Source organism: Ranitomeya imitator, chromosome 10, assembly GCF_032444005.1.
Source record: "Ranitomeya imitator isolate aRanImi1 chromosome 10, aRanImi1.pri, whole genome shotgun sequence".
Lineage (NCBI taxonomy): Eukaryota > Metazoa > Chordata > Amphibia > Anura > Dendrobatidae > Ranitomeya > Ranitomeya imitator.
In genome coordinates this window covers 18720952-18793040 of record NC_091291.1, presented here as the reverse complement: position 1 = coordinate 18793040, position 72089 = coordinate 18720952, and the positions used below count along the sequence as shown (strand labels likewise).

General features: G+C 44.2%; 1 protein-coding gene and 1 pseudogene across 1 annotated transcript; one reads left to right on the top strand and one right to left on the bottom strand.

Moving 5' to 3' along the window:
• Nucleotides 1-21049: 21049 nt before the first annotated feature.
• LOC138650913 (interferon-inducible GTPase 1-like) lies at nucleotides 21050-30511 on the bottom strand (annotated as a pseudogene).
• A 17354-nt stretch (nucleotides 30512-47865) lies between these two features.
• LOC138651631 (heat shock cognate 71 kDa protein-like) lies at nucleotides 47866-65790 on the top strand. Its single transcript, XM_069741962.1, has 9 exons — nucleotides 47866-48171; nucleotides 55024-55235; nucleotides 55318-55523; nucleotides 56286-56438; nucleotides 56519-57074; nucleotides 57814-58016; nucleotides 58245-58443; nucleotides 59212-59444; nucleotides 62486-65790. Exons 2-9 carry the CDS (start codon nucleotides 55031-55033, stop codon nucleotides 62672-62674), a joined length of 1944 nt encoding a protein of 647 aa, XP_069598063.1. The 5' UTR covers nucleotides 47866-48171; nucleotides 55024-55030; the 3' UTR covers nucleotides 62675-65790.
• The last annotated feature ends 6299 nt before the right edge of the window (nucleotides 65791-72089 follow it).

The following is a 72089-nucleotide window of genomic DNA, read 5'->3' as shown; positions in this document are numbered from 1 at the left end:
GGTAAACAGGGAGAGAGCAATCACTCAGTCACATCAATACGGTAATTGTAATTACCTTTCCACCCTTATAGAATAAAACCTATGAACTTACGCTGCAGCCAAAACATAAAAAAAAGATATAAATGAGGTATCGCTGTAATCGTACTGACCCGAAGAATAAAACTGCTTTATCAATTTTACCAAACGCGGAACGGTATAAACGCCTCCCCCAAAAGAAATTCATGAATAGCTGGCTTTTGGTCATTCTGCCTCACAAAAATCGGAATAAAAAGCGATCGAAAAATGTCACGTGCCCGAAAATGGTACCAATAAAAACGTCAACTCGTCCCGCAAAAAACAAGACCTCAAATGACTCTGTGGACCAAAATATGGAAAAATTATAGCTCTCAAACTGTGGTAACGCAAAAAATATTTTTTGCAATAAAAAGCGTGTTTCAGTGTGTGTGACGGCTGCTAATCATAAAAATCCGCTAAAAAACCCGCTATAAAAGTAAATCAAACCCCCCTTTATCACCCCCTTAGTTAGGGAAAAATTAAAAAAATGTATTTATTTCCATTTTCCTATTAGGGTTAGGGCTAGGGTTAGCGCTAGGGTTAGGGCTAGGGTTGGTGCTAGGGTTAGGGTTAGGGTTGGGGCTAGGGTTATGGTTAGGGTTAGGGCTAGGGTTAGGGCTAGGATTAGGGCTAGGGTTAAGGCTACAGTTAGGGTTAAGGCTACAGTTAGGGTTGGGGCTAAAGTTAGGGTTAGGGTTTGGATTACATTTACGGTTGCGAATAGGGTTGGGATTAGGGTTAAGGGTGTGTCTGGGTTAGAGGTGTGGTTAGGGTTACCGTTGGAATTAGGGTTAGGGGTGTGTTTTGATTAGGGTTTCAGTTATAATTGGGGGGTTTCCACTGTTTAGGCACATCAGGGGCTCTCCAAACGCGACATGGCGTCCGATCTCAATTCCAGTCAATTCTGCGTTGAAAAAGTAAAACAGTGCTCCTTCCCTTCCGAGCTCTCCCGTGTGCCCAAACAGGAGTTTACCCCAACATATAGGGTATCAGCGTACTCAGGACAAATTGGACAACAACTTTTGGGGTCCAATTTCTCCTGTTACCCTCGAGAAAATACAAAACTGGGGGCTAAAAAATAATTTTTGTGGGAAAAAAAAGATTTTTTATTTTCACGGCTCTGCGTTATAAACTGTAGTGAAACACTTGGAGGCTCAAAGTTCTCACAACACATCTAGATAAGTTCCTTTGGGGGTCTAGTTTCCAATATGGGGTCACTTGTGGGGGGTTTCTACTGTTTAGGTACATTAGGGGCTCTGCAAACGCAATGTGACGCCTGCAGACCATTCCATCTAAGTCTGTATTCCAAATGGCGCTCCTTCCCTTCCGAGCCCTCCCATGTGCCCAAACGGTGGTTCCCCCCCACATATTGGGTATCAGCGCACTCAGGACAAATTGCACAACAACTTTTGGGGTCCAATTTCTTCTGTTACCCTCAGGAAAATACAAAACTGGGGTCTAAAAAATAATTTTTGTGGGAAAAAATTTTTGTTTTATTTTTACGGCTTTGCATTATAAACTTCTGTGAAGCTCTTGGTGGGTCAAAGTGCTCACCACACATCTAGATAAGTTCCTTAGGGGGTCTACTTTCCAAAATGGTGCCACTTGTGGGGGGTTTCAATGTTTAGGCACATCAGTGGCTCTCCAAACGCAACATGGCGTCCCATCTCAATTCCTGTCAATTTTGCATTGAAAGGTCAAACGGCGCTCCTTCCCTTCCGAGCTCTCCCATGCACCCAAACAGTGGTTTACCCCAACATATGGGGTATCAGAGTACTCAGGACAAATTGTGCAACAACTTTTTGGTTCCAATTTCTTCTCTTACCATTGGGAAAATAAAAAATTGGGGGCGAAAAGATAATTTTTGTGAAAAAAAATGATTTTTTATTTTTACGGATCTGCATTATAAACTTTTGTGAAGCACTTGGTGGGTCAAAGTGCTCACCACACCTCTAGATAAGTTCCTTAGGGGGTCTACTTTCCAAAATGGTGTCACTTGTGGGGGGTTTCAATGTTTAGGCAGATCAGTGGCTCTCCAAACGCAACATGGCGTCCCATCTCAATTCCAGTCAATTTTGCATTGAAAAGTCAAATGGCGCTCCTTTGCTTCCAAGCTATGTCATGCGCCCAAACAGTGGTTTACCTCCACTTATGGGGTATCGGCGTACTCAGGACAAATTGTACAACAACGTTTGGGGTCCATTTTCTCCTGTAACCCTTGGTAAAATAAAACAAATTGGAGCTGAAGTAAATTTTTTGTGAAAAAAAGTTAAATGTTAATTTTTATTTAAACATTCCAAAAATTCCTGTGAAACACCTGAAGGGTTAATAAACTTTTTGAATGTGGTTTTTAGAACCTTGAGGGGTGCAGTTTTTAGAATGGTGTCACACTTGGGTATTTTCTATCATATAGACCCCTCAAAATGACTTCAAATGAGATGTGGTCCCTAAAATAAAATGGTGTTGTAAAAATGAGAAATTGCTGGTCAACTTTTAACCCTTATAACTCCCTAACAAAAAAAAAATTTGGTTCCAAAATTGAGCTGATGTAAAGTAGACATGTGGGAAATGTTACTTATTAAGTATTTTGTGTGACATATCTCTGTGATTTAATTGCATAAAAATTCAAAGTTGGAAAATTGCGAAATTTTCAAAATTTTCGCCAAATTTCCGTTTTTCACAAATAAACGCAGGTAATATCAAAGAAATGTTACCACTATCATGAAGTACAATATGTCACGAGAAAACATTGTCAGAATCACCAGGATCAGTTGAAGCGTTCAAGAGTTATAATCTCATAAAGGGACAGTGGTCAGAATTGTCAAAATTGGCCCGGTCCATAACGTGAAAACCACCCTTGGGGGTAAAGGGGTTAATATTGGCAAATCTGTGCATCTGTGCCAGTCCAGTCTGTGGTATCAGTCTGTCATTTTGTGCCACTGAAACAATACTGTAAAACAGAGGGCCAGATTTATTCACTTGTCTTCCATATAAAAACAAAAAGGGAGATTAATATTGGCAAATCTGTGCATCTGTGCCAGTCCAGTCTGTGGTATCTGTCTGTAATTTTCTGCCACAGAAACAATACTGTAAAACAGTGGGCCAGATTTATTCACGAGTCTCCCATAAAAAAAAAAAAAAGAAGGGGAGATGAATATTGGCAAATCTGTGCATCTGTGCCAGTCCAGTCTGTGGTATCTGTCTGTCATTTTCTTCCACAGAAACAATACTGTAAAACAGTGGGCCAGATTTATTCACTAGTCTCCCATCCCAAAAAAAAGAAGGGGAGATTAATATTGGCAAATCTGTGCTTCTGTGCCAGTCCAGTCTGTGGTATCTCTGTCATTTTCTGCCACAGAAAATATACTGTTATACAGTGGGCTGTTGTGAATTCTGTGGCTGAATTCACTTCTGTGGTCACAAGTGGTACTGCAGCTTCTGAGCTTCCTCCCTCAGGTGTTCTGGTGAGCTCGTTAACTGCTTCATTACTTAACTCCGCCTGATGCTGCTATCCTTGCTCCTTGTCAATGTTTCAGTGTTGGATCTGAGCTTCTCCTGATTGTTCCTGTGACCTGCTGCTCTGTATAGCTAAGTGCTTTTTGCTTTTTTGTTGCTTTTTTTCTGTCCAGCTTGTCTTTTGTTTTGCTGGAAGCTCTGAGACGCAAAGGGTGTACCGCCGTGCCGTTAGTTCGGCACGGTGGGTTTTTTTTGCCCCTTTGCGTGGTTTTGCTTTAGGGTTTTTTGTAGACTGCAAAGTTCGCTTTACTGTCCTCGCTCTGTCCTAGAATATCGGGCCCCACTTTGCTGAATCTATTTCATCCCTACGTTTTGTCTTTTCATCTTACTCACAGTCATTATATGTGGAGGGCTGCCTTTTCCTTTGGGGAATTTCTCTGGGGCAAGTCAGGCCTATTTTTCTATCTTCAGGCTAGCTAGTTTCTTAGGCTGTGCCGAGTTGCCTAGGTAGTTGTTAGGCGCAATCCACAGCCGCTTTTAGTTGTGTTTAGGATAGGATCAGGTGTGCAGTCTACAGAGTTTCCACGTCTCAGAGCTCGTTCTTGTATTTTTGGGTATTTGTCAGATCACTGTGTGCGCTCTGATCGCTAAGCACACTGTGTTTCTGGATTGCCTTCATAACACCTGTCATTAGCAAACATAACAGTACAAGGAGCCCCCAACTAATGATTCTCAATAGAGGGAAAGAAAAAGTTCTGACATCATTTTTTTTTTTTTTTTCTGCTCTGTCTTCACTTTTTTTTTTTCCCCTAGACATTTGGGTGATTCTGGACACAGGTGTGGACATGGATGTTCAGGGTCTGTGCTCTTCAATGGATAATCTCGTTATAAATGTACAAAAAATTCAAGATACTATTGATCAGAAATCTATGTTAGAACCAAGAATTCCTATTCCTGATTTGTTTTTTGGAGATAGAACTAAGTTTCAAAAATAATTGTAAGCTATTTCTGGCCTTGAAACCTCATTCTTCTGGTAATCCTATTCAACAGGTTTTGATTATTATTTCTTTTTTGCGCGGCGACCCTCAAGACTGGGCATTTTCTCTTGCGCCAGGAGACCCTGCATTGAGTAGTGTCGATGCGTTTTTCCTGGCGCTCGGATTGCTGTACGATGAGCCTAATTCAGTGGATCAGGCTGAGAAAAATTTGCTGGCTTTGTGCCAGGGTCAGGATGATATAGAAGTATATTGTCAGAAATTTAGGAAATGGTCAGTACTCACTCAGTGGAATGAATCTGCGCTGGCAGCTTTGTTCAGAAAGGGTCTCTCTGAGGCTCTTAAGGATGTCATGGTGGGATTTCCTATGCCTGCTGGTTTGAATGAGTCTTTGTCTTTGGCCATTCAGATCGGTCGACGCTTGCGCGAGCGTAAATCTGTGCACCATTTGGCGGTATTGCCTGAGGTTAAACCTGAGCCTATGCAGTGCGATAGGACTATGACTAGAGTTGAACGGCAGGAATACAGACGTCTGAATGGTCTGTGTTTCTACTGTGGTGATTCCACTCATGCTATTTCTGATTGTCCTAAGCGCACTAAGCGGTCCGCTAGGTCTGCCGTCATTGGTACTGTACAGTCCAAATTCCTTCTGTCCATTACCTTGATATGCTCTTTGTCGTCGTTTTCTGTCATGGCGTTTGTGGATTCGGGCGCTGCCCTGAATCTGATGGATTTGGATTATGCTAAACGTTGTGGGTTTTTCTTGGAGCCTTTGCGGTGTCCTATTCCATTGAGAGGAATTGATGCTACACCTTTGGCCAAGAATAAGCCTCAATACTGGGCCCAGCTGACCATGTGCATGGCTCCTGCACATCAGGAAGTTATTCGCTTTCTGGTGTTGCATAATCTGCATGATGTGGTCGTGTTGGGGTTGCCATGGCTACAAACCCATAATCCAGTATTGGATTGGAATTCCATGTCGGTATCCAGCTGGGGTTGTCAGGGGGTACATGGTGATGTTCCATTTTTGTCGATTTCGTCATCCACCCCTTCTGAGGTCCCAGAGTTCCTGTCTGATTATCAGGATGTATTTGAAGAGCCCAAGTCCGATGCTCTACCTCCGCATAGGGATTGTGATTGTGCTATCAATTTGATTCCTGGTAGTAAATTCCCTAAAGGTTGATTATTTAATTTATCCGTGCCCGAACACGCCGCTATGCGCAGTTATGTGAAGGAATCCCTGGAGAAGGGACATATTCGCCCATCGTCATCACCACTGGGAGCAGGGTTCTTCTTTGTAGCCAAGAAGGATGGTTCGCTGAGACCGTGTATTGATTACCGCCTTCTTAATAAGATCACTGTTAAATTTCAGTATCCCTTGCCATTGTTATCTGACTTGTTTGCTCGGATTAAGGGGGCTAGTTGGTTCACTAAGATAGATCTTCGTGGTGCGTATAATCTGGTGAGAATCAGGCAAGGAGATGAATGGAAAACTGCATTCAATACGCCCGAGGGTCATTTTGAGTATCTAGTGATGCCGTTCGGACTTGCCAATGCTCCATCTGTGTTTCAGTCTTTTATGCATGACATCTTTCGTGAGTATCTGGATAAATTCCTGATTGTTTACTTGGATGACATTTTGATCTTCTCAGATGATTGGGAGTCTCATGTGAAGCAGGTCAGAATGGTTTTTCAGGTCCTGCGTGCTAACTCTTTGTTTGTGAAGGGATCAAAGTGTCTCTTCGGTGTGCAGAAAGTTTCATTTTTGGGGTTCATCTTTACCCCTTCTACTATCGAGATGGATCCAGTTAAGGTCCAAGCCATCCAGGATTGGATTCAGCCGACATCTCTGAAAAGTCTGCAAAAGTTCCTGGGCTTTGCTAATTTTTATCGTCGCTTCATCTGTAATTTTTCTAGCATTGCCAAACCATTGACCGATTTGACCAAGAAGGGTGCTGATTTGGTTAATTGGTCTTCTGCTGCTGTGGAAGCTTTTCAGGAGTTGAAGCGTCGTTTTTGTTCTGCCCCTGTGTTGTGTCAGCCAGATGTTTCTCTTCCGTTCCAGGTCGAGGTTGATGCTTCTGAGATTGGAGCAGGGGCGGTTTTGTCACAGAGAGGTTCTGATTGCTCAGTGATGAAACCATGTGCTTTCTTTTCCAGGAAGTTTTCGCCCGCTGAGCGTAATTATGATGTGGGCAATCGAGAGTTGCTGGCCATGAAGTGGGCATTCGAGGAGTGGCGTCATTGGCTTGAAGGAGCTAAGCATCGCGTGGTGGTATTGACTGATCATAAGAACTTGACTTATCTCGAGTCTGCCAGGCGCTTGAATCCTAGACAGGCCCGTTGGTCGTTATTTTTTGCCCGCTTCGACTTTGTGATTTCGTACCTTCCGGGCTCTAAAAATGTGAAGGCGGATACTCTGTCTAGGAGTTTTGTGCCCGACTCTCCGGGTTTATCTGAGCCAGCGGGTATCCTCAAGGAAGGAGTCATTGTGTCTGCCATCTCCCCTGATTTGCGGCGGGTGCTGCAAAAATTTCAGGCGAATAAACCTGATCGTTGTCCAGCAGAGAAACTGTTCGTCCCTGATAGGTGGACTAATAAACTTATCTCTGAACTTCATTGTTCGGTGTTGGCTGGTCATCCTGGAATCTTTGGTACCAGAGAGTTAGTGGCTAGATCCTTCTGGTGGCCATCTCTGTCACGGGATGTACGTACTTTTGTGCAGTCCTGTGGGATTTGTGCTAGGGCTAAGCCCTGCTGTTCTCGTGCCAGTGGGTTGCTTTTGCCCTTGCCGGTCCCAAAGAGGCCTTGGACACATATTTCGATGGATTTCATTTCTGACCTTCCCGTTTCTCAAAAGATGTCAGTCATTTGGGTGGTCTGTGATCGCTTTTCTAAAATGGTCCATCTGGTGCCCTTGGCTAAATTGCCTTCCTCCTCTGATTTGGTACCTTTGTTCTTTCAGCATGTGGTTCGGTTGCATGGCATTCCTGAGAATATTGTTTCTGACAGAGGTTCCCAGTTTGTTTCAAGGTTTTGGCGAGCCTTTTGTGGTAGGATGGGCATTGACCTATCCTTTTCCTCGGCTTTCCATCCTCAGACTAATGGCCAGACCGAACGAACCAATCAGACCTTGGAAACATATCTGAGATGTTTTGTTTCTGCAGACCAGGATGATTGGGTGTCCTTTTTGCCGTTGGCTGAGTTCGCCCTTAATAATCAGGCCAGCTCGGCTACCTTGGTTTCTCCATTTTTTTGCAATTCTGGGTTCCATCCTCGTTTCTCTTCAGGACAGGTTGAGTCTTCGGACTGTCCTGGTGTGGATTCTGTGGTGGATAGGTTGCAGCAGATCTGGACTCAGGTAGTGGACAATTTGATCTTGTCCCAGGAGAAAGCTCAACTTTTCGCTAATCGCAGACGCCGTGTGGGTCCCCGACTTCGTGTTGGGGATCTGGTTTGGTTATCTTCTCGTCATATTCCTATGAAGGTTTCCTCTCCTAAATTTAAACCTCGTTTTATTGGTCCGTATAGGATTTCTGAGGTTCTCAATCCTGTGTCTTTTCGTTTGACCCTCCCAGACTCCTTTTCCATACATAATGTATTCCATAGGTCGTTGTTGCGGAGATACGTGGCACCTATGGTTCCATCTGTTGAGCCTCCTGCCCCGGTTTTGGTGGAGGGGGAATTGGAGTATATTGTGGAGAAGATTTTGGATTCTCGTGTTTCTAGACGGAAACTCCAGTATCTTGTTAAATGGAAGGGTTATGCTCAGGAAGATAATTCCTGGGTTTTTGCCTCTGATGTTCATGCTTCCGATCTTGTTTGTGCCTTTCATGCGGCTCATCCTGGTCGGCCTGGGGGCTCTGGTGAGGGTTCGGTGACCCCTCCTCAAGGGGGAGGTACTGTTGTGAATTCTGTGGCTGAATTCACTCCTGTGGTCACAAGTGGTATTGCAGCCTCTGAGCTTCCTCCCTCAGGTGTTCTGGTGAGCTCGTTAACTGCTTCATTACTTAACTCCGCCTGATGCTGCTATCCTTGCTCCTTGTCAATGTTTCAGTGTTGGATCTGAGCTTCTCCTGATTGTTCCTGTGACGTGCTGCTCTGTATAGCTAAGTGCTTTTTGCTTTTTTGTTGCTTTTTTTCTGTCCAGCTTGTCTTTTGTTTTGCTGGAAGCTCTGAGACGCAAAGGGTGTACCGCCGTGCCGTTAGTTCGGCACGGTGGTTTTTTTTTGCCCCTTTGCGTGGTTTTGCTTTAGGGTTTTTTGTAGACTGCAAAGTTCGCTTTACTGTCCTCGCTCTGTCCTAGAATATCGGGCCCCACTTTGCTGAATCTATTTCATCCCTACGTTTTGTCTTTTCATCTTACTCACAGTCATTATATGTGGGGGGCTGCCTTTTCCTTTGGGGAATTTCTCTGGGGCAAGTCAGGCCTATTTTTCTATCTTCAGGCTAGCTAGTTTCTTAGGCTGTGCCGAGTTGCCTAGGTAGTTGTTAGGCGCAATCCACAGCCGCTTTTAGTTGTGTTTAGGATAGGATCAGGTGTGCAGTCTACAGAGTTTCCACGTCTCAGAGCTCGTTCTTGTATTTTTGGGTATTTGTCAGATCACTGTGTGCGCTCTGATCGCTAAGCACACTGTGTTTCTGGATTGCCTTCATAACACCTGTCATTAGCAAACATAACAGTGGGCCAGATTTATTCACTAGTCTTCCATATAAAAAAAAAGAAGGGGAGATTTTTATTTCCAGTGTGTGCATCTGCGTCAGTCCTATTAGTGGCATATCTGTCAGCCACTGTCTGCCACTGAAACTGTGTACTGTAATACAGTGGGCATGATTTTCCCTGCAGTCTCACACACCTATTAAGGGAGATTTAAATTCACAACAATTTTGCGTCCACCTTGTAACTGGTTTTACAGTACCAAATCCCAAACTGTTCTTCAACTATATCAATAGTAAAAGAATAAAAACTGAAAATGTAGGCCCCTTAAAAAATAGTGAGGAAAGAATGGTTGTAGATGATGAGGAAAAAGCTAACATATTAAACACCTTCTTCTCCACGGTATTCACGGTGGAAAATGAAATGCTAGGTGAAATCCCAAGAAACAATGAAAACCCTATATTAAGGGTCACCAATCTAACCCAAGAAGAGGTGCGAAACCGGCTAAATAAGATTAAAATAGATAAATCTCCGGGTCCGGATGGCATACACCCACGAGTACTAAGAGAACTAAGTAATGTAATAGATAAACCATTATTTCTTATTTTTAGGGACTCTATAGCGACAGGGTCTGTTCCGCAGGATTGGCGCATAGCAAATGTGGTGCCAATATTCAAAAAGGGCTCTAAAAGTGAACCTGGAAATTATAGGCCAGTAAGTCTAATTCGGCATCCGCGGGGCTGATTTTCGAGATTCGGCACCCGCGGGGCTGATTTTCGAGATTTGGCAATCGCGGGGCTGATTTTCCAGATTCGGCACCCGCGGTTGTGATTTTGCGAGATTCGGCACCCACGGCAGTGATTTTTGAGATTCAGCACCCGCGAGGCTGATTTTCGAGATTCGGCACCCACGGGGCTGATTTTCGAGATTCTGGATTATTTCAATGAGAATAACTGTTTAACTCCATATCAGCATGGGTTTATGAGAAATCGCTCCTGTCAAACCAATCTAATCAGTTTTTATGAAGAGGTAAGCTATAGGCTGGACCACGGTGAGTCATTGGACGTGGTATATCTCGATTTTTCCAAAGCGTTTGATACCGTGCCGCACAAGAGGTTGGTACACAAAATGAGAATGCTTGGTCTGGGGGAAAATGTGTGTAAATGGGTTAGTAACTGGCTTAGTGATAGAAAGCAGAGGGTGGTTATAAATGGTATAGTCTCTAACTGGGTCGCTGTGACCAGTGGGGTACCGCAGGGGTCAGTATTGGGACCTGTTCTCTTCAACATATTCATTAATGATCTGGTAGAAGGTTTACACAGTAAAATATCGATATTTGCAGATGATACAAAACTATGTAAAGCAGTTAATACAAGAGAAGATAGTATTCTGCTACAGATGGATCTGGATAAGTTGGAAACTTGGGCTGAAAGGTGGCAGATGAGGTTTAACAATGATAAATGTAAGGTTATACACATGGGAAGAAGGAATCAATGTCACCATTACACACTGAATGGGAAACCACTGGGTAAATCTGACAGGGAGAAGGACTTGGGGATCCTAGTTAATGATAAACTTACCTGGAGCAGCCACTGCCAGGCAGCAGCTGCCAAGGCAAACAGGATCATGGGGTGCATTAAAAGAGGTCTGGATACACATGATGAGAGCATTATACTGCCTCTGTACAAATCCCTAGTTAGACTGCACATGGAGTACTGTGTCCAGTTTTGGGCACCGGTGCTCAGGAAGGATATAATGGAACTAGAGAGAGTACAAAGGAGGGCAACAAAATTAATAAAGGGGATGGGAGAACTACAATACCCAGATAGATTAGCGAAATTAGGATTATTTAGTCTAGAAAAAAGACGACTGAGGGGCGATCTAATAACCATGTATAAGTATATAAGGGGACAATACAAATATCTCGCTGAGGATCTGTTTATACCAAGGAAGGTGACGGGCACAAGGGGGCATTCTTTGCGTCTGGAGGAGAGAAGGTTTTTCCACCAACATAGAAGAGGATTCTTTACTGTTAGGGCAGTGAGAATCTGGAATTGCTTGCCTGAGGAGGTGGTGATGGCGAATTCAGTCGAGGGGTTCAAGAGAGGCCTGGATGTCTTCCTGGAGCAGAACAATATTGTATCATACAATTAGGTTCTGTAGAAGGACGTAGATCTGGGGATTTATTATGATGGAATATAGGCTGAACTGGATGGACAAATGTCTTTTTTCGGCCTTACTAACTATGTTACTATGTTTGTTAGTTTGATTACATATTTCCAAGAATGAGGAAGTCTGGTGGAAGAGGTCATGGCCGTGGGCGGTCATTGCCGGCTGGTAATGATGGTAGTGGTGGTGGAGCATCAGGTGGTCGTGGGAAAAGCAATATAGCACCTAAGTCTCGAGTTGTTCAGCCACCGTCATCGTCTGGCTACACAAGGCCTCGAACGCTCCCTTTTCTGGGAGTAGGAAAACCGCTTTTAAAGCCGGAGCAGCAGGAAAAAGTCTTGGCTTTCCTTGCTGAGTCAGCCTCTAGTTCTTTTGCCTCCTCTTCGGAAAGTGCAAAATGTAAAAGCAGCGCATCATCAGTGGATGCTCCCGGTCAGGGACAAGTCGCTTCCTTGCGTTCTTCACCCAGAACAACAGAGAAGGATGCATCAGGCGACACAACGGTTTACTCCATGGAGCTCTTTACACATACCGTTCCTGGGTTAGAAAGGGAAATTGTTAACAGGCCATGCCCATTACAAGATGAATCGGACATGGAATGTTGTGAATTCTGTGGTCGAGCTCCCTCCTGTGGTCATGAGTGGTACTTCGGCTGGTTCCGTCCATGAGCTTCATCTGGTGGATGTGAGTGGGGCTGTGGCTTCTGAGTTTCCTTCCTCAGGTAACGAGGTGAGGTCGTTAGGTGCTGCTCTATTTAACGCCACCTAGTTCTTTGTTCCTTGCCTCCAGTCAATGTTCCAGTATTGGTCTTGCTCTCTCCTGGATCGTCTTGTGGCCTGTCTGCCCTGCATAAGCTAAGTTCTGCTTGTGTTACGTTTGTTTGCTATTTTTTCTGTCCAGCTTGCTATATTGGTTTTTCTTGCTTGCTGGAAGCTCTGGGACGCAGAGGAAGCACCTCCGTACCGTTAGTCGGTACGGAGGGTCTTTTTGCGCCCTCTGCGTGGTTGTTTGTAGGTTTTTGGCTGACCGCAAAGCTATCTTTACTATCCTCGGTCTATTCAGTAAGTCGGGCCTCACTTTGCTAATACCTATTTCATCTCGGTGTTTGTATTTTCATCTTTACTCACAGTCATTATATGTGGGGGGCTGCCTTTTCCTTTGGGGAATTTCTCTGAGGCAAGGTAGGCTTATTTTTCTATCTTCAGGGCTAGCTAGTTTCTCAGGCTGTGCCCGAGGCGCCTAGGTCTGGTCAGGAGCGCTCCACGGCTACCTCTAGTGTGGTGTGATAGGATTAGGGATTGCGGTCAGCAGAGTTCCCACGTCTCAGAGCTCGTCCTATGTTGTTAGTAACTATCAGGTCACTTTGTGTGCTCTTAACCACCAGGTCCATTGTGTTTCTGAATCACCAGTTCATAACAATGGAGTGCACAGATGCACAGCCACAGCCAGATTCTTATGCTGTTCCTTTGACTCTGATCACTACATTGACCTCGCAGTCTACTGATCCAGAATCTGACCCAGATGACACTATGGAGCCCCGTCACGAACGCTATAGCACCGGCTTACACGGTGACACAGAGGAAGGTGCACAGGACATAGAAGAAGAGGTCATAGATGACCCAGTTGTTGACCCCGATTGGCAGCCATTGGGGGAACAGGGTGCAGCCGGCAGTAGCTCTGAAGCGGAGGAGGAGCCGCAGCAGGCATCAACATCGCAACAGGTTCCATCTGGCAGGCCCGTATCTGGCCAAAAACGTGTGGCAAAACCAAAAACAGTTGTAGGACAGTGTGGCCATCCGGTTAAAGTAGCTCAGTGTGCAATGCCTGAAAAGGTATCCGATAGTAGGAAGAGTGCAGTCTGGCATTTTTTTAACCAAGATCCAAATGATCAGTGCAAAGTCATCTGTAAGAAATGCTCAAGGACCTTCAGCAGAGGTCAGAATTTTAAAAATCTAAATACAAGTTGCATGCGTAGACATTTAACCACCATGCACTTGCAAGCCTGGACTAACTACCAAACGTGCCTTAACTTTGTTGCACCCTCTCACAATGAAGCTAGTCAGCAACTCTACATCCCTTCCCTTACTGTAAGCCCGCCGTTTACCACACCACCTGCAGCAAATGTGGAGGTTTCGTCGCAAGGCCAAAGCAGTCAGGGAATCACCAGGTTCTTGGTAGGAAACACTGTATTTAGGCCAACAGCAAGTATACCATCACCAACCCTCTCTGTCTGCCATGTCCACCGGCACCCCCACTAGTTCCACCATATGCATCTCTCCAGTCCAGCTCACCCTACAAGAAACTCTCGTTAAGAAAAGGAAGTACTCATTCTCTCATCCGCGTACACAGGGTTTGAACGCCCACATTGCTAGACTAATCTTGTTAGAGATGATGCCCTACCGGTTAGTTGAAAGCAAAGCTTTCAAAGCCCTGATGGACTACGCTGTACCACGCTACGAGCTACCCAGTCGACACTTCTTTTCGAGAAAAGCCATGCCAGCCCTCCACCAGCATGTAAAAGACTGCATTGTCCATGCACTCAGGCAATTTGTGAGTAGAAAGGTGCACCTGACAACAGATGCATGGACCAGTAGGCATGGCCAGGGGCGTTACGTGTCCATCACGGCACACTGGGTTAATGTGGTGAATGCAGGGTCCACAGGGGACAGCAATATCGGGACAGTTCTGCCTAGCCCACGGTCTAGAAAACAGTTGGCTGTAGCCATTCGCACCCCCTCCTCCTCCTCCTCCTCGTCCTCCAGCAGAAGCGAGAGCTCGTCCACAGGCCGCAGTCACACGACCACTTCATCCGCAGCTGCCACTGTTGCACACGAGGTGTCACATTATGGAACAGCTAGTGGCAAGCGTCAGCAGGCTGTATTGGCAATGAAGTGTTTGGGCGACAACAGACACATCGCGGAAGTTCTGTCCGAGTTCTTACAGCAAGAAACTCAGTCATGGCTGGGAAGTGTACATCTTGAGGCAGGCAAGGTAGTGAGTGATAACGGAAGGAATTTTATGGCTGCCATAGCCCTTTCACAGCTGAAACACATTCCTTGCCTGGCTCACACCTTAAACCTGGTGGTGCAGTGCTTCCTGAAAAGTTATCCGGGGTTACCCGACCTGCTCCTGAAGGTGCGCAGACTTTGCTCGCACATCCGCCGTTCGCCCGTACACTCCAGCCGTATGCAGAACCATCAGCGATCTTTGAACCTTCCCCAGCATCGCCTAATCATTGACGTTGCAACAAGGTGGAACTCCACACTGCACCTGCTTCAGAGACTGTGCGAACAGAGGCATGCTGTTATGTATTTGTGGGAGGATACACATACACGGGCAGGCAGTTGGATGGCAGACTGTTGTGAATTCTGCTCTTGGGTTCCCTCCAGTGGTTGTAGGTGGGAATGCAGTTGTCTCTGAGTCACAGACCTGGTCAGGTGTATCGGATGATTACAATTCTGACTGGGATATTTAAGTGGGCAGGATCCTATAGCCTTGCCAGTAGTCAATGTTCCTTGTGAAGTGTTGGATCACTTTCTGGCTTCTCCTGCTCGCTGCCTATTTCAGCAAAGATAAGTGTTTGGTTTTTGTTTCTGTGGCACACTGCTGTATGCTTGTTTCAGTTTTATTCCTGCTCTGATTGTAGGATTCACTGGAGTTGCAGATTTACGCTCCTACATCTTTTTGTAAAGATGTAGGAAGTTTTTGTATATTCTGCTGTGGATGTTTTGAAGGGTCTTTAATACTGACCGCACAGAACTCTGTCCTATCCTGTCCTATCTAGCTAGTGTGGCCTCCTGTGCTAATCCTGTTTTTCTGCCTGTGTATGTTTTTTCCTCTCCGACTCACTGCCAATATTTGTGGGGGGCTGTCTATCCTTTGGGGATTTTCTCTGAGGCAAGATAGTATTCCTATTTCCATCTTTAGGGGTATTTAGTTCTCCGGCTGTGACGAGGTGTCTACGTGTGTTAGGTACACTCCACGGCTACTTCTAGTTTCGGTGTTAAGTTCAGGATTGCGGTCAGTACAGTGGCCACTTTCTCCAGTGAAAGTTCTCATGCAGCTCCTAGGTCACCGGATCATAACAGCAGACATGGAGTTGTCAGGTGTGCAGTGGTCGAAGCTACAAGACCTGTGTCAAGTCCTTCAGTGTTTTGAGGAATGCACACTGCTGGTTAGTGCAGACAACGCCATAATAAGCATGAGCATCCCCCTAATGCGTCTGCTGATGCAAAGTTTGACGCACATAAAGGAGCAGGCGTCTGCAGCCGAGGACGAGGGAAGCCATGATGACAGTCAGCCATTGTCTGGTCAGGGAAGTCTACTGGACGAGGTTGTGGGTGAAGAGGAGGAGGACAACTATGTGGCTAAAGATATGATCCCGAGAGGACTGCGGATTAAAAAACTGCCTACAACTGTATACTCAGCAGAATTTACTGAGGAATGGAACTCTGTCCTGAGCAATTGCTCAAAAGATCTGATGAAACTCATTATTAAATATGAGGATGATAAATTAAAAAGTATACAGCAGGAATTGGATGAAGTGAATTCTCTTTTGAGTGAGCACAAAACAAGTGCACATTTTGATGCATTAATGGCAAAAATTAATGAAGGAATAACTGCTCTAGAGGAACAAATCATGGATCGTAAAAGAAGAAAATTCACTAGAGATTCCAATGATTATTCTACTAATAAGGTATATGATTGGGGTAATTGGACTAATGTGAACAGAACCCCTAAATCGATACTCAAACAAAGTCAGCCTCACCAAAAACGCAAAAGTTTTAAGAAGAAAGTAACTAAACCGCATGTATACTTCACTTCATCAGACCCAGATTCATCGGATAATCAAGGCAGTGCTTCAGATGTTTCCCTCAATGAAAACAGGGCATGTGCCCCAAGAAATGACTACCGCCAGACAAAAAACGCAAGAGGCGGGGGGGAGAAAGCACAGACGAAGGAGGGATGATTACACTCAACAAGAAACTTCACACGAAATAAATGATTATACCAACGTGTTAAATCTATCATCCAAACCTTTATCATCTGAACAAATTCAAGTTCTGTCTTTAGGACTAAATTTCGTTCCGGATCAGGACTTTGATTTATTTACAACTATTATGGACACTTATAAATTTGTACTAAATCTGACTATCAGCAAGCATTTCCGCCATGGAGAAAACCTTGGAGAGGAACCTAACCAGGAGGACACTATTGCCCCATATAGATTGGACAATGAATTTTCACAAATGGACTTTAAAGAACAAGTGGCGTTAGTTGCATTACAGGACCTCAGCTCGGATATATTGTCAGATCATGGACGGGTGCATTTCTCCCAGAATTTTACCACTAAAAATCCATATTACTATCCTGTTCAAGCTAGATCTGAGCGTATGGACCAATTTCAGGAGAGTGTAGAAAGGGAACTAAGACGATTATATAATGATGTTAAAATAAATGGTAAAAATAGTCAAAAAAACATATCCATAAAACATCGCAATGCAATAAAAGAACTTCAAGAAATGTCAGATCTGACTATTAAAATGTCGGACAAGGGAGGGGTGGTTGTATTGTTAAATACAGTGGACTATCACAAGAAAATGTTAGAGTTATTGTCCGATCAAAATACATATAAAAATTTAAACAAAATCCATCTCAAGAAATCATTGGAAAGAGAGACATGATCATAAAGGAGGGATACAACTTGGGGGTACTAACTAAAAAACAAACAGAATATCTTACAGTAGAAAACCCTATTATCCCCATTATATATGGGGTACCCAAAATACACAAAAAAGAGGGTATTCCCCCCATGCGACCCATAGTATCCGGAATCGGATCATGTAATGAAAAACTGTCAGTGGGTAGATTCACTTCTTGAGCCCCTCGTCAAACGAACCCCAGGATATATCAGAGATTCTAAAGAGGTATTATGTATTTTTGACAATAAGATCTGGCAGGCTAATTATTCTTGGCTATGTTGCGACGTCATATCCCTATATACGTGCGGGATGCATGATCTGGCAATACGAGCGATACAGCATCATCTTGTGAAATTTAGTAACTATTCTACGGATTTGATTGAATATCTATTAACGGTGATACATTTTCTGTTAACTAGTAATTTTTTCTCATTTGATGGCCAGTTTTATGTACAGCAGGCGGGAGTGGCCATGGGTGCCAAATATTCACCCTCCCTTGCAAATTTAGTAATAGCTTTTTGGGAGATGGAGTTTATCTTTTCCGTGGCCAATCTGTATTTGGAACATGTGGTGTGGTATGGCAGATACATAGATGATACCCTCATAATATGGGAGGGGGATGTGTCGGTCATACCACACTTCATGGAATACCTCAATCACAGTGGATATGATATCAGGTTTACGTATAGGCTGGACAATGTGAGCATCTTTCTTGGACTTGGAACTAACGGGACATAAAGATCAAAATATTATTACCAAAACACATCATAAGCCAGTGAGAGGTAACACTGTATTGCATGCTAATAGTAGCCACAATAAGCACACAATCAAATCAATCCCGGTGGGTGAGTTCACCAGGATCAAGCGAAATTGTAGTCTGGAAGGGGATCTAAAAGGTGAATTTGATCAGATAGCAAACAAATTAAAATGTCGAAAATACCCACGGTGGACAATCAATCGGGCAAAAAGAATTGTGGATGGAAGGGATCGTAAAGAGTTAAGGTACCTTCACACTAAACGACGCTGCAGCGATACCGACAACGATCCGGATCGCTGCAGCGTCGCTGTTTGGTCGCTGGAGAGCTGTCACACAGACAGCTCTCCAACGACCAACGATCCCGAGGTCCCCGGTAACCAGGGTAAACATCGGGTTACTAAGCGCAGGGCCACGCTTAGTAACCCGATGTTTACCCTGGTTACCATCCTAAAAAGTAAAAAAACAAACGCTACATACTTACCTTCCGCTGTCTGTCCCCCGGTGCTCTGCTTCTCTGTACTGGCTGTGAGCACAGCGGCCGGAAAGCAGAGCGGTGACGTCACCGCTCTGCTTTGCGGCCGCTGTGCTCACAGTGAGTACAGAGCAGCAGAGCGCCGGGGGACAGACAGCGGAAGGTAAGTATGTAGTGTTTGTTTTTTTTACTTTTAGGATGGTAACCAGGGTTAACATCGGGTTACTAAGCGCGGCTCTGCGATGTCAGCGGGAGAGCCAGCGACCAAATAAAGTTCTGACCTTCTAGCCCCGACCAACGACATCACAGCAGGATTCTGATCGCTGCTGCGTGTCACACTGAACAATATCGCTAGCCAGGACGCTGCAACGTCACGGATCGCTAGCGATATTATCTTTCACAATTGGTGCAGAATCCAACCAGAGGAGCAGCACTTTTAGACCTAATACTATCTAATAGACCTGACAGAATAACAAATCTGCAGGTGGTCGGGCATCTAGGAAATAGCGACCACAATATTGTACAGTTTCACCTGTTTTTCACTAGGGGGACTTGTCAGGGAGTCACAAAAACATTGAACTTTAGGAAGGCAAAGTTTGAACAGCTTAGAGATGCCCTTAATCTGGTAGACTGGGACAATATCCTCAGAAATGAGAATACAGATAATAAATGGGAAATGTTTAAGAACATCCTAAATAGGCAGTGTAAGCGGTTTATACCTTGTGGGAATAAAAGGACTAGAAATAGGAAAAACCCAATGTGGCTAAACAAAGAAGTAAGACAGGCAATTAACAGTAAAAAGAAAGCATTTGCACTACTAAAGCAGGATGGCACCATTGAAGCTCTAAAAAACTATAGGGAGAAAAATACTTTATCTAAAAAACTAATTAAAGCTGCCAAAAAGGAAACAGAGAAGCACATTGCTAAGGAGAGTAAAACTAATCCCAAACTGTTCTTCAACTATATCAATAGTAAAAGAATAAAAACTGAAAATGTAGGCCCCTTAAAAAATAGTGAGGAAAGAATGGTTGTAGATGACGAGGAAAAAGCTAACATATTAAACACCTTCTTCTCCACAGTATTCACGGTGGAAAATGAAATGCTAGGTGAAATCCCAAGAAACAATGAAAACCCTATATTAAGGGTCACCAATCTAACCCAAGAAGAGGTGCGAAACCGGCTAAATAAGATTAAAATAGATAAATCTCCGGGTCCGGATGGCATACACCCACGAGTACTAAGAGAACTAAGTAATGTAATAGATAAACCATTATTTCTTATTTTTACGGACTCTATAGCGACAGGGTCTGTTCCGCAGGATTGGCGCATAGCAAATGTGGTGCCAATATTCAAAAAGGGCTCTAAAAGTGAACCTGGAAATTATAGGCCAGTAAGTCTAACCTCTATTGTTGGTAAAATATTTGAAGGGTTTCTGAGGGATGTTATTCTGGATTATCTCAATGAGAATAACTGTTTAACTCCATATCAGCATGGGTTTATGAGAAATCGCTCCTGTCAAACCAATCTAATCAGTTTTTATGAAGAGGTAAGCTATAGACTGGACCACGGTGAGTCATTGGACGTGGTATATCTCGATTTTTCCAAAGCGTTTGATACCGTGCTGCACAAGAGGTTGGTACACAAAATGAGAATGCTTGGTCTGGGGGAAATTGTGTGTAAATGGGTTAGTAACTGGCTAAGTGATAGAAAGCAGAGGGTGGTTATAAATGGTATAGTCTCTAACTGGGTCGCTGTGACCATTGGGGTACCGCAGGGGTCAGTATTGGGACCTGTTCTCTTCAACATATTCATTAATGATCTGGTAGAAGGTTTACACAGTAAAATATCGATATTTGCAGATGATACAAAACTATGTAAAGCAGTTAATACAAGAGAAGATAGTATTCTGCTACAGATGGATCTGGATAAGTTGGAAACTTGGGCTGAAAGGTGGCAGATGAGGTTTAACAATGATAAATGTAAGGTTATACACATGGGAAGAGGGAATCAATATCACCATTACACACTGAACGGGAAACCACTGGGTAAATCTGACAGGGAGAAGGACTTGGGGATCCTAGTTAATGATAAACTTACCTGGAGCAGCCAGTGCCAGGCAGCAGCTGCCAAGGCAAACAGGATCATGGGGTGCATTAAAAGAGGTCTGGATACACATGATGAGAGCATTATACTGCCTCTGTACAAATCCCTAGTTAGACTGCACATGGAGTACTGTGTCCAGTTTTGGGCACCGGTGCTCAGGAAGGATATAATGGAACTAGAGAGAGTACAAAGGAGGGCAACAAAATTAATAAAGGGGATGGGAGAACTACAATACCCAGATAGATTAGCGAAATTAGGATTATTTAGTCTAGAAAAAAGACGACTGAGGGGCGATCTAATAACCATGTATAAGTATATAAGGGGACAATACAAATATCTCGCTGAGGATCTGTTTATACCAAGGAAGGTGACGGGCACAAGGGGGCATTCTTTGCGTCTGGAGGAGAGAAGGTTTTTCCACCAACATAGAAGAGGATTCTTTACTGTTAGGGCAGTGAGAATCTGGAATTGCTTGCCTGAGGAGGTGGTGATGGCGAACTCAGTCGAGGGGTTCAAGAGAGGCCTGGATGTCTTCCTGGAGCAGAACAATATTGTATCATACAATTAGGTTCTGTAGAAGGACGTAGATCTGGGGATTTATTATGATGGAATATAGGCTGAACTGGATGGACAAATGTCTTTTTTCGGCCTTACTAACTATGTTACTATGATATCGTTTAGTGTGAAGGTACCTTTAGTTACATCTCAAAAAAACAGTAATTTAGAAATGGAGAAAAAGCCATACATATGTTTCCAATATAGCCCACAATTTACCAAAATTAAAGACATCATTCATAGGTATTTGCCCATCCTATATGAAGATCAACAATTGTATGATATATTGAATTCTGGTATAAATGTGGTGTCCAGAAGAGCTCCGACAATTGGCAATAAGATAGCCCCTAATATGTTTTGCTCTGACAAGACTAAACCAATAAAAGCCTGGTAACACTGTGTTTGTCATGGCTTTCACCAGGATTCCTATATCACAAGCGACAGACAGGCCTGGGAGTGGGACTGCTGCCACTCCACAAGAAAGAGTGGCCCACTTCCATATGTCCTTCTTGAAAGCCTGACGCTTCTTCTCAAGGACTGGCAGAGAAATGTTGGGTAGAGAGATCAGGAATATGTGTCTCTTGTGTTCTGGAAGTTCCTTTTCTAGAGTGTCCTGCATTTCGAGGAAGTCGTACTTGTCCAGGTCCAGGAATGAAAGGAGAAACACTTGGGGCTGTGGGATTCCCCCTTCTATAAGACTTTGAATGCAGTTATTTCTAATTTCATTGAGCACATTCTCTTCATTGAACGTCTTCTTCCTTCGGATCATGGAAGCATGCACGTCGGAGTCAACTTTGGATCTCACAAATTAGAATTTCATGTTCATAGCTTGAATCGCTTTTGCTAGGTCAATGTCGTTTTGCTTAAAACGTTCTGATGATAAGATGATGAAAAAGTCATAACGACTGAATTCAACAGACTGGAGATAACTGTCTGCCACAAAATTTGGAGTTCCTATTCCTGGAAGATCCCAAACAGTTACACTAGGATACTGAGGATGGACGTATGGACTTGGCACCTTTGTTGTCTCGACGACACCAGTTTTGGCTGAACCTTCTTGTTCATCATCCATGCCACGGATGGCATTGACAAAAGTTGACTTTCCAGTTCCTGATTCTCCTGTAATGGCAATGTTCAAAGGGGCATTTTCTATTTCCCTGAGAGACTTGCTGAGTTTCTCAGTCGCTGTACAGAGGTCACCTTCTTCTAAAGATGACCGAATGTCCTGGATTTCTTCATCACTGATGATGTCGAAAGAGGAATCCATTTTCAGTTATTAGTCTGAAGAAAAATAAGAAAGAATTTATGAGAGCAAAACCTTTACCCACTAACATCACAACTGATAAAACTACATTCTCAGGAATATATTAGCTCTGGTAGAGGCAGACTGGACCACCAGAGTAGTTGAAGATTCTCCAGTATAGAAACCATGCTCTACCAAGCCATTATGATATGGTCTTTCCAAAATTTTGTTTCAAGATATTGATCAAACATTGGTTTTAGGACCTTCTTTGAGGAAAGACCTGGTCTGGTCAGTAAAGGTCTGACGATAGTGAACTCCACCATTCTTGAGAATAAAGGGGCCAATGAAGTTAAATGCTGTGTCTGCTGTTGAAAAACAGAAATGTTTCCATTCTTGTTCAATAAAAGCATCATTGGAACAAAGCGAGAGATGGGTTGAGTGGAGCACATGTGGAAATTTTTTTTTTTTTTCCCAGTGCAACCCTCAGTTCATCATTGGCCTTCTTCAGTCTTATTTTTATAAAGTGCTTCTCCACCTATATAACTTTTGTTTTCTCAGGAATATTCCTGTTAATATTCTCCCAATTCCTCCTAGATTTCACAGTATTCACCCTACTGTTCTTTATATTTGAACCAGGATGGAAGTTTCAACAATTGTTAGACATTTTTGGAAGCTTAAGGCAGTCATCCTTGGACAGTAAGCCATTGACACAATCTAAACTGTTCTCTCCCCATAGCCCTTTCTTTAGTTCTTACTTTGCAAAATACATAAAAAAAGAAGTGCTAATCAGAAGAACAGCAGCATGACGGCCAACGTAAACCCATTGCTATGAAGTTTTGAAGCACGTCTCAAGCAAATATCTAGAAATAAATACTATTTAATATACAATTTACATGTTATAACAATATTTTTTGAATGCATGTATTAGAAATTACAGTAATTGAAGGGTACGTTGTCAACATCTCACTGACGTTAACGTTGATGTAATGCTAGCAATCAAAAGCCAATGGCCATCAAAAAGGGGACATTTAGCTTTAGACTTACTCCAAAAGTCAATGTAAATTTTCTTGAAGATCACTTGTGTACCTACAGGAGGGTTGCCAGGGGTAGACATAATAGTGGTGCATCTTGTATAGTCACACGGAGCCCAAGACGGTAAGGAGGCTACCTCCAGCTCCGAAGTAGATGAAATTGTGCATTATGAGGAGCTCTTGGTCTGGCAAAGTTCCCATATATTGTTCTTGCACAGGGGCCCTCTTCTGTTTATGTCCACTACTAGGAGTCATGGTGACTAAGGAGGTAGAAAATACCCATCTGCGATATCAGAAGACACCAGTATGGCATATGCCATCTCGAAGATCCTAGTATCCTTATATTGCAAAAGAAGAGGTTTCATCTTAGTCTCTGCTCAATGACTGAAAGTACTTGTCCACTTTGGCAACCCTTATTATCCAGTGGATTTCCCCATAAACAGTTGATTGAATATTTTTTTTATTAGGATAAATTACAATTAGTTATTGTTGACCTGAGAGCTGATAGTTGAATGACTTTATTGGTTTTGCCTGGAAAATAAATCCTGCATGTCAATACATCATGGGTCTATCAGACAGATTGATTGCTTATATTAATAGCTCCTTTTACCCCCCTGTATTATGTTTTAACATTGATGTCTCTCTAACTGTTGGGGAACAACACGAAAATTGTAATTCTCCATCAGTTGAAGAGCCGCAATTTGGAGTCCATTGCCTTAACCCATATAGAAAAGGTTGAGTCCAAAAAGACCAACTGTCCTTCTCAGAAAAGCTGTTTTTCTAGGGTCTTCTTCAAGAGTTCAAAGTCATATTTGTCCATTTCTAAGCAGGACAAAAGGAAGACAATGGGTTCCTCCACTCCACTATCCCTAAGACTTGTGATACAATTATCTCGTATCTCATGCAATATTCTCCTCTCGTTGTACGTCTTCCGTCTTCGAAGCTTGCTTGCTCTTAAGTCAGTGTCTATTTTGTTCCTTACAAAGTAAAACTTCTTCTTCATGGAACAGATCTTCTTGGCCAGTTCCATGTCGGTGTGTCTCACCCTTTCAGAAGCTATGATAATAAATAAGTCATAGTGCTCATAGTTGATTGATTGGGTAATTGTCCTGGTAGTTCCTGTACCGGGAAGATCCCAAAATAGCAGATTTCTCAGCTTGGGATGTGGATAGGCGGTGGGCTCCATTGTGGTCTCCACTACTCCTGTTTTAGCAGCATCTTCGTCTTCGTCATTGTGAAGACCACGGATGGCATTAACAAAGGTGGACTTCCCAGAGCCCGACTGTCCCATTATGGCAATGTTTATTATGTGATTTCTAAGGTCCATTCTTCTTGGGTCACAAGAGTTCCCTTCCTGAGTGGTATCGCTCTTACTACACGCTGTGTCGGACAAGGTACTCTCATGTAGCGCTCTTATGATGTCTTCCACTTCCTCTTCACAGAAAGCACAGAATATTTCATCGGTGTACATAATCCCTTGTTAATTAGACTTTGGAGAGAAAATAAGATTCAGTGTTTTTGAACTGATCACTTTAAATACATTAAACTTATAGTGAACCTGAGATGCAACTTGTAATTTGCCTTGGAGCTGCATTTACAATTCTACGGCCTTCAGGGCTGAAATCAGTCAGCACTTCCTGCTTGTATAGTGCCTGAATAGAGCTTGGTTTGGTGATTAGTACTAAGGGTAGTGTGCAGTCACTATACTGACATGCTTTATTATTGTAGCTTAACCAAGCTGTTAGGGGTATTTCTAAAGACAGAGCAGAATAGTGAATGCAGCTCTAGGTATAATATAGAAGGTAATTCAAGATTCATGCAAAAAAAGGATGCAATATATGTGTAAAGGTGATGTTGCTGCGTTTTTTTACTTCAATATACTTTATTTCCATTGTCAGGGAGCAACCCTGTAACATGTTCATTATTTCTACATTACAGGATGCCGTATGCGTCCCCAGCACAGTGCCCCTACACCATCATAATACCATCCTCATAACGACATGCATCTCCAGCACAGTGCCCCTACACCATCATAATACCATCCTCATAACGACATGCATCTCCAGCACAGTGCCCCTACACCATCATAATACCCTCCTCGTAACCACATGTGTCCCCAGCACAGTGCCCCTACACCATCATAATACCATCCTCATAACGACATGCATCTCCAGCACAGTGCCCCTACACCATCATAATACCCTCCTCGTAACCACATGTGTCCCCAGCACAGTGCCCCTACACCATCATAATACCATCCTCATAACGACATGCATCTCCAGCACAGTGCCCCTACACCATCATAATACCCTCCTCATAACCACATGTGTCCCCAGCACAGTGCCCCTACACCATCATAATACCATCCTCATAACCACATGCGTCTCCAGCACAGTGCCCCTACACCATCATAATACCCTCCTTATAACCACATGCGTCTCCAGCACAGTGCCCCTACACCATCATAATACCCTCCTCATAACCACATGTGTCCCCAGCACAGTGCCCCTACACCATCATAATACCATCCTCATAACCACATGTGTCCCCAGCACAGTGCCCCTACACCATCATAATACCATCCTCATAACCACATGCGTCTCCAGCACAGTGCCCCTACACCATCATAATACCCTCCTCATAACCACATGCGTCTCCAGCACAGTGCCCCTACACCATCATAATACCCTCCTAATAACCACATGCGTCTCCAGCACAGTGCCCCTACACCATCATAATACCCTCCTCATAACCACATGCGTCTCCAGCACAGTGCCCCTACACCATCATAATACCCTCCTCATAACCACATGCGTCCCCAGCACAGTGCCTCTACACCATCATAATACCCTCCTCATAACCACATACGTCTCCAGCACAGTGCCCCTACACCATCATAATACCCTCCTCATAACCACATGCGTCTCCAGCACAGTGCCCCTACACCATCATAATACCCTCCTCATAACCACATGCGTCCCCAGCACAGTGCCTCTACACCATCATAATACCCTCCTCATAACCACATACGTCTCCAGCACAGTGCCCCTACACCATCATAATACTCTCCTCATAACCACATACGTCTCCAGCACAGTGCCCCTACACCATCATAATACCCTCCTCATAACCACATGCATCTCTAGCACAGTGCCCCTACACCATCATAATACACTCCTCATAACCACATGCGTCCCCAGCACAGTGCCCCTACACCATCATAATACTCTCCTCATAACCACATGCGTGTCCAGCACAGTGCCCCTACACCATCATAATACCCTCCTCATAACCACATGCGTCTCCAGCACAGTGCCCCTACACCATCATAATACCCTCCTCATAACCACATGCGTCTCCAGCACAGTGCCCCTACACCATCATAATACTCTCCTCATAACCACATGCGTGTCCAGCACAGTGCCCCTACACCATCATAATACCCTCCTCATAACCACATGCGTCTCCAGCACAGTGCCCCTACACCATCATAATACCCTCCTCATAACCACATGCATCTCCAGCACAGTGCCCCTACACCATCATAATACCCTCCTCACAACCAAATCTGTCTCCAGCACAGTGCCCCTACACCATCATAATACCCTCCTCGTAACCACATGCGTCTCCAGCACAGTGCCCCTACACCATCATAATACCCTCCTCATAACCACATGCTTCTGCAGCACAGTGCCCTTACACCATCATAATACTCTCCTCGTAACCACATGCATCTCCAGCACAGTGCCCCTACACCATCATAATACCCTCCTCATAACCACATGCGTCTCCAGCACAGTGCCCCTACACCATCATAATGCCATCCTAATAACAACATGTGTCTCCAGCACAGTGCCCCTACACCATCATAATACTCTCCTCATAACCACATACGTCTCCAGCACAGTGCCCCTACACCATCATAATACTCTCCTTATAACCACATGCGTCTCTAGCACAGTGCCCCTACACCATCATAATACCCTCCTCATAACCACATGCGTCTCCAGCACAGTGCCCCTACACCATCATAATACCCTCCTCATAACCACATGTGTCTCCAGCACAGTGCCCCTACACCATCATAATACTCTCCTCATAACCACATACGTCTCCAGCACAGTGCCCCTACACCATCATAATACTCTCCTCATAACCACATACGTCTCCAGCACAGTGCCCCTACACCATCATAATACTCTCCTCATAACCACATGCGTCTCCAGCACAGTGCCCCTGCACCATCATAATACTCTCCTCATAACCACATGCGTCTCCAGCACAGTGCCCCTACACCATCATAATACTCTCCTCATAACCACATGCGTCTCCAGCACAGTGCTCCTACACCATCATAATACCCTCCTCATAACCACATGCGTCTCCAGCACAGTGCCCCTACACCATCATAATACTCTCCTCATAACCACATGCGTCTCCAGCACAGTGCCCCTACACATCATAATACTCTCCTCATAACCACATGCGTCCCCAGCACAGTGCCCCAACACCATCATAATACCCTCCTCATAACCACATGCGTCTCCAGCACAGTGCCCCTACACCATCATAATACTCTCCTCATAACCACATGCGTCTCCAGCACAGTGCCCCTACACCATCATAATACCCTCCTCATAACCACATGCGTCTCCAGCACAGTGCCCCTACACCATCATAATACCCTCCTCATAACCACATGCATCTCCAGCACAGTGCCCCTACACCATCATAATACTCTCCTCATAACCACATACGTCTCCAGCACAGTGCCCCTACACCATCATAATACCCTCCTAATAACCACATGCGTCTCCAGCACAGTGCCCCTACACCATCATAATAATCTCCTCATAACCACATACGTCTCCAGCACAGTGCCCCTACACCATCATAATACCCTCCTCGTAACCACATGCGTCTCCAGCACAGTGCCCCTACACCATCATACCCTCCTCATAACCACATGCGTCTCCAGCACAGTGCCCCTACACCATCATAATACCCTCCTCATAACCACATGCATCTCCAGCACAGTGCCCCTACACCATCATAATACCCTCCTCATTACCACATGCGTCTCCAGCACAGTGCCCCTACACCATCATAATGCCATCCTAATAACAACATGTGTCTCCAGCACAGTGCCCCTACACCATCATAATACTCTCCTCATAACCACATACGTCTCCAGCACAGTGCCCCTACACCATCATAATACCCTCCTCATAACCACATGTGTCTCCAGCACAGTGCCCCTACACCATCATAATACTCTCCTCATAACCACATACGTCTCCAGCACAGTGCCCCTACACCATCATAATACTCTCCTCATAACCACATACGTCTCCAGCACAGTGCCCCTACACCATCATAATACTCTCCTCATAACCACATGCGTCTCCAGCACAGTGCCCCTGCACCATCATAATACTCTCCTCATAACCACATGTGTCTCCAGCACAGTGCCCCTACACCATCATAATACTCTCCTCATAACCACATGCGTCTCTAGCACAGTGCCCCTACACCATCATAATACCCTCCTCATAACCACATGCATCTCCAGCACAGTGCCCCTACACCATCATAATACTCTCCTCATAACCACATGCGTCTCCAGCACAGTGCCCCTACACATCATAATACTCTCCTCATAACCACATGCGTCCCCAGCACAGTGCCCCAACACCATCATAATACCCTCCTCATAACCACATGTGTCTACCCCCATGATCTACATAATAAACTCCTCTTATCACTGCCACAGTACCACAACAAAATTATAACATCCTCCACCATCACTACCGCAGGACCCCAAGAGTCACAACCTCCACCATCATTACCACAGGACTCCAAGAGTCACAACCTCCACCATCACTACCACAGGACCCCAAGAGTCACAATGGCCTCCTCCATCATCACTACTACAGGACCGCAAGAGTCACAACCTCCACCACCATCACTACCACAGGACCCCAAGAGTCACAACCTCCACCACCATCACTACCACAGGACCCCAAGAGTCACAACAGCCTCCATCATCACTACCACAGGACCCTAAGAGTCACAACCTCCACCACCATCACTAATGCAGGACCCCAAGAGTCACAACAGCCTCCATCTTCACTACTACAGGACCCCAAGAGTCACAACCTCCACCACCATCACTACCACAGGACCCCAAGAGTCACAACCTCCACCATCATCACTACTACAGGACCCCAAGAGTCACAACTTCTACCACTATCACTGCCACAGGACCCCAAGAGTCACAACAGCCTCCTCCATCATCACTACCACAGGACCCTAAGAGTCAAAACTTCTACCACTATCACTGCCACAGGACCCCAAGAGTCACAATGGCCTCCTCCATCATCACTATTACAGGACCCCAAGAGTCACAACGTCCACCACCATCACTACCACAGGACCCCAAGAGTCACAACGTCCACCACCATCACTACCACAGGACCCCAAGAGTCACAACCTCCACCACCATCACTACCACAGGACCCTAAGAGTCACAACCTCCACCACCATCACTAATGCAGGACCCCAAGAGTCACAACAGCCTCCATCTTCACTACTACAGGACCCCAAGAGTCACAACCTCCACCACCATCACTACCACAGGACCCCAAGAGTCACAACCTCCACCATCATCACTACTACAGGACCCCAAGAGTCACAACTTCTACCACTATCACTGCCACATGACCCCAAGAGTCACAACAGCCTCCTCCATCATCACTACCACAGGACCCCCAAGAGTCACAACTTCTACCACTATCACTGCCACAGGACCCCAAGAGTCACAATGGCCTCCTCCATCATCACTACTACAGGACCCCAAGAGTCACAACCTCCACCACCATCACTACCACAGGACCCCAAGAGTCACAACCTCCACCACCATCACTACCACAGGACCCCAAGAGTCACAACAGCCTCCATCATCACTACCACAGGACCCTAAGAGTCACAACCTCCACCACCATCACTAATGCAAGACCCCAAGAGTCACAACAGCCTCCATCTTCACTACTACAGGACCCCAAGAGTCACAACTTCTACCACTATCACTGCCACAGGACCCCAAGAGTCACAACAGCCTCCTCACTCCCTATTACTGATTTATGTCTCACACATTCCCAATCAAGAGGCCTATATTTACCTCTCGGGGTAAGGCAATGGCGTCTTGTCCTCTGAGGTCTGGCACTTCTACTGACTTTCTATTTTTTTATCTGTACAAAGGTTCAAGTTTCTGTTCCGATTCTCGAAAAACAGAAAGTGAAACTAGTCAAATTTCTTGTTTCCATTCTCTCTCTCTTTTCCCTGAAGAAAATGAAAACCTTCCCCTTTGTCACCATCTGCTGCCCAGCTACATGCAATGCAGGGAATGCTATTATTCTGGGACACATGTGGGAAATTCCTTTTAAATATTTAACCCCTTAAGGACTTTCCAGTTTTGACCTTCAGTGGCTTCTGGGACTATTTTTGTATTATTATAATTTTTTGAGTTTTCAAGATGAATTGATTTTTTTTAATATTACTATTTTGTTCCATGCAATGTGTTATTATTATCATATCAGTTTTATATTTTTGGGGTGGAGAAACAGTAATTACGCCATTATCTTTTGGATTTTGTTCATCGTTGCTGGTCGGTACGATGATATGATACCCAATTTATTAGATTTTTTTTTTAGTTATTTTATTACTTTTCCACACATAGAACACTTAAAAAATATTGTTTGTTCCTACAACTTGTTGATCGCATTTTTTTCTGTTTTAAAAAAGCATCTTTGACATCGGTTTCATGTTTATCACACATATATATATATACTAGCTGAAGAGCCCGGCGTTGCCTGGGCATAATAAATATCTGTGGTTAGTTATAGCACCTCACTTCTCTTATTTTCCCATCACGCCTCTCATTTTCTCCCTCACATCTCTCATTTTCTCCCTCACTCCCCTCATAACACTTGTCATTTCGACCTCACATCTGTCATTTTCCGATCACTCCACTATTTTCCCTCACTCCTCTCATTTTACACTCACACCTTTTCATTATCACCTTACACCTCTCATTTTCACCTCAGTATATACATGTTTGTCATCTCCCTTATATATAGTATACACCCGTATGTCATCTCCTGTATATAGAATATACCTGTATGTCATCTCCCCTGTATATAGTATATACCTGCTGTGTGTCATCTCCCCTGTATATAGTATATACCTGTATGTCATCTCCTCCTATATATAGTATATACCTGTATGTCATCTCCTTCTATATATAGTATATACCTGTATGTCATCCCCTCCTGTATATAGTATATACCTGTGTGTCATCTCCCCTGTATATAGTATATATCTGTGTGTCATCTCCTCCTGTATATAGTATATAGCTGTAGGTCATCTGCTCCTGTATATAGTATATACCCGTGTGTCATCTCCTCCTGTATATAGTATATACCTGTATGTCATCTCCACCTGTATATAGTATATACCTGTAGGTCATCTGCTCCTGTATATACCTGTGTGTCATCTCCTCCTGTATATAGTATATGCCTGTATGTCATCTCCTCCTGTATATAGTATGTACCTGTATGTCATCTCCTCTATATAGTATATACCTGTGTGTCATCTCTCTTGTATATAGTTTATATCTGTGTGTCATCTCCCCTGTATATAGTATATACCTGTGTGTCATCTCCTCCTGTATTAGACCTCGTTCACACGTTATTTGCTCAGTATTTTCACCTCAGTATTTGTAAGCTAAATTGGCAGCCTGATAAATCCCCAGCCAACAGGAAGCCCTCCCCCTGGCAGTAAATATTAGCTCACACATACACATAATAGACAGGTCATGTGACTGACAGCTGCCGTATTTCCTATATGGTACATTTGTTATAGTTTGTCTGCTTATTAATCAGATTAATATTTTTGAAGGATAATACCAGACTTGTGTGTGTTTTAGGGCGAGTTTCGTTTGTCAAGTTGTGTGTGTTGAGTTGCGTGTGGCGACATGCATGCAGCGACTTTTGTGAGATGAGTTTTGTGAGGCGACATGCGTGTAGCAACTTTTTGTGTGTCAAGTTGCATGTGACAGGTTAGTGTAGCAAGTTGTGTGCAGCAAGTTTTGCGCATGGCGAGTTTTGCGCGTGGCGAGTTTTATGTGTGGTGCCTTTTGAGTATGTGCAAGTTTTGCGTGAGGCAACTTTTGTGCATGTGGCAATTTTTCTGCGTGTGCAGGTTTTGCATGTGGCGAGTTTTCCATGAGGTGAGTTTTGCACTTGTGGCGAGTTTTGCGTGAGCCTAGTTTTTGCATGTGGCGAGTTTTGCGCGTGGCGAGTTTTGAGCGGCGACTTTTGTGTTTCGACTTTTTTTGTGGCGAGGTTGGTGTATGTGTGGTGAAATGTGTGCTGAGGGTGGTATATGTGTTCAAGCATGTGGTAGTGTGTGGCGCATTTTGTGTATGTGTTCAAATCCCCGTGTGTGGTGAGTATGCCATGTCGGGGACCCACCTTAACAACTGTACGGTATATACTCTTTTGCGCCATCGCTCTTGTTCACATCTGGCAGCTGCCAATTTGCCTCCAACACTTTTCCTTTCACTTTTCCCCATTATGTAGATAGGGGCAAAATTGTTTGGTGAATTGGAATGCACGGTGTTAAAATTTCACCTCACAATATAGCCTATGACGCTCTCGGGGTCCAGACGTGTGACTGTGCAAAATTTTGTGGCTGTAGCTGCGACGGTGCAGATGCCAATCCCGGACATACACACATACACACACACACATTCAGCTTTATATATTAGATTTTTATGCCGTTTACTACATAGTTTTATAGTACTGAACATTATATGTGCAGCCATAGCAATTTTTGTTTATTTCTGTTATTATATGTTTTTTTTAATTATTTAGTGTTACTTACAAGGTGATTTGAAAATGTGATCCTTTCATTCCTTAGATAAGGGGAACACAATTTTTTCAGAGTTAGGTCAGACAACTGTTCTTAATTAATTTTTGGATGCTGAATCCAGAAATGATCTCAGTTTTTCTCTATCACGTCAAGTTTTTGAACTACAGGATTTTTGTCTTCTCAAAACTATGTAAACTACTGTACCTAAAAAGTGTTTTTTTTTTTTTTAAATAGTACAAATATGAACAAAAAATGAAATATATAAGAAATAGGCATGACAAAGTTGTGACTACTCTTACAAGTTGCCACGTAGCTCTATGTGAGTCGAATTGTAATCAGATGACAAGTCTTATTACAGATATCAGTGCAATTGTGCTTCTCTGGCAGGTAAGTTGTGGAGGAAAAACTTGACGTGCTAGAAAAAAACTGACTACATTTTTGGAATCAGCATGCCAATTTTAGTATAAATCAGCTCAAAAACCTAACTCAACAGAAATTTTTTTCAAATTGTTCCCCTGTGAAAAGTTCATCAATATCAGATCAGTGGGGGTCTATCATGGGGCACTTCCACCAGTCGGCTGATCTCAGGTCCTGCAGTATCTGGAAGTACACAGTGCAGAGATCCTGAACAGCACAGCGCCATCCACTGTGTTGTGGTCGTTCTCGGTACTGCAGCTCAGATCACGTTCACTTCAGTAGGAGCTGAGCTGCTGTATCTAAGAACGGCTACTACACAGTGTAAAAACTTCTTAGATGCTGCGGTTGTTCTTCATTGCAATGCCTAAGAGGTTCAATGGCTTACATGCTTACAGACTTTTGAAATGTTTGAGTACAGCCCAAAGAACACCAAGAAACACCGCTCAGCAACCAAAGGACTTGCCCTTTGGGGTGTAGATTTTGGTTCCTTAGAGCGTCATTACAATATCAGGATAATTGGCGAGTATGGGCCAGGATCAGAGTTGGCTGTATGTTACAGCTGACAGTCACAGGAGATGGTACAGACTTGGCTCCATAAATGTATTATAGTCTCCCCCATAAACATACAGAGCAGGAAGGAGTTTTCAAGGGTCCCATTCAATGTAGCTGATGGGGAGACTGGCGAGAGATCTGATTTGTTTCGGGAGTCTGAGGGTTTATTCTGGGATCTGTATAGATGGGGCTGTGTTTTGGAGTTTATATAGATGGGGTCTGGTTTGGGGTCTATATATATATATATATATATATTTATATGAGTGTCTGGTTTGGGGTCTATATATATGAGGGTCTAGTTTGGGGTCCATATAGATGGGAGACTGGTTTGGGGTCTATATATATGAGTGTCTAGTTTGGGGTCTATATGTATGAGGGTCTGGTTTGGGGTCTATATATAGGAGGGTCTAGTTTGGGGTCCATATAGATGGGAGACTGGTTTGGGGTCTATATATATGAGGGTCTAGTTTGGGATCTGTATAGATGGGGCTCTGTTTTGGAGTCTATATAGATGTGGTCTGGTTTAGGGTCTGTATATTCAAAGATTCAAAGAAGCTTCATTGGCAGGACCAAATACACATCAGTTTTGCCAAAGCAAGTGTATAGAGGCAATAGGGATAGGGACTGAGGGGATGTTGGGTAGGAGCTGTGGGGGGAGGTGGATGGGGCAGATCCAGGGTGGGGGCTATAGTCCATGGCATAGGGGAGATGGATGGGGCAGATCCAGGGTGGGGGCTATAGTCCATGGCATAGGGGAGGTGGATGGGGCAGGTCCAGGTTGGGGGCTATAGTCCATGGCATAGGGGAGGTGGATGGGGCAGGTCCATTGTGGGGGCTATAGTCCATGGCATAGGGGAGGTGGATGGGGCAGGTCCAGGTTGGGGGCTATAGTCCATGGCATCATAGTTCTCTTTCACGTAGTCTATGACATTCGCTCACATACCGCGCTGCTATCTCCACCGCTCTCTCTTCTTCTCCCAGCAAGATATAGGTTTTCTCTTCCTCCTTCATGGTGATGAAGTCTGGGAAGAGATGTGAGAGTCTCCTGAAGTGAGTGTCCCTCACTGCTGAGTATTTGGAGCAGTGTAGCAGGAAGTGGGTTTCGTCCTCTATGGCCTCCTGATCACAGTGTTGGCACAGTCTTTCCTCCCTGGGCTTGTAGCTCTGCCTGTGTCGGCCACATTCGATGGCCAGACTGTGGGCACTGAGTCTATATCGGCTCAGGATCTGGCGGTCTCTGGGGTCCGGGAGTTTCTCCAGATATGGGGCCAGTCTGTAGTCTCTCTGTAGGCTCCGGTACATGGTCAGTTTCTGTGAGCTGATGATATCATTCTTCCAGTCACTGACATACCTCTCCTGGCCTTCATCTGCCATCTTCCTAATTCCGGCTTTTGTCAGGTTGTTGTGATTGGTGTTCTGCTCCGGTTGGGTTTGGCTGGGCTGTTCCGGGGGTTCTGGTTTTTCTGTTTCACCTTCATGTATCAGGGCTTTATGGTGGTGGGAGCTTGGATTGCTCCTATGCAGGTGAGCCCGGAATGACAGCGCCCTCTTTAGAACTGTCAGGTGTAGAGGGAATCTGCCCAGCTCGGCCCGACAAGCACTGTTGGAGGTGCTCCGATGGACCTGGAGAAGGTGCTTGCAGAATTCCAGGTGGAATATTTCTGTTGGACTGGAGTCCCACTTTGACCAGTCTGGGTAGGTGTGAGGACCCCAGACTTCGCTGCCATACAGGAGGATTGGGGCGATGATGGAGTCGAAGATTTTTAGCCAGACCCTCACTGGTGGCTTCAGATGGTAGAGTGTCCTTCGGATGGCATAGAAGGTTTTGCAGGCCTTGTCTTTCAGGGTCTCTATGGCTTGTTTGAAGTTCCCTGACCGGTGAATCTCTAGGCCCAGGTAGGTATATTTGTCCGTTCCTGTGAGGTCGCAGTTGTTGAGGATAAATGATGGGTGTTGGTCTGATCTTCTCTTTCTCCTCTGGAACACCATGGTGTTGGTTTTCTTTAGGTTGACCGGTAGGGCCCAGGTGGAGCTGAATTTCTCTAGGATTTTCAGGTTGTCCTGGAGGCCTTTCTCGGTTGGTGACAGCAGCAGCAGGTCATCTGCATACAGCAGGAATTTCACCTGGGCGTCGTGGAGGGTGAGACCTGGTGCTGAGGAGGATTCCAGGGCGGTAGCCAGCTCGTTGATGTAAATGTTGAAGAGCGTTGGGCTTAGGCTGCAGCCTTGTCTGACTCCGCGGCTCTGCTGGAAAAAAGCCGTTCTTTTGCCGCTCACACTCACGCTGCAGCTGTTCTCGGTGTAGGAGCTTTTGATGACATCGTAGGTCTTTCCTCCTATTCCACTCTCCAGCAGTTTCAGGAATAGGCCCGGGTGCCACACTGAATCAAAAGCCTTTTTAAAGTCCACAAAGCAGGCGTATATCTTCCCATTCTTTGTATTGTAGACGTGTCTCTGAATGAGGCTGTGCAGAGTATAGATGTGGTCAGTGGTGCGGTGGTTCGGCATGAACCCTGCTTGGCTCTTGTTGAGGACGTTGTGCTCGGTGAGGAAGGTGAGGATCCTCTTGTTCAGGATACTGTTGAACAGTTTTCCCAGGTTGCTGCTGACGCATATGCCTCTGTAGTTAGCTGGGTCATACCTGTCCCCACTCTTGTGGATGGGTGTGATGAGGCCTTGGTTCCAGGTACGAGGGAAGTAGCCGGCACTCAGTACAATATTGAAGAGTTTAACCATTGCAGCCTGTATTTCTGGTGGGCTGTACTTCAGCATTTCTGGTAGGATTCTATCTAGGCCACCGGCTTTTCTACATCTTATGGAGGAGAGTCTCTCGGTTACTTCCTGTAGTGTTATAGGTGTATCCACCGGGTTTTGGAAGTTTTTGATTTTTTCCTCCATTGCTTTTAGTTTCGCCATTATGTTTTCCTGTTCTTGGCTTAGTCCTTCCTTTGGAATGTCTTTATAGAGGTCTCTGAAGTATTGGAGCCAGAGGTTGCCATTTTGGATATGGTTGTTGTTTTTCTTGTCTTTGGTGCCCATGTGGTTCCATAGTTCCCAGAAGGAGTTGTCTTGGAGGGCGTCTTGGAGTTGATTGAGCTTGGTAGAGATGTAACTCTGCTTCTTCCTCCTGAGGATGGTTTTGTACTGCTTTTGTATGGAGTCATAGGCTTCCCTCAGACCCAGGTGGTTGGGGTCTCTGTGTTTCTTGTTGGAGGCTGTTCTCAGGGTCTTCCGTACAGCTTTACATTCTCTGTCAAACCAGCCATTGACCTGTGTTTCTTTTGGTCTCTTGTAGTCGACTTTTTTAAGGTCGGACAGTCTGGCCATTGCGTAGAATATATTGTTGAGGTCCTTTGCTGCTTGGTTCACTCCCTCTGGGTTTGGCATGTACTCAAGGTTGTAGAAGTGGTGGAGCATCCGCTGTATTTCAGGTCTGCTGGAAGCTTCTTTATATCTTAGTGCCTATGAGGGTCTAGTTTGGGGTCTATATAGATGGGAGACTGTTTTAGGGTCTATATGTATATGAGGGTCTAGTTTGGGGTCTATATAGGTGGGAGACTGGTTTGGGGTCTATATATATATATGAGGGTCTGGTTTTGGGTCTATATATATGAGGGTCTAGTTTGGGGTCTATATATATGAGGGTCTAGTTTGGGGTCTATATATATGAGGGTCTAGTTTGGGGTCTATATATATATGAGTGTCTAGTTTGGGGTCTATATATATGAGGGTCTAGTTTGGGGTCTATATATGTGAGGGTCTAGTTTGGGGTCTATATATGTGAGGGTCTAGTTTGGGGTCTATATATATGAGGGTCTAGTTTGGGGTCTATATATATGAGGGTCTAGTTTGGGGTCTATATATATGAGTGTCTGGTTTGGGGTCTATATATATGAGGGTCTAGTTTGGGGTCTATATATATGAGGGTCTAGTTTGGGGTCTATATATACTGTATATGAGGGTCTAGTTTGGGGTCTATATAGATGGGAGACTGTTTTGGAGTCTATATATATATGAGGGTCTAGTTTGGGGTCTATATAGATGGGAGACTGGTTTGGGGTCTATATATATGGGTGTCTGGTTTGGGGTCTATATATATGAGGGTCTAGTTTGTGATCTGCATAGATGGGGCTCTGTTTTGGAGTCTATATATATGAGGGTCTAGTTTGGGGTCTATATATATGAGGGTCTAGTTTGGAGTCTATATATATGAGGGTCTAGTTTGGGGTCTATATATATGAGGGTCTAGTTTGGGGTCTATATATGTGAGGGTCTAGTTTGGGGTCTATATATGTGAGGGTCTAGTTTGGGGTCTATATATTATTATTATTATTATTATTATTATTTATTATTATAGCGCCATTTATTCCATGGCGCTTTACATGTGAGGAGGGGTATACATAATAAAACAAGTACAATAATCTTGAAAAATACAAGTCACAACTGGTACAGGAGGAGAGAGGACCCTGCCCGCGAGGGCTCACAATCTACAAGGGATGGGTGAGGATACAGTAGGTGAGGGTAGAGCTGGCCGTGCAGCGGTTTGGTCAATCGGTGGTTACTGCAGGTTGTAGGCTTGTCGGAAGAGGTGGGTCTTCAGGTTCTTTTTGAAGGTTTCGATGGTAGGCGAGAGTCTGATATGTTGTGGTAGAGCATTCCAGAGTAGGGGGGATGCACGAGAGAAATCTTGTATGCGATTGTGGGAAGAGGAGATAATAGGGGAGTAGAGAAGGAGATCTTGTGAGGATCGGAGGTTGCGTGCAGGAAAGTACCGGGAGACGAGGTCACAGATGTATGGAGGAGACAGGTTGTGGATGGCTTTATATGTCATGGTTAGGCTTTTGTACTGGAGTCTCTGGGTGATGGGGAGCCAGTGCAGGGATTGACAGAGGGGAGAGGCCGGGGAATAGCGGGGGGACAGGTGGATTAGTCGGGCAGCAGAGTTTAGAATAGATTGGAGGGGTGCAAGAGTGTTAGAGGGGAGGCCACAGAGCAGGAGGTTACAGTAGTCAAGGCGGGAGATGATGAGGGCATGGACTAGGGTTTTTGCAGATTCTTGGTTTAGGAATGTGCGGATCCGTGAAATATTTTTGAGTTGGAGGCGGCAGGAAGTGGAAAGGGTTTGGATATGTGGTTTAAAGGAGAGATCAGTGTCAAGGATTACCCCAAGACAGCGGGCTTGTGGGACTGGGGAGAGTGGGCAGCCGTTTACTGTAATGGATAGGTTCGTTGGGGAGATCGCGTGAGATGGGGGAAAGATGATGAATTCTGTTTTGTCCATGTTAAGTTTTAGAAATCTAGTGGAGAAGAAGGATGAAATAGCAGACAGACATTGAGGGATTCTGGTTAGTAGGGAGGTGATATCTGGTCCAGAGATGTAGATCTGTGTGTCGTCAGCATAGAGATGATACTGAAAGCCGTGAGATTCTATGAGCTGTCCCAGGCCAAAGGTGTAGATGGAGAAGAGCAGGGGTCCTAGAACTGAGCCTTGCGGGACTCCGACAGATAGGGGGCGAGGTGAGGAGGTGGTGTGTGAGTGGGAGACGCTGAATGTACGGTCAGTTAGGTATGATGAGATCCAGGATAGGGCCAATTCTGTGATGCCAAGGGATGAGAGGGTCTGCAGCAGCAGGGAATGGTCCACTGTGTCAAAGGCAGAGGACAGGTCCAGGAGGAGGAGGACAGAGTAGTGTCGCTTGCTCTTGGCGGTTAATAGGTCATTGGTGACCTTAGTTAGGGCAGTTTCAGTGGAGTGGTGTGACCGGAAGCCTGATTGAAAGCGGTCGAAGAAGGAGCAGGAAGATAGATGGGAGGACAGTTCAATATGGACATGTTGTTCCAGTAGTTTTGAGGCAAAGGGGAGAAGTGATATAGGGCGATAGCTAGATACAGAGGATGGGTCAAGAGAGGGCTTTTTGAGGATAGGTGTGATTGTGGCATGTTTAAAGCTTGAGGGGAAAATGCCAGTTGTTAGTGATAGGTTAAAGAGATGGGTTAGGGTTGGGATGAAGACTGTGGTGAGGTTTGGGATGAAGTGGGATGGGAGTGGGTCAAGTGCACAGGTGGTGAGATGCGATCTTGAGAGTAGAGTGGAGAGTCCGTCTTCTGTAATGGTGGAGAAGTTGGTTTTGGAGGTGGAGGGCTGGGTAGTTGGGAGGAAGGGTTCTGGGGGTTGTTTACTAAAATTGTCTCTGATGTTCTCAATTTTCTGCTTGAAAAATGAGGCGAAGTCTTCAGCTGAGATGAGTGGGGAGGGAGGAGGTGCTGGGGGACGGAGGAGAGAGTTGAAGGTGTTGAATAACTGTTTGGGGTTGTGAGACAGGGAGGATATGAGAGATGAGAAGTAGGTTTGTTTTGCTGTGGCGAGCATGGTTTTGAAAGCAGTGAGGGACTGTTTGAATGCGATGAAGTGCTCGATGGAGTGGGATCTTTTCCATCTGCGCTCAGCAGCTCTGGAAGCTCGCCTCAGTTCTTTTGTCATGCTGGTGTGCCAGGGTTGTCTGTTGATTTTGCGAGCTTTGGTATGTGTGAGAGGAGCAAGAGATTCCAAAGCTGCAGCTATTGTGGTGTTATATAGAGTGGCAGCATCATCCGCATTGTGTAGGGAGCTTATGTCTGTGAGAGGGAGGAGGGATTCAGAGAGTGAGTGAAGATCAAGGTGTTTAAGATTTCTGCGAGGGTGTGAGAGTTTGTGGGGTGGGGGTTGTAGACAAGGAGTGGAAAGGGAAGAGAATGTAAGTAGGTTGTGGTCAGAAAGAGGAAGAGGTGAGTTTGAGAGGTTAGATAGGGAGCAGAGGCGGGTGAGAATGAGGTCCAGTGTGTGACCATCTTTGTGGGTGGCTGTAGAAGACCATTGAGTGAGGCCAAAGGAGGAAGTGAGAGATAGAAGTTTAGTGGCAGCTGAGAGGGAAGTGTCAATGGGGATGTTGAAGTCGCCCATGATGATAGTGGGGATGTCAGCGGCGAGGAAGTGGAGTAGCCAGGTGGTGAAGTGGTCGAAGAAGGTGGTGGCTGGCCCTGGGGGACGGTAGATGACAGCCAGTTGGAGGTTGGAGGGGGAGTAGATGCGCACAGAGTGCACCTCAAAGGAAGGGAGGATAACAGAGGGTGGCAGTGGGATTGGGGTGAAGGAGCAGTTATCTGACAGGAGAAAACCAACTCCTCCGCCATGCTTGCTGCTGGGGCGGGGTGTGTGAGAAAGGTGGAAGCCACCGTAAGAGAGTGCCGCAGGGGAGGCTGTGTCAGAAGGGGTGAGCCAGGTTTCAGTGATGCCGAGGAAGGAGAGTTTGTTATTGATAAAGAGGTCATGGATAAATGGAAGTTTATTGCAGACAGAGCGTGCGTTCCATAGTGCTCCAGATAGGGAAATTGGGGGAGTGGGGGCAGGATGAATGGGTATGAGGTTACTGTGGTTGCGAGGACGTGTAGAGGATCGTGGCAGGGGATTAGAAATGAGTGTGGGGATGTGATGAGGAGGGCCAGGATTTGGGGATATGTCGCCAGCAATGAGGAGCAGCAGACAGAGCGTTAGAAGGTGTGAGCTGGATAGGTCATGATGTGGCCGTGTGTGCCTGGCGAGAAAGGATTGTATGTGGAGGAATAGTTCTGTGGAGGAGGTGAGATGACTGGGGAGGATGGAGGGAGAAATGACTAGTTCTTTACTGGGTGGAGGGACTACAGGAGATAGGAAGAAATAGAGTAGTATGGGGGTGAATGTGAAAAGAAACCGAAACATTATAGTGGTTTTCTATTCCTTTACCTTCCAGTCAATTCCAGTCCAATTCTAGTCTAATTCATAGCAATTAAAAAACTGCAATTTAAAAATGCAATTTCTAAGATGGTCAGACACGTCTGGTCAGACTCATGGCTATGAATTTATGGGCACCTAAGGGCTCACAGCTGAGAGGGAGGATGTGGGCGTGTGTGTCTAGAGCACATGTTCACAGTTAAGCCAGGTCATAAAGAGGGAGTGGGGTAGATGGCCACTCAGGTATGCAAGCAAGAAGCAAGGGAAGTGAAATACGAATGGATAGAAAACAATGGGTAAGCAAAGCATACCAGGTGGGAATTATATGCAGTTCACATAAACACACATTGCAGGAAAGGCAGAGTAGATGGACAGCAGCATACCAGGTGGGAATTATATGCAGTTCACATAAACACACATTGCAGGAAAGGCAGAGTAGATGGACAGCAGCATACCAGGTGGGAATTATATGCAGTTCACATAAACACACATTACAGGAAAGGCAGAGTAGATGGACAGCAGCATACCAGGTGGGAATTATATGCAGTTCACATAAACACACATTGCAGGAAAGGCAGAGTAGATGGACAGCAGCATACCAGGTGGGAATTATATGCAGTTCACATAAACACACATTGCAGGAAAGGCAGAGTAGATGGACAGCAGCATACCAGGTGGGAATTATATGCAGTTCACATAAACACACATTGCAGGAAAGGCAGAGTAGATGGACAGCAGCATACCAGGTGGGAATTATATGCAGTTCACATAAACACACATTGCAGGAAAGGCAGAGTAGATGGACAGCAGCATACCAGGTGGGAATTATATGCAGTTCACATAAACACACATTGCAGGAAAGGCAGAGTAGATGGACAGCAGCATACCAGGTGGGAATTATATGCAGTTCACATAAACACACATTGCAGGAAAGGCAGAGTAGATGGACAGCAGCATACCAGGTGGGAATTATATGCAGTTCACATAAACACACATTGCAGGAAAGGCAGAGTAGATGGACAGCAGCATACCTGTGGGTAGACAAAACAGCTTGATTAGAGGATACAGGTGGTGATGAGGATGATGAAAGTACAGCAGTGATGAATGCTCAAATGCCCCATGGAATTCTAGTCTAATTCATAGCAATTAAAAAACTGCAATTTAAAAATGCAATTTCTAAGATGGTCAGACACGTCTGGTCAGACTCATGGCTATGAATTTATGGGCACCTAAGGGCTCACAGCTGAGAGGGAGGATGTGGGCGTGTGTGTCTAGAGCACATGTTCACAGTTAAGCCAGGTCATAAAGAGGGAGTGGGGTAGATGGCCACTCAGGTATGCAAGCAAGAAGCAAGGGAAGTGAAATACGAATGGATAGAAAACAATGGGTAAGCAAAGCATACCAGGTGGGAATTATATGCAGTTCACATAAACACACATTGCAGGAAAGGCAGAGTAGATGGACAGCAGCATACCAGGTGGGAATTATATGCAGTTCACATAAACACACATTGCAGGAAAGGCAGAGTAGATGGACAGCAGCATACCAGGTGGGAATTATATGCAGTTCACATAAACACACATTACAGGAAAGGCAGAGTAGATGGACAGCAGCATACCAGGTGGGAATTATATGCAGTTCACATAAACACACATTGCAGGAAAGGCAGAGTAGATGGACAGCAGCATACCAGGTGGGAATTATATGCAGTTCACATAAACACACATTGCAGGAAAGGCAGAGTAGATGGACAGCAGCATACCTGTGGGTAGACAAAACAGCTTGATTAGAGGATACAGGTGGTGATGAGGATGATGAAAGTACAGCAGTGATGAATGCTCAAATGCCCCATGGAATTCTAGTCTAATTCATAGCAATTAAAAAACTGCAATTTAAAAATGCAATTTCTAAGATGGTCAGACACGTCTGGTCAGACTCATGGCTATGAATTTAATATATGTGAGGGTCTAGTTTGGGGTCTATATATATGAGGGTCTAGTTTGGGGTCTATATATATGAGGGTCTAGTTTGGGGTCTATATATATGAGGGTCTAGTTTGGGGTCTATATATGTGAGGGTCTAGTTTGGGGTCTATATATGTGAGGGTCTAGTTTGGGGTCTATATATATGAGGGTCTAGTTTGGGGTCTATATATGTGAGGGTCTAGTTTGGGGTCTATATATATGAGGGTCTAGTCTGGGGTCTATATATATGAGGGTCTAGTTTGGGGTCTATATATATGAGGGTCTAGTTTGGGGTCTATATATATGAGGGTCTAGTTTGGGGTCTATATATGCGAGGGTCTAGTTTGGGGTCTATATATGTGAGGGTCTAGTTTGGGGTCTATATATATGAGGGTCTAGTTTGGGGTCTGTATATATGAGGGTCTAGTTTAGGATCTAAATTCTGAATAATAGAATAGTTTAGAATCTAAAGTCTGAGGACTCTCAATTCTAAATAGTTTAGGATCTGTATAGATGGGGCTCTGTTTTGGAGTCTATATAGATGGGGTCTGGTTTGGGGTCTATATATATATGAGGGTCCAGTTTGGGGTCTATATATATGAGTGTCTAGTTTGGGGTCTATATATATGAGGGTCTAGTTTGGGGTCTATATATATGAGGGTCTAGTTTGGGGTCTATATAGATGGGAGTCTGGTTTGGGGTCTATATATATATATATATATATATATGAGGGTCTGGTTTGGGGTCTATATACCGGTATATGAGGGTCTGGTTTGGGGTCTATATAGATGGGAGTCTGGTTTGGGGTCTATATAGATGGGAGTCTGGTTTGGGGTCTATATAGATGGGGTTCCAGTTTGTGATCTGTATAGATGGGGCTCTGTTTTGGAGTCTATATAGATGGGGTCTGGTTTGGGGTCTGTATATATGAGTGTCTGGTTTGGGGTCTATATATATGAGGGTCTAGTTTGGGGTCTATATATGCGAGGGTCTAGTTTGGGGTCTATATATGTGAGGGTCTAGTTTGGGGTCTATATATATGAGGGTCTAGTTTGGGGTCTGTATATATGAGGGTCTAGTTTGGGGTCTATATATATGAGGGTCTAGTCTGGGGTCTATATATATGAGGGTCTAGTTTGGGGTCTATATATATGAGGGTCTAGTTTGGGGTCTATATATATGAGGGTCTAGTTTGGGGTCTATATATGCGAGGGTCTAGTTTGGGGTCTATATATGTGAGGGTCTAGTTTGGGGTCTATATATATGAGGGTCTAGTTTGGGGTCTGTATATATGAGGGTCTAGTTTAGGATCTAAATTCTGAATAATAGAATAGTTTAGAATCTAAAGTCTGAGGACTCTCAATTCTAAATAGTTTAGGATCTGTATAGATGGGGCTCTGTTTTGGAGTCTATATAGATGGGGTCTGGTTTGGGGTCTATATATATATATGAGGGTCCAGTTTGGGGTCTATATATATGAGTGTCTAGTTTGGGGTCTATATATATGAGGGTCTAGTTTGGGGTCTATATATATGAGGGTCTAGTTTGGGGTCTATATAGATGGGAGTCTGGTTTGGGGTCTATATATATATATATATGAGGGTCTGGTTTGGGGTCTATATACCGGTATATGAGGGTCTGGTTTGGGGTCTATATAGATGGGAGTCTGGTTTGGGGTCTATATAGATGGGAGTCTGGTTTGGGGTCTATATAGATGGGGTTCCAGTTTGTGATCTGTATAGATGGGGCTCTGTTTTGGAGTCTATATAGATGGGGTCTGGTTTGGGGTCTGTATATATGAGTGTCTGGTTTGGGGTCTATATATTTGAGGGTCCGGTTTGGGGTCTGTATAGACAGTCTTGTTTGGGTTCTGTATAGATGGGGGTTTGTATTTGTTTTAACTCTTTAGTCTGCAGTGTGATTTTGTTGGGGGTCTGTATTTCTGTGCGCTATTTGTAATGCTAATGCAATAGATTAGGGGCGGGTCTTACATGCATGGGCGGGGCATAAGAAAAAAAAATCCTGTTTCTAGAATCTCCCAAATGTCCCTTTTGGCCCATCTGTCTGTGACTGGGATCACAGTTGTCCCCCACAGTCACTACTTGGCGCGGACACACAGGGACGCAGCATTACTGGCCGAGCAGCGCTACTACTCCACCGCCATCTCCGGCTTCTAAATCTATCCGGCCGTAATGTAATATCCCGGCTTCTCTCCGGATCAGATTCATCTCTGTTGCTGATTTCCTTCTGTTTAGTAGTTAATCTGCATCTGTGCTCAAGACGTTGTGACAAGGACGGAGCGAGGAAGATGCCTGAGCGCAGGCTATAAACTGAGCCCCCGCACTGGGGCCACCGCCGGTCACCACCACCTGTGCATCTGAACTCTAACATTCAACACCTCTAAAGAAAGCCCAAGACGGTGTCACCTCTTAAAAATAAACCCTCGCATCATACTGTAATTAGCTGGAGCGCCTCCGCTCACCACCATGACCATTGGCCATACTTTCCAAGACTTGAACCCAAAACTATGGAGTGTTTAAGCATTGACCAGTTTCACCCAAACACCCCCAAAATTGCCATAAAAAAATACACCTTTCAAGTTAAAGTAGCACCCGATAAATCCTGCAAAATTCCTACCTCTCAAGAATGACTCTCTTGAAAGTCCAATGAGGACCTACAAAGTCATTTTTAGATCCATAGCAAATATTTGCATAAACCCCGCCCCCGCTTAGGACCTAATTACCCTAAAAAATCCAATCTTTAAATCAAAGTAGTATAAATCCCATAATGATTCCCTTGGCAAAAATGTGCCAAGACTTGACAGGACGTACACCCATGGCCAAAATATGCATAAACCCCACCCCCGCTTAGAGCTACGTTACCCCAAAAATCCAATCTTTAGATCAAAGTTGTATAAATCCCATAAAAATCCCCTTGACAAGGATGTAGTACAACTTGACTGTAAGGGCGTATACAAATATCATAGGGACTAATTGTCAAAATTTGCCTAAACCCACCCCCGCTTAGAGCTCAATTGTCCCCCAAATCCAATCTTTAGATCAATGTTGTATAATCCCATAAAAATTCCATTGGCAAGAATGTAATACGACTTGACAGTAAGGACGTATACAGAAATCATCGGGACTTATTGTCAAAATTTGCATAAGCCCACCCCTGCTGAACGCTCCAGTTACGCCAATTAAAAAAAACAAAAATACAATCTTTAAATCAAAGCTGAATAAACCCAATAAATGCTACAAAAATCCAAATATACATTTCCTGTCTCATAACTAATGGCAAGAAATGGCATCGAGGGCGTACCTTGAAAAAAAATTGCATAAGCCTTGCCCCTGCTGAGAGCTCCATGTAACACGCTCTAAATATATAATATAGTTGAATGTCTGATTCTGGCTTCCTGCAGTCACCACCAGGGGGAGCTCACTGCATACAGATAGATACAGCTAGTCCTCATGCGTTGGCTGCTCCATCTAGTGGCAGTTGCCGAGAAGGCACCTTTGCAGCAATGCTTGTGTGAGATACAGAAGTTTGTGGTTATTTCCAGCCCTCGCCTCCAAATTAATTTATAGATGTAGCAGAGCTGAATTTATTCTTTTTATTGCCTCAAATCCAGGAAGCACCTGACATATTACTCACCTGCTAATATGCAGGAGTGGGAATTTTTTTATTATTTTTTTTTTTACTTGAATACCTGTATTTTGTGTTAAAAAATAATATTCGCCGATGGGTTTTTATTAAAAATGTTGCACCGTTTTGCTTTTACAGGCTCTTAACTTGCTGTCTGTGGTCATCAAGGACCTCAGAAAAAGACCGATCCTAAGCTCACTGACTGATTCTCAGTTGACTCTTTCTGCATGGTGCCGTAGAAGGTAAACGGTGCAACCTTTTTAATGGAATCCAATTGCAAAAATGATTTTTAGCCCGAAACGCGTAAGATAAAAAAAAAAACCTTTATCTTTGAGGCTTCACTTTCGTATGTAGATGACAGACTCAGCTCTGCTACATCTGTAGGATCCCAGTGCTTTTTTTCTCTCTAGGACAAGGGCCTCGCTTGCGTTCTGCGTAAATGTTCACGCCGCGCGGCCTGTTATGCAATCTACGGATTATGGAGCCAATTTTGGGCGTGGAGACTGTTTTTGACAGATGGATGCCAAAATCCAGAAAATTCTCTTCTCGTCAGCTGGAGTCGCCCTCCCTCCCTCTATCTGCGCCTGCCAGGCGGCGAAAAGGGGGGCAGCAGAGGGAGGGTGGAGAGGGACATCTAGAAGCTTCCGAATCCCGTCACAGCTGTATATAGAGGGAGTCCGCAGGCACACAGCAAGCCATATCTGAGGGCACGGGCACAGGTGAGGAGCGCGGGGCGCGCAGGTGGGCAGGCGACGTAGGGGTCCGAAAGAGCCGAGTTTGTCATCTCCCGTGACGAGATCTGAGGATTTACATGGGACTGCGCAAACGAGTCAAATGACAAATCCAGCTCTGCTACATCCAAAATTGATCGGCCATGCTGCGTCGCCGTTAACCCCTTAACATGCCGCGTACGTTGTCCCTGACCTCGCTATATGGCTGTCTGTCAACTTTTTTTTTTCCGAGCCTAAAGTCTGACATGGTGACTGTGCCGTTGTTCTCTGTTATCAGCCGCTGTTCTAAAATTCAGACTATGGGGTTATGGATATAGAGGGAAAGTGATCCGCACTACATTTGACAATGGATAGGCGGAGGAAAGTGGCGTCACTGCTTTACGTAAGTGCGCGTACGGGGTTAATGTGATATCAGACATTTAATATCGACATATAACTAATCCTTCATTGTGCAAATGTAGCAGAGGCGAATGGGTCATCTGGTTACAATAGCAAAGCCGAAGAGGTCATCTGGACGAGCACATTGTATGTTTTGATATTGCGTTACATAGGACTGCAGATTACGCAACTGTAACATCCTACCACATCCGCAAAGAGACAAACTAACTTTTCCATCCATAAACCTTAATGGACAAATTCAGCTCTGCTACATTGTTCTTCCGATTGTTCACATCGCTTTATGACTACGTAATAAAATAAAGTCGCATAATTGTTCACTGTGGTTAATTTTCTAGAGAGCGCAATCCATGCAGTCCTATGTAAATCTGTACATAACACGTTGCATCTGTCATGTTGTTGTAAATGACTGTATAATCGAAGGAGGGGAATGTACCGGAGTCCGTGCTGGTCACTACATGTACTGGGGGTTTAGTGGGGTATGGTGCATGGCACAAGTGCTCAAAATGAGACGTCATGTACTCCGCGTGACAGAACGAGGCCATCATGTGCAATTAGCGAGGAGACAGGCCTCTCATGTTACAACGTATCAGAAAGTATCTATCCAATGATATGGACAAATACAATACTGCCCCTATGTACAAGAATATAACTACTATAATACTGCTCCTATGTACAAGAATATAACTACTATAATACTGCCCCTATGTACAAGAATATAACTACTATAATACTGCTCCTATGTACAAGAATATAACTACTATAATACTGCTCCTATATACAAGAATATAACTACTATAATACTGCTCCTATGTACAAGAATATAACTACTATAATACTGCTCCTATATACAAGAATATAACTACTATAATACTGCTCCTATGTACAAGAATATAACTACTATAATACTGTCCCCTATGTACAAGAATATAACTGCTATAATACTGCTCCTATGTACAAGAATATAACTACTATAATACTGCTCCTATGTACAAGAATATAACTACTATAATACTGTCCCCTATGTACAAGAATATAACTGCTATAATACTGCTCCTATGTACAAGAATATAACTACTATAATACTGCTCCTATGTACAAGAATATAACTACTATAATACTGTCCCCTATGTACAAGAATATAACTACTATAATACTGCTCTCTATGTACAAGAATTTTACTGCTATAATACTGCTCCTATGTACAAGAATATAACTACTATAATACTGCTCCTATGTACAAGAATATAACTACTATAATACTGCTCCTATATACAAGAATATAACTACTATAATACTGCTCCTATGTAAAAGAATATAACTACTATAATACTGTCCCCTATGTACAAGAATATAACTGCTATAATACTGCTCCTATGTACAAGAATATAACTACTATAATACTGCTCCTATGTACAAGAATATAACTACTATAATACTGTCCCCTATGTACAAGAATATAACTACTATAATACTGCTCTCTATGTACAAGAATTTTACTGCTATAATACTGCTCCTATATACAAGAATATAACTACTATAATACTGCTCCTATGTACAAGAATATAACTACTATAATACTGTCCCCTATGTACAAGAATATAACTACTATAATACTGCTCTCTATGTACAAGAATGAAACTACTATAATACTGCTCCTATGTACAAGAATATAACTTCTATAATACTGCTCCTATGTACAAGAATATAACTTATATAATACTCCTCCAATGTACAAGAATATAACTACTATAATACTGCCCCTATGTACAAGAATATAACTACTATAATACTGCTCCTATGTACAAGAATATAACTACTATAATACTGCCCCTATGTACAAGAATATAACTACTATAATACTGCTCCTATGTACAAGAATATAACTACTATAATACTGCTCATATGTACAAGAATATAACTACTATAATACTGCTCTCTATGTACAAGAATGAAACTACTATAATACTGCTCCTATATACAAGAATATAACTACTATAATACTGCCCCCTATGTACAAGAATATAACTACTATAATACTGCTCCTATGTACAAGAATACAACTACTATAATACTGCTCCTATGTACAAGAATATAACTACTATAATACTGCCCCCTATGTACAAGAATTCAACTACTATAATACTGCCCCTATGTAGAAGAATATAACTGCTATACTATTGGCAAAGCTTTTTCATGAGAGGAGTGGGAAGTTACCTGATGCTACCTCTAGGCGTCACTGTGTTGCACAATATGGGAACACGTTGCAATTATTTTCCACTAGGTGTCACTGTATTCCAGACCCTCTTTATTATCCAGGATAAAAGAATTGTCGTTATGGTAGGAAACTTCCATGATTTTCCTACCTGCGTCCTTTACCTTTGATTGAAGTGAAGCTAATTCATTGCTCAGTGGAAAAGTTTCCAGCCTTCTCCCATGTCTGATGTCACACACAGGCCAAGTGGGTGTGGAAATTCTGGAAGGCTACAGCTGAACTTTCCATGAGGAGATGAACCTGTGTGTTAAAGGAACTGAAACACCAGAATTTGGCAGGGTGGTTTCGTAAGCACCTATGTGTTATGATGATGCAGCAAGTTATGACTTTGGTCATTTTTGCCACTGGGTCAGCTGACTAACATTGCCTATTATTTTCAAAAATGTCATCCTATAGTAAATACCGTGTGCAAGTAGAGGAGTAAATTCTTTAATATTCAACATATCTAATATTTAAGATATTTAAAGGGTATCCATTGCGTTAATTTTTTTTTTCATATATTAATCGTACACATTAAAATAAGAAACTTTGTAATATATCTTATCAGAGAAATCTTCATTTATTCTTGATTCACAGGTGAAATCTGTCTTTCCTGAATACCGTTTCTACCCATGAATTAAAAGTGAAAGTTCAGTCCGGGAGGAGAAAGATGCAGATTTCTCTGATAAGATATATTACAATGTTGCTTATATTCACGTGCACTATTGATTTATGAAATAACAATTTTTATAAATTTCACACTTTAATTTTTTTTTTAGAAGCACCCGATCTTTATTTTATGCCTGTGATTCCCAAGGCCGATAGTCTGCAGCTTTAGCGTTGGGTTTTAGCATGTTGCAACCTTGCACCAAGGACATCGCTGATACTCATCACATACAGTACAGTTCTTATACAGGGGCGTAGCGACCAAGGTTGCAAAGGTCGCGACTGGGTCCATGCAGTTTGGGGGTCTGCCGATGCCAGCACAATATTCAACTGGATGTGCGTCCTTGGACGCACATTCAGCTGAAGTGTATTGAGGCGCAGAGACCCGTCAGGTCCGTGAGTGGCAATACATGCTGCCGGCCAATCAGAGGCCAGCATCCAGTGATTGTGGGAACATGGCAGTAGTATCATGCGCGGCCATCACTTGCCAGCTTCTGAAGAGAATGCTGTACAGCGGGGGAGCGGAGTGAAGGTGAGTATAATGGTTAATTTTTTTCTATGTATTAAAGAACAGCAGCAGAAAGGGGGACATATACCAGGATGGGGGATATATATACCAGGATGGGTCCAGGATAAGGGACATATACCAGGGTGGGGGATATATATATACCAGGATGGGCCCAGGATAAGGGACATATACCAGGATGGGGGATATATATACCAGGATGGGTCCAGGATAAGGGATATATACCAGGATGGGGGATATATATACCAGGATGGGCCCAGGATAAGGGACATATACCAGGATGGGGGATATATATACCAGGATGAGCCCAGGATAAGGGACATATACCAGGATGGGGGATATATATACCAGGATGGGTCCAGGATAAGGCATATATACCAAGATGAGCCCAAGATAAGGGATATATACCAGGATGGGGGATATATATACCAGGATGGGTCCAGTATAAGGGACATATACAAGGATGGGGGATATATATACCAGGATGGGTCCAGGATAAGGGATATATACCAGGATGGGGGATATACATACCAGGATTGGTCCAGGATAAGGGACATATACCAGGATGGGGCATATATATACCAGGATGGGTCCAGGATAAGGGACATATAACAGGATGGGGGATATATATACCAGGATGGGTCCAGGATAAGGGACATATACCAGGATGGGGGAGATATATACCAGGATGGGAGATATATATGCACCTGGATGGTGTCAGGATGAGGAAGCTATATACCAGGATGGGGCGGGGTGGGAGGTGGTCCAAATCCATCAGACCCTAGTTATGCCACTCTTATACATGCATATTTTTCAGCTGGGAGCCAGCACAGTTCTGGTTCAGGCCTCAGTTTTGGATCCCAATTCAGCCCACCAATATCTGCTGATGGCCACTGGTTACACTGCATCTGGATGAGACGCGGCTGACAGAGCAGTTATATTAGCCGAGCCACCTATGAATAGTGCACAATGCCCAGAGGCTGCTGAGTTGTGGAAAGCTCTCAGGATTTCTAAGCCTGCATTACCCTGTGAACGTTTGAAATATAGAAATGTTACGCCCTGGTGAAAATCACAATAAATGACTGATCTCATCTGTTCTTCACTATGAGTTTTGCGGTATCACCGTCATAGTGAGGAACAATGCTGAGCAGTTACAGTGCGGCATTGTACCTAGAGGCGGAATTAATCTATCGAAAGCGCTAAATTGTGTCACTGTAAAATGAAGTGCGGGTCTGAGATCAAAACTGAGAAAAAGAAAAGGAAAATTGGACAGAATTTGTCACAAAACTCCAAAAATGGTCTGGGCAAAATTGTTGGTACCCCAACTTAATATTTGGTTGCACCCTTTGGAATAAATAACTGCAATCAATCGCTTCCTATAACCATCCACAAGCTTCTTACACCTCTCAACTGGAATTTTTGACCACTCTTCTTATGCAAAGTGCTCCAGGTCTCCTATATGTGAAGGAGCCTTCTCCCAACAGCAATTTTACGATCTCTCCATGAGTGATCAATGAGATTTAGATCCGGACTCGCTTTCTGACACTGGGCTTTAGATTGTGACCCAGAATACTTTGGTAGTCTTCAGATTTCATGATGCTTTGCACACAGTCAAGGTACTCAGTGCCAGAGGCAGCAAAACAACCCAAAACATTTTTCAACCTCCACCATATTTGACTGTAGGTACTATGCTCTTTTCTTTGTAGGCTTTATTTCATTTTGAGCAAACAGAATGATGTGCTTTACCAAAAAACTCTATCTTGTTCTCATCTGTCCACAAGATGCTTTCTCAGAAGGATTTTGGCTTACTCATGTACATTTTGGCAAACTGAAGTTTAGTTTTTTATGTCTGTGTATCAGTGGGATTCTCCTGAGTCTCTTGCCATAGAGTTTCATTTTATTCACATGTGGATAGATAGTTTGCGCTGACATTGATGCCGTCTGAGCCTGCAGGATAGCTTCAATTTCTTTGGAGTGTGATTGGGGCTGCTTATCCACCATCCGGACTATTTTTGGTTGCAACCTATCATCAATTTTTCTTTGCCGTCCATGGACTACAGTGCCATGGGTTGTAAACTTACTTATTATATGGCACCCCATGTTCAAAGGAACATCAAGATCTCTGGAGATGGACATGTAACCTTGAGATTGTTGATATTGTTAAACAATTTTGGTTCTGGCGTGATTTTCATATTGCCCACCCCTGTTACTTGCCACAGGTGAATTTGAAAAAAGCATCACATGCTTGAAACCAAGTCGTTTAACTACAATTTTGTAATGGTGCCATCAATTTTGTCCAGACCCTTTTTCGGGGGTTTGTATGAAATTATATCCAATTTGCTTTTATTTTCTGTCTTTTTTTTGTGTTGTCCTAAAACATTCAAATAAAATAAAATGTATATGACAAAACATGTGTAATTGTAAAAATTTTCTGGGAGAAGCTTCGCACATGTTGCTCAGGACTTTTTCTGTGCTGCCTTGAGATGTTTGGAGACATGTGCCCGGGCACTCATCCTATAATTACAGGAGACGTATCGCTGCACAAAACATTTATTAATTGTTATTTGCTATTAGTAGAACATGAAGCAATCAGATGGAGCCGGCCCCGAGTTGTGTGTGCTTTGTGCCGTATGTAACGAGGACTCACTCGTCATACTGCCTGCGTACATTTCATGTTATCATTGGAGGCTTGGTATTGTGCACTTATATTTGGGCTGTGGGTGTGACAAGCATAGTTGGCATTGTCCCCTCCGTGTGCAGGATGTGTTGCCCTAGTTTATCTTATAGAAATAAACTTATAAAAACTTCATGATCATTTATACACAGCACATGATATACTTCTCTTTATGGAGTGGACTGTTATGGGACTTTTTGAATTATGAGTATTTTTTTTCACCTAAGTATTGTTGTCCCTTGGCCAGAGTTGCCGTGTAGTCCAAGCCTAATGCGAGGATGATATGATATTTTACTTCATCTTTATTTTTTCTTTTAATTCCAGAAGCAAAATGTCTAAGGGTCCAGCAGTTGGCATTGACCTGGGCACCACCTACTCTTGCGTAGGGGTCTTTCAGCATGGCAAAGTTGAGATTATTGCCAATGACCAGGGTAATCGTACCACACCAAGTTATGTGGCCTTTACTGACACCGAGAGACTCATTGGGGATGCAGCGAAGAATCAAGTGGCCATGAACCCAACAAACACGGTGTTTGGTGAGTACTTTGGCCTGGGAGATCCAGATCATTGTAACCTAAGGTCTAGGAAACTCTATTTTGCCTCTTGGTGTTATTATAGATGCCAAGCGCCTGATTGGCCGCCGTTTCGATGACCCCGTTGTACAGTCCGACATGAAGCATTGGCCATTTACAGTGATAAACGATGGTGGGAGACCCAAGATGCAGGTGGAGTACAAAGGGGAGACCAAGTCCTTCTATGCAGAAGAAGTATCTTCCATGGTCTTGACCAAAATGAAAGAAATCTCTGAAGCCTACCTTGGAAAGGTGGGATATCGGCATATGTGACCTATGGACTGACTCGTATTAGAAATAGCAGTGGAGTTGGTCATCTAAAATAAAGTAGGTGGTGATGGGGGGGTGGTCAAAATAGAGACAACATACATGACAAATTAGGATGAAGATGTTCTTTGTCATTAAGACCCCAAACTGGAAAATTTATTCCGATTTCTAAAACAATTCAGTCTTTAGATCAGATTTCTAAATCAATTTAGACCTCAATTAATTGGACCCAAGTTGCTAAAATAAATCTGACCCTTAAAATTAGATGCAGAGAGCAGATATCAGATATGTGTCTATATGTGCAGGGTATCAGTAATTATCAGGAAGAACAAGAGTCCACAAAAGTGGGCTTACAGTGATGCTCCTGGTATTAGCGTTGAAGTCCCTGTTGCGTCTGGCCCCTCCTGGCTTCTCCTTTCTTCCTTGTGGGAAACTCAACTCTTAAAGCTTAAACTTCCTTTACTATGGATCGTACGGTTGTCCCTCTCTGCCTTCTATGGGTTGCGTGTCTATGCGGTGGTCCCCCGTCTACAAACAAAGCAAAATGGCATGGGGCTGACTTGAAGGTTGGGTCAACCTTCCTTAGATATGGGTGAACAAGCTCTTGAAGTAGCACCAGAAGTGAGATTGATTTTGACTTTATTGATGGACGCTCCTTGACTAACGAATGTTCCCTACCTCCAATTTTAATTTTTTATTTTTATCAGATAGAATTTGTTAATTGACACATTATCTTTTTTTTCCTAGGCAATCACAAATGCTGTGATTACAGTCCCTGCCTACTTCAATGATTCCCAGAGACAAGCCACCAAAGATGCAGGGACCATTTCGGGACTCAATGTCCTACGTATCATCAATGAGCCGACCGCTGCTGCCATTGCTTATGGCTTGGACAAAAAGGTAAGACTAACATGGACTTGCTAACTCCAGTTATAATGCAGATTAGCCAATACTATTTATTCTATAATTTCTACCTGTAGGTTGGGGCTGAGAGGAATGTCCTCATTTTTGACCTTGGTGGTGGCACATTTGACGTTTCCATACTTACCATTGAAGATGGTATCTTTGAAGTTAAATCTACTGCTGGTGACACTCACTTGGGTGGGGAGGACTTTGACAATCGCATGGTTAACCACTTTGTTGGAGAATTCAAGCGTAAACACAAGAAAGATATCACAGAGAACAAGCGAGCCATCCGTCGCCTGCGTACGGCTTGTGAACGTGCTAAGCGCACTCTATCTTCCAGTACCCAGGCTAGTATTGAGATTGACTCCCTTTTTGAGGGCATTGACTTTTACACATCCCTAACTCGTGCACGTTTTGAGGAGCTCAATGCGGACCTCTTCCGTGGCACTCTAGAGCCGGTGGAGAAATCTCTCAGGGATGCCAAGCTGGATAAGGCTCAGATCCATGATATTGTTCTGGTTGGAGGATCGACACGCATTCCAAAAATACAAAAGCTTCTGCAAGACTTCTTCAATGGAAGAGAACTGAACAAGAGCATTAACCCAGATGAGGCTGTGGCTTATGGAGCTGGTAAGAACATTATGTATTTTTCATCTTCCACCTGTAAATGCCATAATATATATAAGCAACACCACTTTTTATATTTTTTTATGATATTTTACCCAAAAAACTAGAGAAAATTCTGATAAAGTTTGTAAATGCCCAACTTATTGTGTAAAAATCTTTACATATCTTGTCTAACTGCCATGCGTTATAGGTGCTGACATGATGGCTCTCAAGGTATGTCTCACAACTAGGTGTGAGCCCTGTCTGTACACACTCATACCTCCCACACATATACCTCCCACACACATACCTCCCACACATGCACATGCACACTTAGCTGCATAAAGAAGAAGAGCACTATTTAGATCTTTTGGCAGAGAAAATCCTCCTATAATAAACAGTGGATCTTGTAGCTTTCTACCTTCAATTTCAAAGGTACTAGGTTCGTATCTCGAGAAAGACAATATTTAAAAAAAAAAGGTTATAATTAACTGTATTTTAAGGCAGAGATCTGAACATCTATTAAGTCATAATTTACTAATAGGATGCTTGTAAATAAGATCTCTAAGCTGGACAATCAAATTTATTAGGAAAATAACCTTCTCTGACTTTTAGTTGATTCAAACACTTTTTAAATATACCTCAGCAATCTTACTAATTTCCATAATTCTTGTAACTGAGATATGTAGACCATCTATGATTCTATGTTATTTGCCTTTATTTAGGATGACGCTGACTCTTGCGTCCATTGCTCTTTTCTTAGCTGTTCAGGCTGCAATCTTATCCGGAGACAAATCTGAGAACGTACAGGATCTTCTGTTACTGGATGTCACTCCCTTGTCTCTTGGCATTGAGACTGCCGGAGGGGTCATGACCGTTCTCATCAAACGTAACACCACTATACCCACCAAGCAAACCCAGACTTTTACTACTTACTCTGACAACCAGCCAGGTGTACTCATCCAGGTAATGAGTCCTGATATATCCTCACTACTGTACTGGAGGTATACAACTATTAAGATGATATTGTGCATTGCAACCATTTTTAAACTTCCTCTTGGTCTGATGACCACCACTTAGCAGGCAATATCTGTTTGCCCTGAGCACCACAAGATAGGGTCACGAGGTAATTGATAGAGAAAAGCCAGTGATATAATTCATATAGAGTCGATTAAATGAGTACTTTGTTATTAGGTATTTGAAGGAGAAAGAGCGATGACAAAGGACAATAATCTTCTCGGAAAGTTTGAGTTGACCGGAATTCCACCTGCTCCTCGAGGTGTTCCCCAAATCGAAGTGACCTTCGACATTGACGCCAACGGGATCATGAATGTGTCTGCTGTGGACAAGAGCACCGGCAAGGAAAATAAGATCACAATAACCAACGACAAGGGTGAGTGGGAAAAAGCGGAGCCAGATTATAAAAGGCATGTGACCTGGAGTCTCTGGCACCATGAGGGCCTAGGAGGTTCCTACAATGGATCGATCTATCTATCTATCTATCTACAGTATCTATCTATCTATCTAATAAGTTTTTATCTAATTAATGACCCATTAAGTAGCATTAACAACCTAGTGACCAACAATGGTGCCAGAAGTTTTATGGGACCCTTACCTATTGGGAAGAAGGGGATCCTCAGATCGCCATTTGACTTTTTGTTTTGAAATGTAGGGAGGTCTCTAGCTGGATGTTTTTTTCTGATTCCCATATCAGATGTTAGGGCACAAGTTTTTATGCACCATTTTCACATTTGTGGCTTCTATAGACAGTCATATGGAGTCTGATTTTCAATGGTGGGATAAGGTCCTTCACCAAATACTTTTGCTCAGCTGAATAATATAGCCAACTAACTCTTTTTCTTCTTTCAATCTACTCGGCTGAGGAATAAAAATATCTCCTGGGTGAAAATGTTATAGTGAGACATTAGGATTCTGTTTTACAACAGACAGTAAAACGAGATGGAGAGTAGTTTGCACTGACACCTAGAGGTAAATATGAAAACTGCAATATTCCACCTTCCCTGTATAAATAGAGTTAAATATAAACATATCCAACCTTTTTTCTATAGTGTCCTATGCTATTGAGCTTGTATGGAAAGTAAATCTTTCTTTATATACTAGTATATGGAAACCAAAGTTAATATTATGATCTTTATTAAAGGTCGTCTGAGCAAGGAGGAGATTGAACGTATGGTACAGGAAGCGGACAGATATAAATCTGAAGACGAAGCTCAGAGAGACAAGATCTCCGCCAAGAATTCACTCGAGTCCTTGGCCTTTAACATGAAGAGCACAGCTGAAGATGAGAAGCTGAAAGACAAAATTAGCCCAGAGGACAAACAGAAGATCCTAGACAAGTGCAATGAGGTCATCTCCTGGTTGGACAAAAACCAAGTGAGCACTCCTCCATGTAATTTGAATCTAAGTGCATGTTTCTTAGGGCACTGCCAAGGGAAAACCTCAAGACAAACCATTTAATCCAACACTGAACTATAATATCTTCACATCTTAAAAAGTTTTCAAACTCTTTATGTAATTTATTATTTATTATATTATCTACTTGTCTTGTTGGATTTTTATCTCCACACTTCAATCAGAAGATGTAATATCATATAACAGAAGGATGTTCTTGGGAAAGCCAAATGGAAACTCACAAAGATGGGGGTAATAAAATCAGTTATCAGTTTTTAGGAAATTTGGTGCAATCAAGCAACTTTGCCTATCTGTAATCCAGTGTTTGGGGAAGACTAGGGAAGTTCCAGAGTGTAAGTACAACACGAAGGGATAAGGGAAAGGGAACCCAACATTAGGGAAGGGAGAAGAGGAGACCCATAGGCAGATCTAATGTCACCCTGTCTGCCCTATCGTCTCTATATAGGTTCTGCACCTATCGCCGAGTAGAATACCTAACCTCTGCCTGACCCTAGCGATAAGCCCTGCACGGGGAGGACGAGTCACCTGTTTCAGTATGAGACGCACAGTGTAGGAAGACTAAATGCAACACGAAGGGATAAGGGAAAGGGAAGTCAACACTAGGGAAGGGAGGAGAGGAGACCCCTAGGTAGATCTAACGTCACCCTGTCTGCCCTATCATCCCTATATTGGTTCTGCACCTATTGCCGAGTAGGATACCTAACCTCTGCCTGACCCTAGCGATAAGCCCTGCACGGGGAGGACGAGTCACCTGTTTCAGTACGAGACGCACAGTGGAGGAAGACTAAATGCAACAAGAAGAGATAAGGGAAAGGAAACCCAACACTAGGGAAGGGAGGAGAGGAGACCCCTATGCAGATCTAATGTCACCCTGTCTGCCCTATCGTCCCTATGAAGGCTCTGCACCTATCGCCGAGTAGGATACCTAACCCCTGCCTGACCCTAGTGATAGGCCCTGCACAGGGGAGGACCAGTCATCGGTTTCAGTATGACACGCACAGTGTAGGAAGACTAAGTGCAACACGAAGGGATAAGGGAAAGGGAACCCAACACTAGGGAAGGGAGGAGAGGAGACCCCTAGGCAGATCTAACATCACCCTGTCTGCCCTATCGTCCCTATATATGTTCTGTACCTATCACCGAGTAGGATACCTAACCCCTGCCTGACCCTAGCGATAAGTCCTGCATGGGGAGGACGGGATGGGCACTATTCAATCCCCACTACCAGTAAAGATAGATGGGATACTCAAACAAGGGGAACGCTTAGCTTGAGTAGACTCAGAGAGAAACACAGATGTCCTCCAAACACCAGAGAAGAAGATAGCCGACTGCTATAGCTCCAAGCCTCAACAGGGAAATGGAAATTAGAATTATCACCCGCAACTCCCAGCAGCAAGCTGGGAGTTATAAGCACCGCGGTCCAGGTGTGTCAACCAGAGCCAAGGGAGGTTCCACTGGGTCCTAAACTCAGAAGGACTAGGAAGGAGTCTCCAAAGCCAACTGCTGAGACCTTCTGCGGCTAGATGCAGTGTGACTGTCTACAGCCTCTGACAAACCCGTGACACAGTAGCCGATACTGTTAAAGTGGTATTCCCACTACAGTAATTTCTGGCACACCTACAGGATCTACCATAAATTTTTGAAAGATGCCGGTCCCACCTCCGAGGTCAGCACCTGCGTCAATGGGAACACCGCGAACATTGTCCCTTCTAATGACATGACACCCTTTCCATTTGTTCTCGGCAAGGATGCGGCCACCTCACATGCTGATCACAAGTTTGTAGGATTTCCTGTAAATTTGTGATAGTGATACCCCTTTTTAAGTAATGTATTACAAGTCAGCAAGGCAGGGGTGGGACTCAGAAAATATTGACAAATCACCTATTTTTTATGGAGGAAGGATTAAATTAAAGATAACTGAAAGCTCTACTTATATCTGGGAATGAGGTGGAGCTTTGTCGACTGGCTCAGGGGAGGCTTCGGTTATTCTTATTTGGACCATTTCTACACCCCGATGTAAATGGACCTTGCTCTTTAAATCTTGATTTAAAGGGAATCTGTCAGTTTATTCATGCTGCCCAAACCACGAGCAGCATGAATTAGGTGGCACAATTGCAGCCAAGTACATTTTTTTTTCGGAATCTCTCAGGTGTTTCAGAGAGAACATAGTTAAAAGGAATCGGTCATCACGAGGTTTTTGCTTCCCTATCTGAAAGCAGTAGGACATTGGGGGCAAATACCCTAATTCCAGTGATGTATCACTTACTTTCCTGGGTGCAACAGTTTTGATAAAATCACTGTTTTATCTGCTGCAGGTCTATCAGTTCTCTGAATGCTGAGCTCTGTATAATCCCGCCCACACCACTGATTGGCTGATTTTCTGCATATGTCCGGTGTACACAGAAAGAAGCCAATCATTGGTGGAGGCCTGGCTGGACCACCTGGCAGCAGGTTTTACTGGTCCGCTACTGATAATCTCCTGTTGATAAAGTGATTTTATCAAAACTACAGCTGTCAAATATGTGACATATTGCTGCAATCAGATTCTCTGTCTCTATATTATGCTGATCTCAGAACTGTTAACAAAAACCTGTTGACAGATTCACTTTAATGCGTATGGGCTGAGATGAGACTAGTCCGGATTCACCTCTTGACAGCTTTTCCCAGCACTGCTCCTGGTGAATGACAGGTATCTTCCATGTGTGTACTTAGGGAAAGACCTATCAATCACTTGCCATGGTGCTGTAAGATCTAGCTAGGAGAGGTGCCATACTAGTTTCATTGCTGCCTATGGTCCTCAGCCAGATCGTTAAACTATGTTTTAGCTGCAACACCGGAGCATTTCAGAATAAAACATACATGACTGAAATCGTGCAGCCAGCCACTGAATCATGCTGCCCGTGGTTTGGAAGCTTGCGTTTCGCCAATGCTTCTTCAGGGATTTTCATGACTCTTGTATCTTACTCATCATTTTTTTCCTTGTCTACATGTGATTCTACTAGATGGCTGAAAAAGAAGAATATGAACATCAACAGAAGGAGCTGCAGAACCTCTGCAACCCAATAATCACTAAATTATACCAAGGAGCCGGGGGAGCAGGAATGCCCGGAGGGATGCCAGGCGGCTTTCCTGGAGCCGGAGGCAGTGCAGCAGGTGGATCTTCAGGACCCACCATTGAAGAAGTCGATTAAGAACCTCAACCCAACACTATGTAAAGCAGGTTTCACGGCACAGTCCCAAATCAACACGCTTTATAGTCATCATAACTTAGATCCTGCTTTATCTTATAGCCGAGGAGACTGTTATATTTGTATTAAGTACCTGATGTTTGTACTTTCTGCACCCTACTCTGTTCTGCCCAACACCTTTCAGTGTGTTTAAGACTTGTGATCCCGGAACCTTGTTATTATTGTCTGATGATACCAACGTCTTCCATAATTTGCACTTTGGATGTTTCAATATACCATCAACGAGTAGCAGCCGTGACAAGCATTGTATCGATACTCAATCCTGAGGGACTTATCATACACATGTTCTTGGAAGGTTCCAAATCTACTTTGCCAAAGACACAAGTAAAAAAAAAATCCTCAAAGATGCAGCTGAATTGGTCATACAGACTAAGGTAAACCAAAACGAGAACCTTCATCTGCTCCTCTTCACCCAGATGATGGCCAAGCAAAGCCACTGCCGAATTAATCATGAGCCTCCTGTTCCACAGTAGATTGGGTTCATCTGCTAGACATAGGACATTCGGTTAACAGAGATGGGAGATTCTTGTCATGTTATGTATATTCTATTAACTAGACCACCATCTTTTATGGACTTCATGGTGAAAGTCGTGGAAACAAGTTTTGATGTTTCACCTTGCGTTTTTTTGGAATGTTATCCCGATATTTTGGAATGGTCTCCAATGTAAAGTAGTTTTCAAAGCTTTTCTTTCGCCGAATAGAATTCGAAGACTATTATTTACTATTTTTGTAAATGAGGAAGAATATTAATTAGTTGCATCTTGGAGACCTCCTAATCTTGGCGATTATTCATTCATTCAGCTCCAAGGTCTTTGAAACTTAGAGGTCTTAATGTTTAGATTTAAAAGACAGGGCTCTTCTTGTTCTGCCAAGACGTTCGACTTCTGGGCCTTCATGGGTCATGATAGGTAGCTGTTCCACCATATCTAGATGATGTGGCGTCATGAACAGAAGAGGAATTACGAAAAGAGCCATCAGCCACTTTGTGCTAACAAGAATAAAAAGATTTAGAAAGACAAGTCTTCCAAGATTTCCAGTCAACCAATGTATTTCATCAACACAAATTCTGCTCTCATATGTGGATTTTCCCCCAGTTTTAATTAAAAAAGTACCGAGGTCAAGAATATAGAGTTTTGACGGTGGCTAAAATACAACTCTCTGCATGGTTTGGGAAGAATTTGTACAAGAGAGAGGACCAGATTGGAGAACCCAAGTCTTCGAGTGAAGTACTTCATTGGGGTCCAGATCTTTTGCCAATTATATTTTCATGGTCAATTTCGATGTACTTGCCCCCACCTTCATTTTTCCATATTTCCACTTTTACCTTAATGCATAGATTTTGTCCCCAAAAATATTTTTTTGCAATTGAGTGTCATTAAAATTTTCTCACCATTTGCCTTCTGAGTTATCTGACAAACCTTAGTGCGCTCATTCTGACAGGGACTTTAAAATCCTCTATGCCAAGGGTGGGCAATTAATTTTCCCGTGGGGCCACATGAGAGACTAAGACAGTTGTGGAGGCCAAACCAATAGGCTGAAATTAATTTTGCTCAATATTAACATAATTATAATTATTTTTTATTAATATTAATTTTAGCACTTAATATTGAGCAGAATTAAGTATGCCGACATTACCCTATGCACCGTTTGAAACTACACACAGCCCTTTTATATAATGTATGATCACATTCACAGCCCTTATGTACTGTAAGAGTCCCCACATAGCCCCTATATATCGTAAGACCCCCTATAGTCCCCACATAGCCTCCCCATGTCCAGCATGAGACTCCATAGCCTCCCTATGTCCAGCATGAGACCCTCATAGCCTCCCCATGTCCAATGTGAGACCCTCATAGCCTCTCCATGTCCAATGTGATACCCTCGAGTCGTAGCATCCCTATGTCCAGCATGAGACCCTCATAGCCTCCCCATGTCCAATGTGAGACCCTCATAGCCTCCCCATGTCCAGCATGAGACCCCCATAGCCTCCCTCTGTCCAATGTGAGACCCTCATAGCCACTCCATTTCCAGCATGAGACACCATAATTTCCCCATGTCCAACGTGAAACCTCCATAGCTTCCCCATGTCCAGCATGAGACCCCGATAACCTCCCCATTTCCAGCATGAGTCCCAATAGCCTCCCCATGTCCAGCATGAGACCCCTAGAGCCTCCCCATTTCCAGCCAAACATCCCATAAACACAAAAAACCCACCACATACTCACCACGCTCCCGTTCTGCCTCTGTTTTCTCTGATGCGCTGACTCTCCATAGTGCACAACTGACCCGATAAAATAACGTCAGCTATCTCACATGCTGATTGGTGGAAGAAGGGGCCGGCGTCCCCTCTGCCTGCATTCCAAGGATGCAGATAGCGGTGACAGTGGTCAGCGGCAGACATACTGGGAAGGAGAAGGTTCGGCGCGTAGGCTACTGTTTTCAGCCACTCCTCTGTCTTGGTCCACGGGCTGGACGGGAACAGCCATAGGGTCGGATGTGGCCCACAGGCCGCACTTTGACCAGATCTGCTCTATGCTGATTTACAACAGCAGACCACATCAAAGTTGTATTGAACTTTGCTGTGATGGGGTCGTAACCCAGCTGAGAGGAGCGCAAAAAAAATCCTCACTCAGACATCCGATTATTTTCACATACAAGAAAAAGAAGCCGATTATTCTGATCAGACTCTGACCATGGATCGGACACAGTGTGGTCCAAGTGCCATCCAATTTTCTCGTAACTCGCAAATGCATTGGGAAGCAAAGAGTCTCTAAACGCATCATGGTGCAAAATCTTTAACGAAAGCCAATTGAAAAAAATAAATATTTCAGCTGAAAATCCATGACTCTGAAGGCGTCCATGTCTTTTAAGTGACCACTTGTGCCTTTAGGGGTTTTACACTGAGCATGGTTCCTAGGCCAATGTCTATCTTCATAGTTCTGTTCCACCCGGGGGACTTAGAGTTGTGTCTCTGATGCTTTTATGAGCGGGACTGTAATCACTGTGCCAAAATAATCATCAACAACATTAGTAATAAAAGTGCCATATGATCACCCTGACGATCGTGATATTTCTATGTCGGGGGTGCCGGTATGGAAGGTTTCTTGTGTGATCATCACTTGGCATCCCAACACAAATTCGGGGAATGCAGGATTCGGATGGGTGAAGTAATGAGTTGATCTTTTTGCATTGGGCATCATTGGTGTAACCTATTCATACTCTAGGCATAAGTTCCTGCAGCTTTTTATTCCATCTTTCATGAGGCGGTGGCACCTTGCATGTGAGTTTTGATGCCCTCGTCTAAGCCTAGCTCCAACATTTGGGGTATACAACCATAAGACCCTGTGTACAAATATTGATGTGAATTATTGATTCTTGTCTTGGGACCAACACCTACTCAGCAGCTGGAGAAAGGTGGTCTGAGCCTAAGGAAAGAGTTAAGGTCTGAGCTTTCAGTGATGGTCAATGCTTGACCATGTGAGTTCTGATGCTCTCCTCCAAGCCTAACCCCGAAATTTGGGGTATACAACCATAAGACCCTCTGTACAAATATTGATGTGAATTATTGGTTCTTGTCTTGGGACCAACACCTCCTCAACAGCGGGAGGAATGTGGTCTTAGCCTACGGAAAGAGTTAAGATATGAGCTTTCAAAGATGGTCAATGCTTGACCATGTGAGTTCCGATGCCCTCGTCCAAGCCTAACCCCAAAATATGGGGTATACAACCATAAGACCCTCTGTACAAAGGTTGATGTGAATTATTGGTTTTTGTCTTGCGACCAACACCTCCTCAACAGCTGGAAAATGTGGTCTTAGCCTAGGGAAAGAGCTAAGGTCCGAGCTTTCAATGATGGTCAATGCTTGACCATGTGAGTTTTCATACCCCCGTTCAAGCGTAACCTCAAAATTTGGGGTATACAACCATAACACCCTCTGTACAAAGGTTGATGGGAATAATTGGTCTTCATCTTGCGATCAACACCTCCTCAACAGCTGGAGAAATGTGGTCTTAGCCTACGGAAAGAGCTAAGGTCCGAGCTTTCAATGATGGTCAATGCTTGACCATGTGAGTTTTGATGCCCTCGTTCAAGCCTAGCCCCAAAATTTGGGGCATACAACCATAAGAACCTCTGTACAAAGGTTAATGTGAAATATTGATTCTTGTCTTGCGACCAACATCTCAACAGCTGGAGAAAGGTGGTCTTAGCCTATAGAAAGAGCCAAGTTCTGAGCTTTCAATGATGGTCAATACGATGGCCAACGATTGACCATGAAGCCTCCAGAAGGGTCATAAAATCAATGAAGGGTTTCAGGTGTCGGACCCCCATCGATCTGGTGGGAAAGGATAGGCAATTATTATCAAAATAAATAGTCCACAACCCCTTTAAGACTGCATTTTAAAATCAATCTCCAACTAATCAAATGCAAAATGATCTGGGTCACCTGGAGTAGAGTAACACATTTTCTAAAAAAGTTGGAAAGAAACTTTCGAAGGAGGCAAAATTTTAGTTCTTACTAAATCCACAAGAAAGGAAAATCCTAACGACGGCAGCACGAGAGACTGATGGCAGCTCCTCCGACAGGAATTAGGTTACAACTGTCCTTGTAATGATGTAATATTTAATGGATCAGTCAGCTTAAAACCCCCGGGGGGTCCAGGCCAGATGAGCAACAATGAAAATGACCTAGTTTCGGCTGTGCAGATCTTTATGAGGCTCTTTATGAGGATGGTGACGGTTTTTCATGAGCAAACACAAATATTTCATCCCAGTGATTCATTGATCACACGGCGCAGCGTAAGACATGCACCATATAATGGATATATAATATAGATATATCCTGATACATTGACTGCAATTTAAAAGGGAAATATACAATTAGTTACCAATCCAAAATAAGAATCCACAATTTGATAATCTTCCTTCCTGTGTAATCCAAACAAATCACTGTATTCACTTGTTATGCAGGTTTATATAGCAGCAACATATTCCACAGCGCTGTACAGGGATCGTCATCACTGTCCTCACAATCTAGATTCCCTATCAGTGCATCGTTAGATTGTAGGAGAAAGCACCCCGCATGCCAACCACTGAGCCACCACACAGTGCTAACCACTGAGCCACCACACAGTGCTAACCACTGAGCCACCACACAGTGCTAACCACTGAGCCACCACACAGTGCTAACCACTGAGCCATCACACAGTGCTAACCACTGAGCCACCACACAGTGCTAACCCCTGAGCCACTACACAGTGCTAACCACTGAGCCACCACACAGTGCTAACCACTGAGCCACCACACAGTGCTAACCACTGAGCCACTACACAGTGCTAACCACTGAGCCACCACACAGTGCTAACCACTGAGCCACCACACAGTGCTAACCACTGAGCCACCACACAGTGCTAACCACTGAGCCACCACACAGTGCTAACCACTGAGCCACCACACAGTGCTAACCACTGAGCCATCACACAGTGCTAACCACTGAGCCACCACACAGTGCTAACCCCTGAGCCACTACACAGTGCTAACCACTGAGCCACCACACAGTGCTAACCACTGAGCCACTACACAGTGCTAACCACTGAGCCACCACACAGTGCTAACCACTGAGCCACCACACAGTGCTAACCACTGAGCCACCACACAGTGCTAACCACTGAGCCACCACACAGTGCTAACCACTGAGCCACCACAAAGTGTTATCCACTGAGTCACCACACAGTGCTAACCACAGAGCCACCACACAGTGCTAACCACTGAGCCACCACACAGTGCTAACCACTGAGCCACCACACAGTGCTATCTACTGAGCCACCACAAAGTGCTATCCACTGAGCCACCACACAGTGCTAACCACTGAGCCACCACACAGTGCTAACCACTGAGCCACCTTACAGTGCTAACCACTGAGCCACCATACAGTGCTAACCACTGAGCCACCACAAAGTACTATCCACTGAGCCACCACACAGTGCTAACCACTTAGCCACCACACAGTGCTAACCACTTAGCCACCACACAGTGCTAACCACTGAGCCACCACACAGTGCTAACCACTGAGCCACCACACAGTGCTAACCACTGAGCCACCATACAGTGCTAACCACTGAGCCACCACACAGTGCTAACCACTTAGCCACCATACAGTGCTAACCACTGAGCCACCACAAAGTGCTAACCACTGAGCCACCACACAGTGCTAACCACTGAGCCACCACACAGTGCTAACCACTGAGCCACCACACAGTGCTAACCACTGAGCCACCACAAAGTACAATCCACTGAGCCACCACACAGTGCTAACCACTTGGCCACCACACAGTGCTAACCACTTAGCCACCATACAGTGCTAACCACTGAGCCACCATACAGTGCTAACCACTGAGCCACCACACAGTGCTATCCACTGAGCCACCACCCAGTGCTAACCACTTAGCCACCACACAGTGCTAACCACTTAGCCACCATACAGTGCTAACCACTGAGCCACCACACAGTGCTATCCACTGAGCCACCATACAGTGCTAACCACTTAGCCACCACACAGTGCTAACCACTGAGCCACCATACAGTGCTAACCACTTAGGCACCACGCAGTGCTATCCACTGAGCCACCATACGGTGCTAACCACTGAGCCACCACATAGTGCTAACCACTGAGCCACCACATAGTGCTAACCACTGAGCCACCATACAGTGCTAACCACTGAGCCACCACACAGTGCTAACCACTGAGCCACCACACAGTGCTAACCACTGAGCCACCATACAGTGCTAACCACTGAGCCACCACACAGTGCTATCCACTGAGCCACCATACAGTGCTAACCACTTAGCCACCACGCAGTGCTATCCACTGAGCCACCATACAGTGCTAACCACTGAGCCCCCACACAGTGCTAACCACTGAGCCACCATACAGTGCTAACCACTGAGCCACCACACAGTGCTAACCACTGAGCCACCACACAGTGCTAACCACTGAGCCACCACGCAGTGCTAACCACTTAGCCACCACGCAGTGCTATCCACTGAGCCACCATACAGTGCTAACCACTGAGCCACCACACAGTGCTAACCACTTAGCCACCACGCAGTGCTATCCACTGAGCCACCATACAGTGCTAACCACTGAGCCACCATACAGTGCTAACCACTGAGCCACCATACAGTGCTAACCACTGAGCCACCATACAGTGCTAACCACTGAGCCACCACACAGTGCTAACCACTGAGCCACCATACAGTGCTAACCACTGAGCCACCATACAGTGCTAACCACTGAGCCACCACACAGTGCTAACCACTGAGCCACCACACAGTGCTAACCACTGAGCCACCATACAGTGCTAACCACTGAGCCACCATACAGTGCTAACCACTGAGCCACCATACAGTGCTAACCACTGAGCCACCACACAGTGCTAACCACTGAGCCACCATACAGTGCTAACCACTGAGCCACCATACAGTGCTAACCACTGAGCCACCACACAGTGCTAACCACTGAGCCACCACACAGTGCTAACCACTGAGCCATCATACAGTGCTAACCACTGAGCCACCACACAGTGCTAACCACTGAGCCACCATACAGTGCTAACCACTGAGCCACCATACAGTGCTAACCACTGAGCCACCACACAGTGCTAACCACTGAGCCACCACACAGTGCTAACCACTGAGCCACCATACAGTGCTAACCACTGAGCCACCACACAGTGCTAACCACTGAGCCACCACACAGTGCTAACCACTGAGCCACCATACAGTGCTAACCACTGAGCCACCATACAGTGCTAACCACTGAGCCACCATACAGTGCTAACCACTGAGCCACCACACAGTGCTAACCACTGAGCCACCATACAGTGCTAACCACTGAGCCACCATACAGTGCTAACCACTGAGCCACCACACAGTGCTAACCACTGAGCCACCACACAGTGCTAACCACTGAGCCATCATACAGTGCTAACCACTGAGCCACCACACAGTGCTAACCACTGAGCCACCATACAGTGCTAACCACTGAGCCACCATACAGTGCTAACCACTGAGCCACCACACAGTGCTAACCACTGAGCCACCATACAGTGCTAACCACTGAGCCACCATGCTTCAACTTATTCCTCTGATGTCTTTTTTTAACCCATCCTGGCTGTGCTATATTTCACATTCATTTGGTTCCGAAACGGTCTTACAAACGATTATGAGAGAAGTCTTTAGATTTTCCATGAAAAATAAAAACAAAAATGTGGTCTCAGGAGCGCTGCCAATGACGTGAAAAAGTCTCAAAATTTTTGCATGAAAGTCTATATTGGGAAAATCCGTCAATGAGAAACTATAAGATCCTCTGAAATATATGAACATTTTTCTAGCATCGGGGACCAGCAGAATAGTGAGTGCAGCTCTGGGGTATAATACATGATGTAACTCAGGATCAGTAATGTAATGTATGTACACAGTGACTGTACCAGCAGAATAGTGAGTGCAGCTCTGGGGTATAATACAGGATGTAACTCAGGATCAGTAATGTAATGTATGTACATAGTGACTGCACCAGCAGAATAGTGAGTGCAGCTCTGGAGTATAATGCAGGATGTAACTCAGGAGCAGTAATGTAATGTATGTACACAGTGACTGCACCAGCAGAATAGTGAGTGCAGCTCTGGAGTATAATGCAGGATGTAACTCAGGAGCAGTAATGTAATGTATGTACACAGTGACTGCACCAGCAGAATTGTGAGTGCGGCTCTGGAGTATAATACAGGATGTAACTCAGGATCAGTAATGTAATGTATGTACACAGTGACTGCACCAGCAGAATAGTGAGTGCAGCTCTGGGGTATAATACAGGATGTAACTCAGGATCAGTAATGTAATGTATGTACACAGTGACTGCACCAGCAAAATAGTGAGTGCAGCTCTGGAGTATAATACAGGAGGTAACTCAGGATCAGTAATGTAATGTGTGTACACAGTGACTGCACCAGCAGAATAGTGAGTGCAGCTCTGGAGTATAATACAGGATGTAACTCAGGATCAGTAATGTAATGTATGTACACAGTGACTGCACCAGCAGAATAGTGAGGGCAGCTCTGGAGGATAATACAGGATGTAACTCAGGATCAGTAATATAATGTATGTACACAGTGACTGCACCAGCAGAATAGTGAGGGCAGCTCTGGAGGATAATACAGGATGTAACTCAGGATCAGTAATGTAATGTATGTACACAGTGACTGCACCAGCAGAATAGTGAGCGCAGCTCCTGGGTATAATACAGGATGTAACTCAGGATCAGTAATGTATGTACACAGTGACTGCACCAGCAGAATAGTGAGTG

What these genes read in the sequence shown, in the direction of transcription:
- LOC138651631 (XM_069741962.1), top strand. Translation starts at nt 55,031, where the DNA reads ATGTCTAAGGGTCCAGCAGTTGGCATTGACCTGGGCACCACCTACTCT. An exon ending in GGCTGTGGCTTATGGAGCTG is followed by an intron (nt 57,075 to 57,813) that starts GTAAGAACATTA and finishes CTCTTTTCTTAG; the next exon opens with CTGTTCAGGCTGCAATCTTA. An exon ending in CCTGGTTGGACAAAAACCAA is followed by an intron (nt 59,445 to 62,485) that starts GTGAGCACTCCT and finishes TGATTCTACTAG; the next exon opens with ATGGCTGAAAAAGAAGAATA.